Source organism: Athene noctua, chromosome Z (assembly GCF_965140245.1).
Source record: "Athene noctua chromosome Z, bAthNoc1.hap1.1, whole genome shotgun sequence".
Taxonomy (NCBI): domain Eukaryota; kingdom Metazoa; phylum Chordata; class Aves; order Strigiformes; family Strigidae; genus Athene; species Athene noctua.
Window position 1 is genome coordinate 59,329,320 of NC_134077.1, and position 67,135 is coordinate 59,396,454.

The window sequence follows — 67,135 nt, forward strand, 5'->3', positions numbered from 1 at the left end:
TCTTAGATTAGGATTAAAATCTTTAAATCTAATATTATTGTGTCTGAATATTCATCTGAAGTTCAGAACACATTGAAGCATGCTTGATCAAAAAGACAAACAAGAACCCGGTTGCTTGAGAACAAATTTAAATTTCTATTCAATTAACAAACCAAAAAGCAAAAGACAAGAAGTCACTGATGACTTAAATGAAAGCTAAATTTTAATTCATTACAGAAGACTGTTTATAAGTAGCTCTGCAGCAAAAAATCTGTATGCTCAATGGCAGAAAGAAATAAGATGAGGCATGGGGGTGAGAGGGTGATAAAACCACTAGTTGCTGATAAAGAAATATGGTGACAATTTGTAACAATGGGTTACTGCTTTAGTTCATAGATGTTACAGAGTAAATGGAGAGTTGCTTATTATTTTGATATTGCAAGCAACTGTTGCTATTTCTTTAAAAAAAAAAAGGAAGAACAGCAAGTTTGTGGAATATTGTTTACTGTTAATCAACACATCTTAACCAAAGTTTTCACAATACTCGAAGCTACATTTAAGTTTACAATAGTCTCAATCACAAAAACTGAGCAGAACAATTAAACTACGTAAGGCCTTAAAATTAGAAGCACAGTGTGTATGGTTGGAATATTACATTGTTTACAAATAGACTACATATAATTAAGTTCATTTTTCATAGTTTTATTCACGCAAAATGCATTCAAGGGAAAGGCAACTTACAAAGTTTATTTTACTATGAGTTAATAGAAAAATGTCAACATTCTCCTCTTGCCCCTCTCCCCACCCCATCCAGGCACTATTAGTAAAATTTCCACACAACAGTCAAAAACCAATGACCTTTACACTAGACATCCAAAAGTAAGCCTGATCAGAAAACTGCAAACTTGCAATTTTTTAATTACAAATATGGATGAAATTCCAGGTTCTTTCTAATGAAGTACTGCATCTCTATGCAGTCAATGTTTAAAACCACATTGTCCACAAAGCCTTCTAGACTCTAAAGGTCTTACTGGTTTCAAAGAAGTACTTAGTGGCCTTAGTAGGAATCATGTGAATGGTATTTGCATTACAACAAGGATAACTTGTGGCATTATTTTGGCAATATTAGGACTGCTTAAATGAGTGGGTAAATTTGTTTAACCTGAAGGGTAAGGAACAACACAAGAACAAAACAACTAAAGTAAAACTAAGCACAAAAGATATGAAAAATATGGAAAAAGATAGATCTATATTGACCCTGTCCCCCTATAACAGGGCATGGGTCATTTCCAGTGACTGTCTATTCTTATGACACACATTAGTATTTCCTCAAATTTCATGGCTATTTCATTTTTACAGAACAACTGCTTAGAAGACTGGTTTTTAATTTACACTTGTGCAACAGAGTAAGTCACAGTACATTTTGAGATGTTTAAAAAATATTTATAAACTTGTTTTTGATATGCTAAAGCATTTGGCAACACTTTTACAGCATTCGATTTTATATAATTAAAATTTCATACAGTACTCCTTGTGATTTATTTTTTTTACATCTAGGAAGAAAAAACATCACACAAACTAATATGAACTGCTAAGCTTGACTGCATGATCATGTAATTCCAGTTTATAATACTGGCATTAAAACCTTCATTAATTATGTTGACAAATCATTACCTGTACATTTAATGAAGGCAACCAAGATGATTTGAAAACACAACCTTCAGGTTTTATGTTATGTATTTATCAAGGCATGCAGCTCTGCAGTGAAATGAAAAAGCTTGTAAATACATGAAGAAAATTACAAGTTCACCAGTTCCTGTGATACAAACTGTTTTAGTCTTTCCAGGTACTGTCCATAGAGTTCCACATCATTATGGCCCGCTCCTTCTACCCACAGTGGTTCTACAGGTCTCTGGCAACGCTCAAATAATGCTAGCCCATGTGAAAAGTCAATTACTTCATCTTCAGTCCCATGGATTATTAACACAGGAGATGTTATTTTAGAAATTTTGTCAATGCTGTAAGAAAAAAAATTGTATCTATGAACACAGTAAGCTTTATTAAAACTTTTTGAAGGAGCAGACTGTTGATTTCACTTTTTAATTACACATTGTAGATTTAATGATTTGATTCTGAAGTTGTTTAAACCATTAGAAAATTAGATATTATGAACATCCTGGAAGCCATTACATGTAAAGCCACACAGAACAGAAAAACACTACTTGAAACTATCAGCATCAAATAACAGAGCAATCCATCTAAAAGTGGCATTTATTACCATATTCACTTCAGAAAAAAAAAAATCAAAGTCCCTGGACTGATGAAAATATTACTTCAGAGTTTTTCAGTAAAAAAGTGCTTGTCAAAAGAATTTTAGCGCTTAAAGTCTGATCATACATGGGGAAAAAGTCTTTGAAGTTAGATGCTTAAAATACTAGTAATTCTTTGAGACAAGTGTACCAGTTTGTAATGGTCAACTAGTGGCATAGTTCTGAAACACGAGAGGAATTTTCTTCAGTTAAAGTTTAATTAGTTTGCCAGTCTTTGCTACTTACAAAAACATATGCAAAAGAATGTTCAGTTGCCCAGATTAACAATTCACTGAACTAGAACTGCTTGTTAGAATTAGTGGTATTAGGGGTTACGTATAGGAAGACTGATCACGTCTTTAACAGATACCCACTGAAATTATTAGAGATGTAAAAAACCTAGATTTACAAAGTTCTGCAAACTCCTTCAAATCAAATGATCCTTGTTGTTATTAACTCTGATTTTTCTTCAATTTTTTAAACCTTTGAAAGAAATTTCAGAGTTTTCCATATTACTTGTTTCCCTATTCTTAACTTCTGTAACAGAGAAAAATGCATGCAGAATAAAAAGAAAAAAAATCCTAAACTTACTTTGGGAATGCATCAAAGCAGTAGGTCTTCTTTGTATCAGGAAAAGCTACTCGCATTCCTGAGGTCAGTGGAGAATGAAGAATTACAGCAGCACTTTCATACCTAGCAGCAAGATCCACAGATGGTACTGTTCCTATACTCTGGCCATATATAATCACATTTTCAGGGCGGATTCCATACCTAGAAAATTTAAAATGTTAACAAAAGTGACACAAAGTGAAACAGACAAAACTGCAACCACACAGCAAAGCAAAACAAGCATTTCTGAAGATGAGAGTTTCCTGAAGAGGATAAACTATGAAACAAGAGCTGGGAGAAGAACAAGCAAGTATATTCTATGACATTCTGACTTAAAGGGACAATTATTTACTCTCTGTATTAATTTTTGTCTTATGCCTGACTGATACTGAAACATGGCTTTATTTTTTTTAAACATGGATTTGTGAATGCAGTTCTGACTTGTATACTAGTTGAAAAGCTTTACTGTAACTCTAGTGGACCTACAACAAAAACCTAATTAGACCCTTACTAGCTCTATGGTTATCATCAAGTGGAGCATAGTCAACTCTGCAAAAATTTGGTTGGCTTTTCTCTTCTGATACCTGATAAAAAATGCAATCCTGTAACATTGCTCAGCCATTTAGTATGACCTAAAGCATGCCCATACAGACAATGGTCAGAATGTACACTTTATGTAATAGCTGAGATGCTTCTTTCTTATCACAGTTCATTTGACATGCAAGCTAGCAAGAGGAATACCCAACCTAACCCACAATTATGACAGTCTAATAAGCACTACAAAATTAAAAAGCCAAAATCTTCCCTCCTAGTAAAATGCAAACACTAATTCTTTTTGTAATTAAGTGAGGTAAACAAAAGAGTCATGTAACATCTAGTTAACACTTAAACAGATCAGACTGAATATATTTTTCTGCATTAGTGTGGATACAAAGAGTAGCTGGTTCCCAGGTAACACTGAAAAAGCCTGTAAGCAGAATGCTATGCTGGCAAGAGCAGTGTCCACAGTGGAAGTGAGCTGATCTACACTAAGAAAGTACTCTCAGTACAGGTTCAGACTGCATAAATTTATCTACCTGGGTACCTTTTCTTAAGTTATTTAGGAAAGGAAGTACCTTAAATAGGAAGAGACACTGCACTGCATTACAAAAAAAAAAAGTCAAAACACTCTTCGCACGTATTATCAGAAGTTTGTTCAGGCTAGTCTAACTCAGAAACCTAACACCACTGTGGAACAGCATGAGGCAAGCTTAACATCTGCCAACTTACTATAATCCTAAAAAGACTGACAATCAACTGTTTTCTGTTGAAGTGTAATCATGACCTCAGCTATAATAAATGCATGCATCTTTTCTGTCAAAGCTATGTAACACTCATAGCCACAAAGGAGCTCCCAAATTAGTACATTTTGCATACCTTCAGAAAAGCCAGGGAAACTGAAGTAATAAAAAATTGACCAGTACCTTATAAACATGGCTAATAACTTATCTGTCCATATGTTATAAACTGTAAAGGTCAAACACTAAAATCAGTAAAATCTAAAAGCCTCAAAATCAGGAACATAAGGAAAAAAAGATGTTTCACATGTAACAATACATTAAAATTACCATCCAACAAACCCAAAAATTCACAAATACTTTTCAATAATCCAGAAAACATACCCTGTGTGTTACATCAGTATGTAACAACCAGTTAATTTAAAATAAAAAAAAAAATCTAGGAAGATTTCAAGAAAAACAAAATCACATTTAAGTATGACTAAAATGTAAATATCACTAGCAGAACTCATTATGCACCCCAATACACTTTCTAAATTGGGGCTAAAATCCACTGTTCACAGCTAATGTTGTTTAATTAACTATTCATTATTTAAACTGTGTTCTGCTAGAGTGAAACATAAAAGCTGTAAAAGTATTAGCATAGATACATTAATAGAAATCTATCTGTAACATGACTACTTAATTACTATCAGCGTTTCCTACAAAGAGTTTCTAGGATCACTATCCAATCAAAAGTCCTAAAACACTAGGACTCAAACATCAGCCTGGAACTACAGGCAAGCCCTCCACCTCACAACAGTTCTCAGAGAATAAAAGAAATGCAAACATTCTAATTAAGATTTTCTCAAAATTCCAACACACAAAAATTACAATAAATTAAAGCTTTGAAACCTAAACAGATATAAGGTCTCCACTATTTCCGTATCTCTTCTGAAACACTGGAGAACAGCCTAGCACCTATCATTTTACAACTGATCTCCCAATACAAAGTAATTCAAATCACACTTGTCCATTCTGAAAGTACAGTATAGCCTTCTATCCCTTTCATATAATGTGAACAAATCTCATGTAATACCTGACACTTGGCATCATTAGCATGGCATGGAGTTTGCACAGCACATTATAACATAGTCAAATAAAAAAAAAATCTTGCAAATTATCCCACTCACTTTTCCTCAGTATTAAGTTTTACAAGATGCAGGCCATTGCACAGAAATTTAAAGTAAAACTTTAGTCAGAGAGGGACCTGGGGGTGTTGATTGACAGCCGGCTGAACAGGAGCCAGCAGTGTGCCCAGGTGGCCAAGAAGGCCAATGGCATCCTGGCTTGTGTCAGCAATAGCGTGGCCAGCAGGGACAGGGAAGGGATCTTACCCCTGTACTGGCACAGGCGAGGCCGCCCCTCGATTCCTGTGTTCAGTTTTGGGCCCCTCACTACAAAAAGGACATTGAATGACTCGAGCGTGTCCAGAGAAGGGCAACGAAGCTGGTGCAGGGTCTGGAGCACAGGTTGTACGGGGAGCGGCTGAGGGAACTGGGGGTGTTTAGTCTGGAGAAGAGGAGGCCGAGGGGAGACCTCATCGCCCTCTACAGCTCCCTGAAAGGAGGGTGCAGAGAGCTGGGGATGAGTCTCTTTAACCAAGTGATAAGAGGGAATGGCCTCAAGTTGGGCCAGCGAAGGTTTATACTAGATATTAGGAAGCATTTCTTTCCAGAAGGGGTTGTTAGGCATTGGAATGGGCTGCCCAGGGAGGTGGTGGAGTCCCCATCCCTGGAGGTGTTTAAGGGTTGGGTCAATTTAGTGCTGAAGGATATGGTATAGTTGGGAACTGTTAGTCTTGGGTTGATGGTTGGACTGGATGATGTTCAAGTTCTTTTCCAACCTAGACAATTCTGTGATTCTCTTTCACATTATTCTTCCCCTTATTTTTGGATTCAGATCATTCAGCCTAAAGATAGCTAATTGTTAGCTACAAAAACTAATCCAGGAAAAGTATTTACTATATTTGGATTAAAGTAATCCTTTCTCTATCACAGCCAAACAGATTGCCTTCACAGCACCCACTGCAAACTATTTGGTTTCCAGTCTGGAAACTAAAATAGTGAAATCAATCACCAAAAGTGGTGGTTCAAAGCAGACTTTTGAATATTCTGGCTTGAAGACCTAAACAAAACAAGAAGTTTGAAAATCAGAGAACAACATCTGCTGTGTCTGTCTGCAGTCCTCCCTCTTCTCTTGAACAGGCTTCTGAAAAGTTTGGGAAAAAGGAAGACCCCCAACTGTCCCTCAGTTTCTCTCTCCTGAAAGTATCACCTTTCAATCTAATATGGAAGAATTCCTGAAAAGATAACTATTGGTAAATTCCCTAGGCATAAAATCCATCTACTCCTCCTTTTGACAGTCCTGTATACTCCAGGTAAACTCCAAGAAGTTTGGAAGAAAATTATTAGTTGACTACACAACTGGTCTCCCAAATGAGGAAGTGTCAGATCAAGAGAAAAAGTGGCAGTAATATTCCTCTCTTAATCGGTGCCTTAGAATTACTTGCCATTCTGAGGAAGGACAACATGACAGTTTACAGAGCCATATGCTGTAAGCAGCTGTTCCGGTGACAAGAGCTCAAAGATGTGCTGTAAAAACTGTTGATATCTTTGAAAGCTCATGTCATTAATCATAGAAGTAATATAAACACTATTGTCTGCTCAAGTAATCTTAGATAACTTGTGTCAGAATAGGCAGGCCTTCAGTTTGGTGGTGGTGGTAATGGTGGGGTTTTCATGGAGTTTGGTTGTTGTTGGGTGGGTTTTTTTGGTTTTTGTTCTTTTATTTTTTTTTTTTTTTTTTAAACCATATTACCAGAAGGAACCTTGTAACAAAATCTTTAAAGTAGCTGTGCATAGATGTACCTTCTCAGAAACAGCACTCTTCCTCAGGGACAAGCTATTCTGGACTGAATCTGGCATAAAATTTAGATTGCTGTTTTCCACAGTTTAAAGGCTGCCCACATTTTTCTCTTTCCCACAGCAATTGAGATTTCAACTCCTTTCCACACCTGATTCATCCTTTATGTTCATGCACCTCAGTGCTACTGACTGGAAAGCACATGGAACTTGAAAAGCAGTTTTTACATTGAACTAAATGTACCTCTGTTGACATGAGCTTGCTAGCACCACACAGAGTGTCTGAGCACACACAGACTTCTGCCCTATCATCACACTAAAGGTACAGGTTAATGTCACGACAAAGCTAAGCTATCGCCAAACATTAGAGAACCACTTTCCTATTTGTATCTTCAAGCCACATGCTGCCCGTCATTGGGCTTTACCAACTAGTTTAGTAAACTAAATTAATCTCTTCTGGGAGTAGGGGAGCAACTACTTTTCTGCTCCTTTGTGCTGGCTGTCTTCAGGACCAGGCAAGAAATCACATGCCACTGGTGGGTTAAAGGAAGAAGGAAGCCAATAAATCGTTTTAACTGTACTACCAGACCACTCCTTAGAATCAGGGCCCAAGATAACACAGGGTGACTAAAGAAGCTACTATCCTCTTCTGTGAACATATATATACTGATCAGATATAAATGATCTCATGTTAAAGAGGCACCCATGAACACTCCTGCCTGATCTTTGCAGCTTCTGGCAGGAAAAGAACACCTGAACAACAATTAAATGTTCTTTTTTTTCCCCCTTTGTGATAAACTTCACAATGTGTTGTAGAAGAAACACTTTCACCATTTCCACTTTGTTTATATCTCTGTAACAAGATCTTTTCTGCACTTTACTAAACACTTATCTTAGTAGCATTCCACCCTCTTTTTTTTCTTTTCACAGATTCATAAAACAGTTTGGGTTACAAGATGACACAAGGCCAGCCCTCTCCACAGGCAGGGTCATCCTTCACTGAAATAGGTTGCTTAAAGCCCCATCCAACCCTATTTTGAATAGTAATTGGATATACACCATATGTCACTTACACTGGATATTCAGCATATTATATACTTTCATTGGAGATATATACCACATTACTATGATGTGCCATATGAAAACTACAAAATACATGGCTGGTTGTAACGAGTGGTTTTTGGGTTTGCTTTAGATTTTTTTTTTTAAACTTCAGTTACCTTTAACAACTAAATACTAACTGAAATTAACATACTACACTTGCAGGCTCTTAAGAGTACCTGCCATTTTGCCCTTGATACACCTAAGGGAGGTACCTTTTTACTGCTGAACTACTGCTGTTAATCTAGAGGACTTGCTCACTTTACAATAATAAAATAAAGTATCAGTAAAATCAACCTTAGAAGGGTATATTTTCAGTAGTAGCTCTCAGGCTCACACTAATGGAGAAGTGCAACAGATGCTCTAAACTGACTACTGTTTGTGGAGGTACTGCAACACACACATTTAACCAACTGACAGCAGTGACAGGAGCACATGGAACACAGGGGAACATCCTGAGTGAATTCTCAATGCACATCTCAGAACCTTTTGTCATCATGCACATAGCACACAAAATTACAGCTGCAAATTGCAGAACATAAAGGGCATGAACATCCTCCACACCTTTAACTATCAGCATTCCAGGCTGTGAAGAGCACATGTAGTAATCATGAAACGGCAGCTCCTCTGTCTCTCTCATGATGGTTTGACTTTTTCTAAACCTCACAATGCTACTGGTACATTTGTTTTACTGGCAAGATTTCTCTTCATGATAAATTGAGCTACTTTTCCCCCATGACTTTAAATACAAGGTCAATTTCTCTCCAAATATTCAAAGTTATGGCACCTCATCTTCTAGCAGAAAAATACCCCTAAATTTGAATCAAAACCCACCACAAACATAATTTGTGAATTCTCAAAAGAACACTTTCAGCCAACACCCAAATAGATTTGATATTACTCCTGTATTTGGCTGTTTACCTTGACACATCAGTCTGATGGAGAGATTTACCCTTCAATTTTCCAATTATACAGTCCATGATAAGCAACAATGAAAAAGCTGTTTGGCTTCTTAAAAGTAAATCTGCTCATGAGGCAACTCTGGCAAGTCTTCAGGTTTCTGAATTAGTGCCACTTGCCTTGCATTTGCCTGGGGGTGGTTAAACATTTCCACCATTGCTAGGGTGTCATCAAAAGCCTTCAGAGACCAGGACAGCAGAAACAGGCGTATCCCAAACTGACTCCTGGCATTTCAACACTTTGTAGCTATGACAGTCAGAAGAAGAATGTCCTCACTTGCAGCTTTTATACAGTTGCATACACATGAATATGCAGTAATGTGCAACTTTCCAAAACATGATGGCAGTGAATCACCTTGCCTTCTTCCACAGTCAACATCCACATGGATAGCTGCTTCCTATTAAAATACTCAAAGGTAAAAACCAGGGACACAATCCATAATCTGCATCTGTTTACCTCTTCTGATCTGCTGCCAAATTAGCTTTCTATATTCATTTACGTGGATAATAATATTCACATACCCTTAGGGAAATCACTTTTAAGAATGAGGTGTTGGACCAACCTTGCCATCACCCTCAATACTAGTACCAGGCTATTTCACCCTAGGTGTCCAGTCCCACTAGACAGTTGTGCCAATTTACAGATTACCAACTGGACTGTCCTTCCAAGATACAAAACTTAACGTGCTAACATGTCTCCACCACAAGCAGCTGTGCTTACTGTAGAATGAAGTCCACATCAGCATTTCAATTAACCCCAAAACACCTCTTAATGCTGGGTTCTATGATCCCATTTCTCAGAACACTGAATGCAGGGAGCTGTGGGTGACTGTGATCAACTCCAACCAAGGTTATTTCTCCATTTTTTTCTTCATCCCATCATAATCCGTGAGGCACAGTTCAAAAGCCTATGATCCCTTTTTTCTCTCACCCCATCACTATGAATTTCAAATGCATTAAGCTATACTTACATCTACCCTGCAAACAATCTGCTGAATTAATTTGATTTTGCAGAACACTTACATTATAAATCGTTAGAGATGGTGGCAGTGTAACACAGAACAGGGTATGCTAGAAAAGTGAATCAATGCTGCAGCAAATACTCAAAGGCTCCATTCTGGCCCAGATATTCATTAAGTATTCAAACACAGCTGAGCATTGTCTCAGGGCTCAAGAGAATATCATGGACTGGTAACCAAACTCTGTGAGCCAGTATATTCAGAGTCATGTGCTGAACTTCTCCTGCTACATTCAGCATTTGGATACAAGGATGAAACAAGGTTTGCCAATTGGAAAGCTGCTGAAAGTACCACAGCGCAAACTAGTAATAGCAACCACTTTCTAAGCAATGAAAAAAAAAATCAGTTCGCATTTCTGAAATCCACAAGTTAGGCAGACCAATCCAATCTCTATACACTCTACAGAATTATGAATTTGTAAATAAGACTTTGACACAAAAAGTAGACACAGACAGTAAATGCGATTGAGGTGAGGTCATTGCTGAGTGGAAAAGGAAAAAGCAGATAGATGTAGTATGTATTTAGAGTTTCTCTGCAACAGTGTCTGTTCAGCAAAGGGCATGTTCAGATGGGATATTATAATTAACAATCTTATTTAATTAGGGAAGGTACATTATGCGTTGCTCCCAAGTGGAGGCAAGAATTCAAGTTGCAGTCACATCTCCTTTTAGATTTTCAATGAGAAATTCATCAGCAGGAGAAGGAGACAATAACTACAAATTCATAAAACAGAGACTGTAAACTGACATAAATAACTGAAGTTTCATCATCTAGTTCTCTTCCATTTTGTGGTACATTTAAACAATTCAGACTGTCTTACACATCGTTCACAAACCATATGATGGTTTTGGTCAATGTTACTCGGTATCTTGCCTAACAGAAATCTTCTAGATCACTTAACTACAGTGCACCTGTTGCAGCTCTTGGTTTACAAAACGGATGTCTAGTTAGATCTCAAGTTTCCACTGTAATCAAAAGAAATGCCAAAACCTAATCGAATAACACAGTATGCATGGTTTTGAATATGTGAGGCTGAATACCTGTCCTCTGTGGTTGTATGAGGTTTATGATAATAAGGGTTCTTCCTACTTTAATATATGAATAAAGTATGCTTCTTTAAAAAGAAATATCACACCTTTGCTATAATGTAAAAGAAATGCAAGACAGTAAGTGTATTTAAAACACTGAAAAGGGATAATCCACGCCAAAATAATAGGGAAATAGTTAACTGATCAAGTTCTAAATTCTCTGCAACAATTACCAGGCTCCAGGATTTAAAGGGTCTTCACACATGCCCTTGCACTAAGTCACATCCCTGATATTATATTATTAAACAGTGTACTCAAGTTGCAATGACTGAACCATAACATGCCGCTCTATAATAAATCTGGGTTTTCACAGCTTTTTGGTGCAAATGCACAATATGATGGGAGTTTTTTTGGTGAACAGCTATTCTTATGATCACACAGTATTTTAAAAAGTAATCTTTCTGTAGTTTGGGTACTTGCAACACAAGAAGAATATTGCTCTAAATGGAACAAACCATGGTGAAAATTGCTCTCTAATTTAAGAAGTGGGTTTTCAGTGCTGCATTTATTTGGTGCCTAGGATTCTTACCTGTATTAGATTGCCTCCAGAGTCTTCCATTTTACTAATTTATCTCCCTAAAACCGGAGGCTTAGAACACAAAAATCACTGAAACAACATCCTTCAAATTGCATTTTTTTTTTCTTGTCCAGTTTTAATCTATTTGAGCTAACACCACTGACTCAAATTCTTGGTTTTTTCTTCCCACCATAAATGTATTTACACAGATCAATTACAACCTCTCCCACATATCATATTTTATTAAGATAAAAACACCTTTTTGTTTTACATAGAAAGCTATCTTTGGAAATGCTGTAGCTACTAGTTCCAATTCTGAAACAAAGGTGGTCTAAATACCATATAGAGTCTCACTAGGTTCTCTTATAACAGCTTTTCCACTGCCACTCCCTACAAAAAAAAAAGTAGGTGAAGGAATTACTGAAAAAGCAACCTGCATTTTCTGTCACCCACATCACATCAGTTACCAGGGAATCAATTATTATAGGTTTTTTTCTATCTTCTGAGACTTCCAGCTGAGAGGATCCTGAGAGGATCCCAGGCTGTGACAATAAGGATTATCTTCTAAGCATCCAAGAGTGAAACATACCTTATTAAATTTCATCCCATTTCAATTTTTCTCATGTATCAGTACTATATACTATTCCCACTCAATACTGACAATGCCTTCAGCATAACGCACCATTGATCAGCTTGGATATTAATCCATTAATCCTAAAATACAGCATTTCTGTTTAAACTACCGATGCCGAGTAAGTACAACCATTTGAACAGCATGCTGTAAAAGAAACATGGCAACTAATGTCTTACCTTGTCCTAAGAGCCACCCAAGCAGCATCAATGTCAGCATACAAATTCTTCTCTGTTGGCTTCCCAGAACTTGCACCATATCCAGAATAATCATATGAGAATATGTTGCAATTAATCCGTGAACCCAGTCCTATGTAAAAGCTGCTCATCTGACCTAGGTCAACAGCATTTCCATGTGAGAAGAGCAAAGTATACTTGGCGTTAGGTGAGCAACGCACAAACATACAGGCAATCCTGTTACCTTTACTTGTTCTAGTCATGAAGCACTCAATGGCATCTTTTTCTCTAGAAGAATATTGCCAGTCTGCTCGCTCAGAGAGATGTAAAGTCCAGCGACTACCACTCTCATCGCACATCAGTGTGTACGTGGGATCAGGAGGCAAGAATGCCAGTTTGGATGCAATTTTCCCTGGGCATGGTGGACAACAGAACAGGCAACACAGTTCACTAAGGGAAAGATTATTCATCTTCTAGTCTGAAACAGGAAGAGAGAACGGTATCAGTTTCTAGATCCTATATAAAAAAAAAGAAAAAAACCTCATGGAAAATCTAAACATAACCTCTCTAGAAAATAATACATAATTTTAGTAGAAACATTTAACAAAACACAGACTTAAATATATATGTAAATTTCAATATAATAGCTTATTTGATAACTACTTTAGAATGGGCATATTATTAAAGAAAGGTGATAACATTAAAGCCCCGCCAGATATTAAAACTAAAATATGATTGCCCAGGGAAAGAACAAGCATTAGTTATGTAGTTTCTTTGGAGAAAATTAAGGCTCCTATCTTAAGCCATTAAGAGAATGTTCATCCCGTTGACAAATACATATAAAGAACAATTAAAATATCTTGCAGTGTTTGCAGGATACTAAGGCTATGCAGATCTCTGCAGCAAAAAATCACAACAGTATTTCATAAATACAGAGAATATGTAATGCAATCATGAGTTATGGACTCCTGCAAGCAGTATCAGCAGTATGAAAGGTGCATGAAGGTCAAAACTTAGAAGGCAAAACAAGACCTTCAGTAAACTAAAATCCAGCCATAAACTCTTCCTTGCTCCTCATAGTGGCTACCATAAACGTTTCCAAACCCTGTAAAGAAATTGTTAGGGTTTCCTGTATTGCACGTAGGAATCGGAATTATATTAATGATATGACTATTTCTAGTCTGTTCTTTACTAAAATAATCCCAAATCAAATGCTCTATGACAAATATTTGACAAATCAATCTAATCTATACTACCAATTCAAATAACCGGTTAAGACTGGAGGGGAGAAAAAAAGTAAGCACATATACACCTAAAGCAAGTAGGTAAAGATACAGTTGCCCTGAAAAGTAGGCATTGTGTCCTCTTAATTTACAGCAGGGATAAAAGAGGGGGGAAAAAACTGTGACAATACTTTTTCTCAGAGGTAGGAAGATTGATGAAATCTCCCATGAGCCATGCTGGCAACCAGCACATTTAAGATAGCATTTACACTACTTCCCTAGTGTTAAGGCATTTCTGTCAGTTCATCTGCCATTCTGACATTTCATCTCAACATAAACAAGTTTTCCATCCCAAATTTATCTACAGGTCTCAAGCTCAGTTCCTGCCTGGTCACTGCAAACAGAAGCACTCCTACAGTTTCATGTTCAAGCTTTGACGGCTACATTCAAGTTTACAAATGTGAACAAACGAATTTCTGATGTCCACAGTCCCATGTCATTTCAGAAATACCATGTACTCTAACAATAAAATCTTACTGTTAACCAAAATACTTGGCAATATTTAGATCCTATGTCAAAGTTTGTCCTCTAACTTGTATACAAGCATAGTTTTCATGCCTGTATAAATTCCTCTTTAGAAAAGCTTCAAGGACACTCGCTTCTCTACGAGCAGTTGAATACAGATCACAGAACAACTATCGGTATTTTGGATCTGTGAATGGTCTCTTCCCTGTGGTAGACTATGAATACATACTTTATACAACGTTACACAGAGATTACTTACAGAGTAAGGCACAGCATAAGTCAAATAAACAGCATGACCATTCTTGGAATACTACTTGTCCTTGTAGGGCACAAACCCCGATTTTTTTTTTAAATTTTTTTTTTTTTTATTGCCCCAAGGCTGCTACAGCCAATTGCTTTTACCCCCAGTCTCTAGTTTTCTTCAATAGAGGGAAATCACAGATTCTTAGATATGACTGAACAACACTACCAGTTCAGAGGAGATGGTAAGAAGGGTGTATTGATCACCTCCCCTAATAAGGTAGATTGTCTCTTAAATGAAGATCCCAAATAAATGACTATTTCTGCCAGCTAAAGAAACAACCACCTCATGTGTTTACGTAATTAGCATAAATAATCACTCAAATTTGGAATGGCTCTCCTATTCCTTGTCAGGTGAGATTATCTGGACATTAAGTTTAATTTTAACCTGCAAATCAGGACAAGAAATGGAGGAGGGGGCTTATGCACAAGAAAAACTCAATTTTTTTCCTTCTTTACTTCTCTTACAGCTGTGAGAACCAAAGGAGAGCCATTTATTTCACCTCTACATAGGAAGTTCAGGTTCACAGCCCAGAGAAACTCATGCAATGCCTTAACAGGCTATTTTTCAAGAAGTGTTTATGACCCTGTATTCAGCCACACTTCTATTTCTATAAGAAACTATTAAACCGATCTGTTCCAAGTAAATTTTCCCACCTTTTCAGAAAAACTGAAGGCAAAAGCGAGATACTAAAATTTACAGGAGGGGTGGGGTAGATATATATTATTTTATACAAAACATTTAGAAGAATATGTACCTCCAGAAGTGAGGTATAAATAGCCTGTTCTGCTCAGGAACAGGAAATTGCGCTCTCTTGCAGCATACCATGGCTACAGAATTTTTTACTTGATTGCTAATCCACTTGTCAAAGAATTAAAACAGGAGTTTACATTATTTATAAACAGCCCAACAACACCACAAATACTATTTCACTCAGAAAATGCTATTTGTCAAAGTCATTTCAGAAAACTAGAAGCTGGCCTGTGGAATTCCCACACAGGGCAGTACTGCAGTAACCACAGTTAATCAGCTGAGGTGGTACTGTGCCCCAAGACAGCTTAAATGTGCTAAAAATGGACTGTTGCCACATATGGCAAATGACTTATGCTAAGGACCATGGCTAAAGTCTTATTTCTCCTCTATACTACACTGTAATGTAGACTTCATATAATGTCAATTTAATCCAATGGAAACTCTGTCTACTGAAACTAAAGACTCTCTTGATTCCAGCTAGCAAATACTCTTTTCTTTAAAACAAATACTTGTCCTTTCTTCACTCAGGAGAGCCAAGAAAAACAGCAGATCCCTAGCATCACTAAGTGAACAAATCTGACACAAAACACCTACTACACTTCCGCAGGAGGATACCTGCAACTAAATGCAAACAATGTTTCCATTATACTGGAACTAGTTTGTCATTCATTGTATTCACATGAGTGTGTTCTTAACCTCCGGATCTGGAATGGAACCAGGATGTGATAGAGTCCCCAGGGTGTATAAAGTAATTCTGATATCACTGTTTAAAAGTTAACTGAATCAGCATTTCAGCCTAGTAGTTATTCACCAAATATCATAATTTAACTTCAACAGGCATTATCTTTCCTCAAAAGGTAGACTGCTCTGATACTTCAATGAGGGATTAAATTCAATGTTACCTCCCCAATAGTGTTTTTTCTTCTAATGTCAGAAAACATGTAACATGATTACTAATGATTCATCCAGCCAAAAATTATTACCATAAAAATTAAATCACAAACTCCTCTTCATTTAGCATCACTTACCCTTACTAAAAGCTTTAGAGATCAACAGTCTTAAGAGACTGATTATTTTATTAAGTCTAAAATGTAACTTATAGAAAGTGAACATGGGATCACAAGTGAAATTGCATTTAAGATCACTCTAATAACAAATGAGCATGATAGATGCTTTATCTGGACTCTTACTGAAACCAGAGCAAGAGCAACACTGACCGCAAATTACCTTAAGCATACAGTTCCACAAGTATGGATGAATAACTTTAATAGGAAGTCATTTGCATAAGATATGTTGTGAATACCTAAGTCATAGTCTAACACCTTCTGAGCATGTATGATGTAAATCTCTGCACTCATTACACTAGCACCTTCAGATGCCAAGTCCAACACATCCCAACAACCTAAGTATTTCACCTTCCATTTGTCATTTCAGTATTAATAAGGAAGCCAGTGCTGTTCTGTAAACACAGCTCCTAATGCTGGTAAAGTCACTAACAACACAAATAATATAATAAGTAAAAAAATTATACATCACTTAAAATCATATGACATATATATCTATATATCTATATATATATATATATATCATCTTCAAAATCAAAACTCTGTGGAAGAAACTGTGGAAAACTGATATTGCACTACTATTACACCAAGAAAGGCTAAAAAATAAACCCGGTCCAGTAGCATCATCTGCCCTGTCCAGGATAGCTTTTAAAATAAAGTTCGGATTGTTTAATCCAATTTATCTCTTTCTCATGAATAAAAAAAAGTAACACAGAAATTTAAAACTACCCACAGGCAGTAATTCAAATCCATTCTTCGGCAATTAACCTTTTCACTAAGGCTGACAAGAAGAGAGGAAAAAAAGTCTCTCTAATCTGAAAGAACACCTCAAGTATTTATCTAGTGATTTCTAGGATAACACAAATGTAGTTCTTTCATATAAGCAAAACATAACAAAAGAATGGATCCTATTTTTCACATCTTTGAGTAATTCACTACATATTAGTCTCAAAAGCCCAACCCTTGCAAACACTTATCTAGAAATCTTACATTTACATTAAATATAAATTATTCTAATTGTACATTTAAATTAAATTACCTATTTCATAGGAACTATTCAAGAGAACAAAGTCAAACTTGTAAATACAGCTGCTGGTTTGTAAATTTTAGTGATGCACTAACAGTCAAGATATTCACATTGTCAGGGTTTTTTGTTAAATAATAATTTTTAATTATATACTGCTGAAATAAGAAACTCTAGTTTCCCTCGCTCTCTCATTGAACACAATGCAATGAAAACTTGAGTTCAAGCCACTACTGAAGCACTCATATTTCTTTCAACATTTGCATTATATTAAAAATGAAACAGAAGGGTAAGAACATTCTTCAACTACTTCAACAGTTAAAGCAACAAAATATTTAGTGAAAAAAAAAAAAACAAACCAGTGTCCAATTAAGTATTATACAGAAACTAACAGAATTATTACAGAAGAATGCTTAGTAGGTCCAGAAAAGAACACAGAAGTCTATTCAATAAGGAAAAAGCCATACGAAGAAATACCACAAAGTTAACTCTTCAAGGTAGTTTTCAAAGAGCAAAGCAACCTACCTAAAAACAAAGCTTGGTAAGACCAAAACTTCGTTTTGGTTAGTCTGATTTTAAACAAATAAACAGCTTTACTATTCTCACAATTTCTAACAATATTATAAAGTGTAACTTGTGTATAGAGACATTCTTCTTCTGCTGCTGGTTACCTTGTATACCTTAAAAAGGGAATACTGTAAACGCTGACAACTGAAAAATCTAGCCGTTCCTTCTCACCTAAAGAACAAACCAACGCTCTAAAGATTCCAGATCGACAACTGTGCGATTAAGCCGGATTACATGATGTTTTGCATGCTCCAAGAAAGGCTCTGCACCACGGACCTGCTCTGCTAAAGCCATCTGCACGCTGACAGACACGGAAGCCCCCTTCTTGTATTTCACCTGCATCGACCTGGTGCTTCACTGCACCAGCCGGTCAATCACGAACAAGCTTTTAAAACCTGTCTACGTTCAGATGGTACTATTTTGGTTTCTGCAGTCATGTATTTTTCTAGCTACCTTCTGGCCAAATACTTTAAAACTTTTAAATTAATAATCCCGAGAACAATTTTAAGGCCAGCGTCACTCCCACCACCAACAGCAGAAGCTCAAGAAATACATAAAGTCAGGCTCGCCACAATTAAATGAACTCTTCAGGTGTCTGTATCTAAACAGCACTTCGCAGAAGTCAACAGCATTGACGGGGGAGGCACTATTTAGACCCGGTAAAAGCCAGAATTTAACAAGCATTTAAAAAGTCAGCACGCCCGTTTACCGAACAAAGGCGTCCACGGCAAGGCCACGGAGACGGGACCCCGGGGCAGAGCGCCCGCAGCACCCCGGGAGGCAGGCGACACCCCCCCTCTCCGGTGCTGGGGGCACCGAGGGCGGCAGGGCAGAGGCGCTCGAGCCCACCGCAGGGAGCCAACAGTCCCCTGCCCAGCTCGGGGGAGGGAGCTGAACCGTCGCCTCCCTCACCGAGGAAAAGCCGGTGCCCGCCACGGCCCTTCCCCCTGCCCCACGCCACAGCCCCGGGACGGGCCGCCACACGCCTGTCCGGACGGAGGGCAGAGACGGCCGGACCTGCCCAGAGGCCGACTCGCCGCCACTCCTCGGAAGCGGATCCCCGGACCGCAACCCCGCCGCCAGCGTCGAGCCGGGGCCGCGCCGGCTGCTCCCCACCACCTCCGCACCACAACTCGCCCGACCCCACCGCCGCCGGGGAGAGGGCCGCCCGTCCCTGCGCCCGTACCTGCGCCCGGCGCTCCGCTCGCCGACGGCGCGCGCGCGGCCCCGCGCCTTCCCAACCACCGCCGCTCGGGCGCCGGGCCGGCGGGGGGAGGGGTGCCGGTTGTGCTGAGTAACGGTGCGGCGGCAGGCGGCTGTCAGCGCCCGGCCCGCGCCCGCAGCCCCGCGGCAGAGAGCGGGCGGCCCCTGGAGAGCTGCTCCCCGCGCGGCCTAGGGGTACGGCACCGGCCTCGGCTCGCCGAACGACTGCATCGGGCCCAGCGCCTGCCGGAGCGGCCCAGGGGGCGGCGGGGCGGGGCGGGGCCGGCCGCGGCGCGCCAATGGAGGGGCAGCCCGCAGCGCCGCTCCGGCCATTGAGGCTCCGCCTGAGCGCCGGTGGGCGGGAAGTAGCGAAGAGGCAGCGAACCGTTGTGGGCGGAGGGGTTATACGGACGTCGGCTCTGGACCAATGGCGAGGCTGCGGCGGCGCAGGGAGCGGTTCCGGGTCAGGCGCCGCCGCTGCCGGTGGCTGCCCAGGGGATGAGCTCGGAGAAGGGGAACGTGTCGCGCACGCGGCCCCAGCGCTACCAGAACGCGCGCGCTTTCAGGAACGACAAGTACGACACCAGCGCTCAGCGCAAGGTAGGCAATGGGGCCGCCCCCGGGACCCGGCCGGCCCCTCCCGGCACAGGGCTCGGCCGGGCCGAGCCGCGCATCTCGTTGCCCGGTGGCCGTGGGTGCGTCGCGGGCGCGTCGCGGGCGGACGGGGAGATGCGGCGGCAGAGACGACCCCTCTAAGGCGGCGGAGCTGCGGAAGGGGTAAATAGGGCCTGTGCGGCCTGCTGGGTGCACGGATGGCGCTGGAGCCATGGCCTGTCCCCTTCGGCCGAAAGGTCCTGAAGGGCTTCGGGATCGTAAACGAAGTCAGACAGTAGGGGAAGCCGAGAAACCTTTTCATTTTAGCGGCGGAGAAACTTTTGGCCCAGGTTAATCCAAAAAGTTCACTGCGGCATTAAATGCGTAATCTGTAATAAGCCGTCTCAGTCAGCTGTCACCTGACCCCGTGTCTTAAGCTGTTGTGTAAGCAAATACGTTGTGTGATCCTTGGATCATATGTATAACGTGAAAGGCCCTCCTTAAGCCAAAGAATTGTTAAAAGGAAAACTGAAATAAAGCATTTACTTTTGTGCAGTGTGAGTGCAGTAAATAAATGTTCCCTGTGGTGTTATCCATGTGACTTCTTCTAAGGCATATGGCCTTAAAGTTTGTGACTGTGAGGTTTTAATTCAGACTTCTGAACATTTTGAGAATTTATTTTGAAAACTTCCCCCATCATCCATATAAGTACCAAGTTTCACTTTGCATATGTTTGAGACAACTTAAAAATTACTCGTGTTTGCTTTAAGGCTTTAAAAAAATCTTAAGGGTCTTTTCTGAGCAGTTACATAGAATGGTGTTTCCGTCCTTTGATATTCTGACACTATTGTTACCATAAAACGTTTTGACTTACAGTGTTACAAAAGGCTATTGTTGTCCTTTTTTGTGGTTGTTGTTGTTTCTAAGCAAGGAAAAAGCAATAGTTTACCATATATTCTTGGAACATACTCTGTGATTGTAGTTGTGATAACATAATAGCAGTGCGTGAGAAGACCAAGCATTGTGCTTGAGCACTAACAACACTGAAGTGGGATGTTTTGTTTTACAGGCTAAAGCGAAAGTGATGAATAAAGCAAAACACACGATGAGCATTCTGGAAGAGGCTTATTTGGTGCTATTGCTGTCATGTCAGTATCTCTTTTAACTGAACCTGACTGGGTTGTCAAAAAGAACTGAGGGGAAGGGAACAAAATAGTAAGTTAAAGCAATGGCACCAAAGAGGGAGGTTTGGTGGTGGGGCTTAATTTTTTTTTTTTTTTGAGATGTTGTAGGACTGGTTCTGCAAGTTGAACAGGCTGCTTTCCTGGGGCTCCAAGCAGCACCAATGTTATTTATTGTGTGAGTCATTGCATGGTCCCTGATAGGTGCATCTTTTCCTGTCTGGCCTCCACACACGTGCACACACAAAAATATCCTAGAGGTCTATCAGGGAAGTCGTCAAAGCGAAACTGAATTCTGACATCAGTTTTGTAACCGAAGCAATCACTTTAATATCCGCATGGCTGGCTTTCTTCCCTTTTAAAATATTTTGTATCTATCATATAGAACTGGCTACACAAACACGCACTCAAACAATTTTATTTTTTGTTAAAAGCTTTTGAATGTAATCAAGATTCATTGTGGGCATTAACTGTGATATGGGACTGTGTCTTTTTTGTTTCTGTGTCAAGTGAATGATTTCTTTTCTCTGTGTGCCTGCCAGTTCATGGAGACAGCTGAACACAAGAAAGAAGGTTCTTGAAGAAGGTGCATCTTACTATGGAATTAGATAGTGTGTGGTAAAAGGAAAGTATGCATTTTGCTTTTGACATAGTGTCATGTACAAATTCTAGTGCAAGAGGATACATGGAGGTCTTTATTGTAATAAGTAGGCCTGATTCTGCTATTTGAGAAATTTGAAAAGAACTTAAACTAACAAAGAGTAAGTGGTGATTAATGTCATAGTTTAGATACAAGCTAAAGTGAATAATTACAGTTTTGCATCTTGGTTTTCTGTAGTCCTCAATGATCAGATGCACCACAGATGTTCAAGGTGTGAAGAGGGAAAGGAAGAAATAGTAGCGATTAGATCACAGGGACTGATACAGGAGTGGGGCATTCTTCCTTTCCACCTCTCACTAGTTCAGAAGATCAGAGGAATGCTCAGAGCTGCTGAAAGAGGGTGGATCTCCTGTAAATCACTGCTAACATTTGGGGGGTTTTAGTTATTTTCCCTGTCTTTGACCACTGTTACACACTGTCCAATGCAATACATCTTGAAAGGCTGCAGAATGCTTTTTAGCTTAAAATTTTTATTCTCCTACATTTGTGCACTGTGAAGTATTAACTACAGTAGCTTTAGGTTGTACTGTGGGTGAAGTTGTAGTTACTTGTAGTGTTATTGCTGTTTCTCTCAGTAAAGTAATATCTGCAGAGGAAATTGATCAACAGACTTTTGACTTTTCCCTGCTGGCAGTCATTATCTGGTGGTTTTGTGTTTTTTTGAAAGGTTTTGCGTTCTTTGTCTGACACTGAGCTTGTCATCCATTTTCTAATTTTAAAGACCATAGATCTGATTACTTGCAGAACATGCTGAAAGATCCATCTGTCTTTCCTCTAATGATCAGTCTAGGCTAGTTGAGTTAAAACACCCTTGCAGCAAAGTACAATGCCTCTCTACTGTATTTGGGTAACTGCCTACAACACTGCTGGGGAAGCTTGCATCCTAGGATGGACTGAAGAAGGATGAGCCAGGACAGGGTAAGACACACTGTGTTGTTAGTTTTTGAATCTTGGAGTTTGTTTATGGGTGCTTGCTTTACATAGTATATTCCAGAACAGTTGTTTGTGGCACTGAGATGAGGAATATACATTGTTATATGAATATACATTTTATGTAAAGTATATTACATAATCAACATGAAAGCTGGAGTAGTTCTAGAGATGAAAGCAAATAGCATTCAATGAGAACATTTAGAACTCCATTGCAATAAGATAGTAAACCACAAAGTGATTTATATTTACACCCAAATGACAGGTCTGTTTCTTTCCTCTCATTAAGTAGGCCCCAGATGATAATCCACATTTCCCTAAATTTCAGAGGGTATTACCTCTGAACCTCAGCTTTACCATAGTGTTGATGTCAGCTACTTCTTCAGCTGTCTGCATGGATAGATATCTTGTTTCAGTGGAGACACTGTGGGAAAGCAATGCCTACAGAACAAGTGAATATAGAGCTTAAAAGCTGAGTGACTTGAAGCTCAGAGGGGAGATACAGATAAACATGTAGCCAACTGGAACTAGCCAATAACAGCATTGGAGTTTGGTTAGTTTCTTTCTTCCTGCAACGTACAGTAGCTTGGTAGGCTAATGTCTACGCTCTAGCCACCCCTGTTATTCTGGGTTCAGAAGTGCATTCAGGCTTGGGTTGTACTCTTTCATGTAAGGAGAGGAGGAGCCAGCGTATTCTGGACACTAACCTAACTCAGGGGAGACATGGAGAGAGAGCGAGCATGTGTGTGTTCAGTTCTTTGTGGGTAAAAGGATGATAGTTGACTACTGGTCCTTCCAAGTGCATATATTCTCTTGCTGGTTACTTGTATGTTTTCATATCCATGGTCACTGCTCTGAAAAAAGCTAAACATGTTGATCTCCAAATGTCCATTTGGAACTGGGCATAGAGAAAGCTTTTGATTTCATGTGTTTTAAAGTCAGTAGCAATAAAACATGAAAGGGCCTTAAATGCTAGCTATATAGCCATCCATATGTAACCAGTATGTATGTAGGGAGGCCTAAGGCTTTGGTTAAAAAGCTAAATATACTTCTCTTTAGACAGAGACGAGAAAATAACCATGTAGAAAATGGATTTTAAAGTAATACTCATACAATATGTGAGGAAGTGAATCTGGGGGGACTTGATTTCAACCTGGGAAATGTGTATTAGAACCCTGAAAAGCTGATGCCTCATATCACAGTTTCAGGTTTGTTAGTCTGCACTGATCTACTCTAACTGCTTTGCAGTCATGTGCTGGAGATCAGGTGGATTTTTTTGTTTTTCTGAGATGTGTAGTTATTCAGAACTACTGCATTCAGTCTTGTGTTGATTGAAGCAATATCACCTGTGCGAGGAAGTTTATGGATGACATTGCATTTTTTTTACGGCAGAATAGACTGCTGATATGTGCTCAGTGGTAGGAGTCTGCTTTCAGTAGAATAAATTGAAATACCCATAGGTTCACACATAATTAGAAACTTCCAAACAGACAATGAGGCTTCTTTGAAACCCCATCATTGCGTCTTGCTTGTGAGTTCTTTAATGCTGTCTTAAGCTAGGGATTATTTTATGTGCCAAGTTAGTAGGTGTAGGTGCATGTGTTTACTTCAATACATTCTGAATTGCTTTTGGTGGGTTGTTAAATGATTTGATGTTGGGTTACGTGAACATACAAAGGATGCTGTTTCGTTAATGCAGTTGACCTGACAGTGTGTTATAATATACACATGGAGTATTTTGTGACTTGTACTTTAAGGCTGTTTATGTATGTCTGTATTGCATGACTGTAATTTCTTTGGGGAATATATAGACTATAAGCACTGAATGAGTTGCACTTGTGCTTGGAGGGCAGTATGACAAAAGAGAAGAGGAAAGAACTATTGACTGGAACAGGGAAATAAGCGTTTAAAAAAATAGAGAAACTGCTGTGACAGAAACAGAATCTAACCTGTCAGAGTAGTTCTCACACCAGGAAATCCATTTCAGACCATAAGCACTACCACCTCTTTGTGTATGAGAGCTAACTGCCTGAATAAAAGCTAGGTAGAAAAGTTGGGAGAGAATAACGAAGTTGATAAGCCTTGTTCAGGTATTTGTGCGGTTTGCTGGGTTTTTCTACCTTTAAAGGAAAGCAAGCTATTAAATGGATGAAAGGAAGAAAATAAAAAGATACGAAAGTTTAAACCATGTACAAAATATATTTAAAAGTGAATATTAATAGAAAAAGTAAGCAGCAGAGGGATTTCTTTAACTATTACTTCACCGTTCTGATTGGGAACTGAGAGACGTGGAAAGTTTCTCTTCCATTTTGTTAGGACTCTCACGTGTTCTCTGGTGATTTCAAAATTCTGAAAATATCAGTTTATCCAAATCTTTAATTAGGGACAGCTTTCTTTGCTTCTTCAAGTCTGCATTACTTTTGAAAATGGTATGGTACTTCTTTTTGGTCAAAGGAAGTGTTGAGTTTAGTGTAGAAAACCACAGTAAATGATCAACTTGTTTTAGTAATAGTAACATTTAAATGTCATGCATTTTTCCTGAGGAGAATAAACTTAGAAGGCAAACACAAGTTAAGGTTAAACTCTGTAACAATCTCCCTGCTTGCTTGCTTGTTTAACATCAGTCCATCATTCTCTATTGACTTTCTAAATTACAGCCTGGTAGAAGGATTGTAGAGTCATAGTCACTGTCATGTTCAGATATGCTGAGGCAGTGATTAACTACACCACTCCATACTTAAAGTACCAACATTGAGTAGAAAAAAGAGGAAGTTGCTGAAGGGGAGGAAGAGACTGTGCTCTGTGTGTGCCTGTTAGAAGGAAGAAATTAGAACTGTAAAGCTGTCATCTTTCTTCCAATTACCAGTTACCTTCTGAGTAGATACCATGTTATTTCTCTGAATTGCTTCGTAAGATTTGTGGTGCTACAGATGACTAGGTTGAAAAGCCCGGACATCTTTACGCCTGGATCAGGATCTAAAGTGACACGTAATTGTGATCTTCATAGCTACAATCTAATTTGGTGTCAGAAGACTCTTAGGCAGCATTTTGGTCGATGTTCTTAATCTTTACCTTTGCACTGGATATCTGAAGTGTTGCTGATCATACCAAGAAGACAGAACAGTTGAAATGAGAATGTTTAGAAGTAGTGGAAATACACAGACCGGCTCTAATAGATTCATTGCCTTTATGTGGCTATGATTGTTTCTATGCAATTGAATTACATTAACTTTAGAGCTTCTTGTGTGTTGCTTATCTTCTAAAGACCTTTTTCTGTGGTGAAACAATGTATTATAATATAGAGGAAGGCCTAATCTTTGGGATGAGGGCATCAGATAAGATGCAGGGCTCTGTTATTTGAAACAAAGGTGAAGAAGTCCAAATAATGAAGTCTTTATGCCACATGAATAGTCACTTGGCCTTGCTCTGAGGTGGTATTTTCATGCAAAGGTGTACAATGAATAACATGAAAAAGCATCTTTGGAATTTGGGATGGCCTGTATTTTAGTTTGTCTGATAAAAAACAAAAAATAAATTCATCACTGTATGATTGTGTATTTGGGAGCCAGATGATAAGCGTATTGGGAGGAGGAAGAGCTTTATAAAGCACTATTAATAATAATTCTGCATATTTCCTTGTTCCATAGCGAATGTTTAGCAGAATTTGTAATAGGCTGCCTGTTTGACAAACTTAGGATTTCCTGTAGATGAGAGGTGAAAGTAGTTCCTATTTTGTTCTTCTGAACCGTTTATGCCACATGCAGTCCTGAGCGTGGCCTCTTGCATTCCAAGTGCGTTACGCATTGCTGAGCCTGTCCCTGCATCACTTAGTAACAGGGCTCCCATCCCCAGCTGTGATGTCAGGATGTATTATTGGAAATGAGGTGGTTTTCAGCAAGGAAGCTGACTCCCTTTGGAAAGACAATCAGCTTAAACTATTGCCATCTTTTGATGTTTATTGGGTTCTGCCTTAGCAGTACTAAAAATAGTTGATCACAATAAAGAACATGTAGGAATACAAATTTCAGTGTTTCTGTCTCTCTCCCCCCCTGCATTACTAATTAATGCAAATCAGGAGAGTTGGAGGGTGAACCGAGAAGTTCAGGCAAATTTGAAGGTTATCAGAAGCTTATTCAGGCTATACTATTTGGAGCCTTACTTTGTGCTAGTCAAGTACTGAAAAGGCTTATCTTCAAATTTCGTGAATTTTGAAAGAATGACAAGTCAGTGCTGACAGCAGTTTGAATTGTCAGTCCTTTCAGATATCTGTTGAGAATTTACCAGCATTTACTGAGAATTGTCGCAGAGAGTTTCCTTAGCCAAATGTTTGTGTTTCTTGGAAAAATCTAATTCATGATGTATGGTTGATATCAAAACTACAGCTCTCTGTATCCAGTATTCAAGCATTCTGCAAAACTTTGTTTGTTTGTTTGTTTCTGTCTGCCTGTCTTTCTTTTTTTAGCATGCAAAATCTGTATTTGATCATTTGGAAAAAATTTTACTGTCTTTAAACTGAACCAGCCGCGTACCACACCTTCAGTTAACTACACACTATGCAAAAACTTACGCTGAATGGTTGAAATTTAGTGAAAAGGGGAACAATGGAAAACAAGTCCTATAGTATAATGTTAGTCATGTTGCATTTCCTTTGCCACATACATTTTTCAGAACAGAGTAAGAAACTTTTTTTTTAAAACTGGGCTTGTTCTTTTGTCTAGTGTATTGAAGTAGAACTTTGTGGAGTAGTAAGAACCTCTTGTGGGTCATAAAACCAGGAAATTACTTCACAAGTTACTGTAAGTGTAGAATAAGTTCTCAGTTTGTAAAATAATAACATAAACTGTAATTTCAATTAATGTAGAATCTGTTTCAATGAACTTTTAGGTATTCTAAAAAACAGATGTGTTTTAAATCATGTTAATAATGTCATTTTGGTATGGTACCCATTTTTAAGCTGTCTTAAAGCACAATAGAATTTTTTGACTATATGCTTTTTTTAAATTGTGAAATTTCCGTTTTTAAAGTTCTGAATTAGTACACATAACTGATAGATAAAGTTACTGCTGTCATTTTTAGATAAGAAGTAAAAGTAGATTCAATGTACAAGTATATGTTGCTTGTTATTTAAGGTACCTGTGGTTTGGCACTACTTCTATCTCAGATTAACTTCTCTTGTGCAAATAGTACTGGCCAGTTAACATTCTGTATTCCTGAGCAAACTAAATGCAGAATGTTGTAGAAGATCTTCAGGTAAACTTTGCATTGTCTTGAAAATATATCATAGTTCAAATTACTATTTTGAGGATTTTATCTTAGCTACTTGAGAGCAAAAGTGTATTACTTTTTCATAAAGGAAGTTTGTGATGAAAGAGACATTGAATGATTTGACGGCAATGTGTGGATTCTACTTCACTGAGATCTGAGAAAAAGTCCTGATACTACTTACTTGAACTATGTAGTATATAGGTTGAGCAATAATAAGTAAAAAGTTAAGTCTTGCAAGTTGTCTTTGCATAAAACTCATGTTATTTCAGGGCTCATTTGTACTTAAATCTGTATTGTAAAATATGTAGAGATGAAACAATAGATTATTATTAATATTTTATTATTATCAACAGTATAATAACATAAATAGGTACTACTATTAAAAATATTAAAATTATCATGTTAATAATAATCAAGACTCCTTCAAGGTAAAAGACTACCTCAGCACTCTTTCCACTGAAGAAAATTACTAGCAGTAAATGTATGTAAAATGTTTATGTTAATATCAAACAAACATCTTTCTAAATACTGTATTAATTGCATGATGGGTTGAATGACCAAGATTATACTCACAAAAATAGGAAATTTTCAATGTATTCTTAATTTAATTTTTATTTATTTATTCAGAAAATAAACGCTAAGCTTCATGATGGAGTCTGTCAGCATTGCAAAGGAGTCTTGGAGTGGCGGGTAAAATTCAACAAGTACAAACTACTGTCAAAACCTAAAAAATGGTGAGTTAAGATACTTTGTATTAATCATGTAGTGTGTGAACTTTTTGGAAAAAAATCTAGTTTTGGAAACTCACAAGTAGTAGCTGCTGCTATAGGACATTCTTCAAATTTGGAGTCTGCAATGGCAATATATAACCAGTGTTCATTTTCTAATTTAGTAGTCTTTTATCTTAAACTCTTAAAAAGAAAACACAGTGAAAAAACAACTGCTTCCCTCTTAGCTGCTAAAATGCTTGAACCGTGGAGCTGTAAGTTTTCAAAACTGTTAGTGTGTACTCCTGAACAAAAAGTCAAACCTGACCCAGTCATAACATGATTTTCTAAGGCCTCATTGCAAGTCAATATTTGAGGAATCTGCACATCTCTTAACTTTTGTAGTTCATAAAGACTATCTAATAGAGAAATGAGGAGAGGAAGGTGTTATTTTTGTGTCATACCAAAACTCCTTACCAAGACTGTTCTCAGCATTACTGAGACCTCAGTTTCTACAAAATATTTGCAATACATGACATTTCATTACCTCTTAGTATGTTCTCTCTTTTTGTATGTGAAACTATAATCCCAAATATTAAATGTTTAGCATTGTTTGCATACAATTCTGTGTTAGGTATTTTTGGATAAGTACATAACAAGGATTATAAATGTCTTAAAATAATTTATAGGTTTGTGACAGGTTAATTTTCTGAAGTGGATACTCTCTGCTTCTTTCTTACTTGCTCAGCTGCAGAGGTCCTTAGCTCTGAGGCTGCAGACACAGCCGGTGTTTCAACAATTAAATGTTGAACTCAAAGAAACTGCAGCTGGGCTGTGGTGTATGATACAGCCAGCTTTGTCACAGTAGTTCACTCTGTATTTGTATGTTGTTCTCTGTTAAATACTTCTGAAATATTTATGGACTGCTTGATGAGATTCTGTAAATGTATGTGTGCAGTTCCCTTTATGACAGTGTATTTTATTTTGAATTTCAGTAGGTTAAAAGGAAAGAAGGTTAGTTCATAGTATATCCCCCATTTGTGAGAAGTTTTACTTTTTAATATGAAACCACATGCAACAAATATTTTGGTTTTAGTAAATGATTTCACCTTGTTAAAAAAAAAAAAAAGAAGATTAGGTAGAAGTCTCACTGATTCTCAAAGTGAACATTCTGTGTACTATTCACTGCAGAAAAAGTTGGAATTTGTCTTTTTTTTTAACTCATTCTGAAATGATTAAAATGTGCATCTTGTTTAAAAGCAATGAGCAATCATGTGGTGGTGAATCTGGTTTTTTTGCCCCTTCTCTGCCTACCCCCAAAAGGAAAATAAAATAGGCAAGAAAAGCATGTAAATTGGCGAAGCTTTGGAAATAGAAAAAGTGGCATTGTGGGACAGCTGCTTATGACAGGATATGTAATGTTTTCCATCATATTTTTAAACAAGTAAACTGGGCTGCAGACCATTCTAGCTCTACAGGTGGTGGTTTCTAGCCCATCCCACAGCAGTACAAAGGCTGAGCGGGCTACTATTCTGAAAGGACAAGACTGTGAAGTTTTTCAATGGGTGAAGCTTCTAGGTGAAGTAGACACCTTACAGACATTAAAAACGTGACTATATGGAAAAAAATTAATTCTTCATTTCATAGGCGATGGAAATGGAGGACTTCTCTGTACCTCAACTTATTTTTAGTTTTTTAACATCTTCAAAATTATGATTGTTAGTACAGCCACAAGTTATCCTACTTTACTTTTATTTCTAGTATTTATTTGTTACAAATAATACTATTTTTTTAAAAATGTCTATTCATCCTGCATTGATAGTACCCCTATTGGTGTGACATGGCTTGGAAGATCTGTAGACACTTTTTTTAATACTGAAGTGACTGAACACAGAGGAAAGGGGCGGGGGGGGGGGGGGGGGGAACCCAACTGAAGTAGGTATTTCCAATGGCATCTAACTGTAGGTTTTTCCTGGAGAAGTGGAAGACCAAAAAGACTAGGCAGTTCAGACTTCCTTTTGTCAAATGTGTCCTACAGCAATTCTTGTGATTTTACAGCTTTTTTTAGGTGTGTGCATCTTAATAATAAAACATCAACAGAGCCTAGATGAAGATAGTAGGAAGAAGGCAATAGTGCTTAAGAATGAGATTTGAGAAAGCAAGTAAAAATTCTGTTTCAGTAGATGTTAATTAGTGCATCTCTCCTTATATGGTACGCAAAATCTTGATATTTTCCTTCAGCCTGTTTCAGCCAAATCTGCAAACTGCCTCTTCAGAACTGTATGCTGAATCTTTCCTGACACTTTTGAGTGCCTGAGAAACCAAGAAAGAGTGACTTTTAGGATAGCTGCATTACATAGGATATATAGTTCTGGGTTCTGTTCTCCAAAAATATAAGGCTTTAGAGATGTTAGCTGTATGTTAACCTATAGCATTTTAGAAATGACTTAATCTACAGAGTTTTATCATATCTTGAAAAAGGATAGCCAAAAACCTCTATATAATTGGGTTGGGTTTAGAATACAGTTCAGTGCAGGCTTGTGTTCACGGAAAGTGAAGTCTAGTACTGGCTTTGTTTATACTCTGAGAAAATCAAGAGGAAGACATTGTAAAATTGAAAGCTTTTTATTTGTAAAATGCATGCATCTTTTTGTACTATATTCTTACTTAAGAATTACTGTTAAACCAGAAGATGAGATTATGTAGCTTTTAAAATAAAACTACTTACTGAAGCAAATGGAAATGTTTCTTTTGTCACTTTATATATAAAAATTCTTGGCTTTATGTTTCTTCTTCAGTTCTTGTTTTAATAATTCTTCCTGAAAAAGTTAAAGGAGAGGGGAGACAGTCAATGATTTTGATAGTGCTGCTTGTTAAATCACCAGTTGTTTATAACATGTTGTTCCTCTTTTGAAGAGTATGTCTGTATTGTCTTTGAACACAGAATGTTTAATAAGTGTCCACAAATATTTTTTCTAATCATGTTTTCTTTATCTTCACAGTGTGAAGTGCCTCCAGAAGACTGTAAAAGATCCTTACCATATTATTTGTCGACCATGTGCTGGTAAACTAGAAATTTGTGCTAAATGTGGAAAAGAAGAAGAAATAGTAATTCCGTAAGTAGCTCATAGATTACATAGTTTCAGTACTGCACTGTTTCTTCCCCTTTTTATAAAGCTTGTTTGAGAACTGCCAAGAAGCTTTACTTTATGCCATACTCTGAGTAATCCTGATAGGAATCAAGCAGAGTCATTATCCTTACTTTCTTCTACTGAACCTAGGGGTGAAAGGGCTATTGCTGTTATTGGGGCCGAGCCAAAAAAAGTATTACTTGGATAAGACACTTTAATACCAAAGGGTAAATTGCTTATCTTCCTTAGGAACAGCACTTCAAAATGGATTTTGGTATAGAGCACCATAAAATATGCATAAGCTAATTTACTGTTTGCATTTTGTCTGTCATTTGATGATTCAGTTACTAGTGAACAGAAACACTAAACAAGGCGGATACTGAGCACAGTTACAATAATGTATTTATCAAGCTTTCGTGTTATTTATTCTTTTACTAGAGTTCTCTATTGAGCATCTGGTATCAATTTGATAGTTTGTGACAACTAGCCAGCAGTTGCTTAGCTGGTCAAACTGTTCATATATATTATTTTTTTTCTTCACAGACTTTTTCCTTTACTGTCTTCTATATCTTTCCTACTCAGTGTGGAAGTAATTTTAGGTTATTTTCCCTCTCCTCCTCTTCCCCATGTCCCACCCCTTTCCATCCCTGGTAAAATATTTTACCCTCCATCCCATTCTTGTTTAAAATAAAAACAAATTCCAGAAGTGGATGGTGATAATATCCTCTTGCTTTCTGCAGGATTGATAAAGGACAAGACAGAACTATGAGTGCGACTACTAAAAATGGTCCAGAGAGCAGTGGATTGGAGGGTGAGCTGGATTTTGATACAAACTTCAGTAGCACAGAGAGTGATGAAGATTCTGGTGTGCTTGAAAAACAATTTAAAAGTATGAAATTTGAAAGGACAGAGATATAAAATGTTGAGTTTATATGAGAGACTATATGCAATCAAAAGTGGTTTGCCTTAAACTTCTCTGAAAACCTGATTTGACATCTAAGGTCCTTGCATATAAATGTTGGCACTGTGTATTATGACACTTGTTGGGGGTTCTGTATAAAATATTTTTTTTTTTAATTAAGAGCAGAATTCCTTGTGAAAAGATTCAGAAATTGAATCTTTAAGCATAGTTATTTCTTGCATACATGTAACAACTTCCTGTTTCTCTGGAATAAAGCCTCTTTGTGTAATTTTTCTAAATTCAGTATTACGTGACTGTTGTATTGCTACTTGGAAAGCTAGTGGGCTGTTTGGAAATTAATTGCTAATTTCAACCTGTATATTTGAAGTGGCATATCTCAGCTCAGAATAAAATCTCTTAATTGAAATAAAAACCATTAGAATCAACACATTTTTGCCAACGAGAAACAAGCGTATTTATTCCGGTTGAATAAAATTCTGGACTTCTGGAGGCGATGAAGTCATCAAAGGCAGTTTCGGCCTCCCCTTGGTTTCTGAAGCGTCTCCCACACAGGAAGCTGTCGAGATGCTTGAAGAAGTGATAGTCGGTGGGCGAGAGGTCTGGTGAGTACGGTGTATGAGGCAGAGTTTCGTAGCACAGCTCATTCAGCCGTTGCAGCGTTGAAAGTGCAACGTATGGCCACGTGTTATTGTGGAGAAGGATTGGACCCTTTCTCTTGACCCGTGCTAGGCGCAGCTGTTGAAGTTTCTGGTGCATTTCATTGATTTGCTGGATGTATTTTGCCGCCGTGATCGTTTCACCTGGATTCAGGAAGCTGTGATGGATTAAACCAGAAGCAGACCACCAGACAGTCAGTATGACCTTCTTTTGGTGCAGATTCGGCTTTGGGAACTGCTGTGGAGCTTCATCACGGTCCAACCACTGAGCCAATCATCGCCGGCTATCGTAGAGCATCCATTTCTCGTTGCACGCCACAATACGGTCGAGAAACGGGTTGTTCTGGTCGCAAAAAACAGCGGCCATTTGTTGAGCTTCTTTGACTTTCCAATCTTCTTCAGATGCTCAGACACAGTTGATATGCTTACCCCAAGTTCTTTTGCAAGTTCTCAAACAGTTGTGCTTGTATCTGCTTCCACCAGAGCCTTCATTTCATCGCTGTCAATAGCAGAAGGACGTCCGTGACCTTCTTGATCTTCAAGGTCGAAATTTTAAGAACCAAAGTCGCACTGTCCATTGGTTAACACTTCCCTGGCCATATACCTAATTGATGTTTTGAGCAGCTTGTGCTGTATTATGTCCAAGTTTGAACTTGTAGATCTGTCGAAATTGCTGTTTTGACAGCTGAACTTCAAGCCTCCAAAATTTGTCAAAAATGCAGTTTATATTATAATTTAATTATACAGCGTGAAAGTTCATAACATGAACTTTTCAAAAATATATAACAGTACACCAGTTGAGAAGGTACTATTCCTGAAACGTATACAATGAAAATCACATTACAAAATGGAAATTAATTTCCGAACAGCCTAATACATGGAAGTCTAGTATAAATACAGAGTCCTATTGTGAAAAGGAAGAGCTAAACCACATGTAATGGTTTGCTGAAGGAAGAATTTGCAATTTCTATCAATGGGTTTCCAAACAGAGTCAAAACACCAAGTGGTCAGTACCTGTTCTTTTCTGTGGAAAAAAAAAAAAGAGGCTAAATGCCATCACCAGTATAGTTCATGAGTGGTTAATGCTTATTTACCATATATGTGTGCATTACAAATTTGTGACGTTGTTATTACCAGTTCTTTAAAAAGAAAAAAACCCTGAAGACTTTTCAGAATTCCTCATTATAGATCTCACACTTTCTTTTCCTTTGACTGCAGATCTAATGTAGGTTGCTGATATGAAAACACTTGTGTAGTGTAGTGAATCTTATGTAGTTACTCTTTTCCTGATTTTCGGTTCTATCAAGGGGTTATTTCAATGTAGATTAAGCTCTAGGAAGAAGTTAACTCAATTTGCTGTAGCTATCTTTTATAAATTCAGGATGTTTTTATGTCTTCTGTATTGTCTACCTCTATAAATAAAGCTGAAGAAGTATTTCATTGTTATTAAATGGTTTAACCTATGACAATATATTATGCTGTTTTTACTGATGGCAAAACAAGTACACATCTTGCTTTGGTGTTCTGCCTGATTTGCAATAGGGGGCATCGAAAAATTTCATTCCCAAGCTGCCTTTTTCAAATGAATTTTGAGGAATTTAAGCTTGGAGATTATTCCCTGCCCCCCCCCCCCCCCCCCCCCCCCCCCATGGGGGAAATACTGAAATTTTATCATTTAGGTAGAGATGGCCACCCTGTGGCTTCTGTAGTTGACCTTAACTTCAAAGAAACTCTAGTTACCAGGATGTGAAGATGTGAAGTACTAAGACATTAAGCAGTCAGTAGTCTACAAATTCTGATTTAAAGGATAACTTTAGTATTGACAATAACATGCGACAGCAGGATTCTTATAATCAGCCATGGAACAGCAAGCTCTTCCTAGTTTTTCTTAACTGTGTAGGCGTTTGTCACTACACATAAGTTCACTTTTGTATTGTACATTAAAACACCCTTTTACCTTTTCTAAGCTATTTGTAAGTTTGTATCTTAATATCTAAAACATGGTTTTGTAATGATCTCTAAGGACTGGTAATCTGCTTGGTTTCTTTTTTTTTTTGTTCCTTTTCTGTCTTGCTCTTGTGCTGTTGAAGAATTTGATTCCCTTATTTTTTCTGTCCCATATAGATCTTTTGCATACATGATTTTTGCCAAGTGTTATGTGATGACCACTAGCAGTAAACTATTTAAAAACATGCTACTGGTATACTCTGTTCCCATGATGCATTGTAACTTTCGTGGATTTTCACTGAAACAAAGGCTAAAGTTAAGTGTTTGGGTGGTATTCTGTTTCGTTCTGAGGTTGTTTATTACACAGTTTGCAGTCATAAAGAACCAGGACTGATGACCTACACAATCCATCTTTCTCCACCCACGCTATAAATATACTGTTTATAAGCTAAACCACTGCTTTTGTGATTAAATACACTGGTTCTTTCACTTAACTGCAACTAATAAAAACGAAGGAATTTTGAAATTTAAAATCTGTAGAAGGGCAGTGGTTTGTGTTGGAATAGTCAGTGAAGCTGTAAAGAACCAAGAGGATCTTAGTGACAGAAAAGGAGGTTATCTGGTGTGTTTAGAAGTGACTGGAAATAGGTCTGAAGGTCATGTTGCACCAACAGATAAGTCCTCCCAACAGGACGGCAGTGATGTCTGACTTAGTGTGACACCACTTGTCGTCAATAAAGACATAGTGAGTAAGGAATCCCCCCCCCCCCCGCTGCAGATGACTGGGGGGGGGGGGGGGGGGGGGGGATACAGGGGAATTAATAAGTAATCTGGCATTAGCTTTAGAAAGGGTCGCTGAAGGTGAAACCATGAATGTCATCAAAAGTGAACTTGGCTTTTGAAAGTGGCATACGTGTGGGAAATGTTCTTCCACTTGGAAAAATTAGGTAATGGTCTATATCTTTGCCCAAAGGTGAGAGGAAATCCTGTAATGATAGGAAAACATGTCATGGAACTGGCAGGAGCTGTATAATGAGAAAATAAGGGGAACGGCTCTCTGCTCAAAGTGCTGACAGCTTGCCTGTACTGGAAAAGAGCAGTGCCACACAGATGGGCAACAAGTAGCAACAAAAAACAAATGTTAGAGGAAGTCCTCTGAAGTTAGCACCATCATGTCATGCAACTGTTTGGAGTTTAACTGGGGAGTTGGTACTACAGTTGGTGAAACTTTGCTGTCAGTGGGCACAGCTGCAGTGGTGGCTGGCTGGCAGTAGTCCAAGCTCTCTAGAGACAGCTTTTCATTCCAGCATGTGTTATGTCTTTGGTTGTAACTGCAGTTAAAAGATACACTGCTGGAAATGACTGCTGCAACTAAAACCATGTACGACAGTGATGGCAAGTTAGCTTGCAAAATTGCTAACTTGGAGTTTGGACATGTTTGTTATTATAGGAGAAGGGAGTTTGTATTTTACTAAAGACACCTCTAACATGAATAAAAGGAACAATTTTAGTTTTCTTGTTTAATTTTGACTGAAGTTAGAACATACCTGGAATTACAGTAAGATTAGTGTTCTGAGAGCTAAATAATAGTTACGAATTTCAAGGAGGGTTTTTTGGTGAAGAACTTGTTGAACAGAGGGTTATGAAGGGGCAGGACCCTTTAAACAATGATCTTCAGTAAAATATATAGATGAGAAGAAAAAGGAAGATCAAAAGTCGTTAAAAGAGATTTCTGAGAAAATCTTTAGGGTAGCTGCACAATAGGAGCAAGGTTTAGAGTTTTTAGTTAAGATTTTGAAAGATTTCTACCTCTTCTTTTACAAACAATAATTGTGTTTGTAAACTTCAGAAGCAGGCAAATAATAATACCACCATGCCTGCAGGATATTGAGATGCAGTTTAAGTGGTCTATCTAGAATGACTGATTGGGGGTTTCAGAAATACATTACTGAAAAAGAATATGTTAATAATTAGTCATCTGAAGAATAGAGACAATTCAGTGATACTGCTGACACAGCTGGATTCCTGTTAACTGATAGTCCTTAGGAATGTTACCAATTCTCATTCAGTGTGACTCAACACTGACAGTAATTAATTAGATAATGGCCTGTCAGCATGTGTAAAGCAGGCATGCAAGATGAGTCTTACTTCACAAAGGGAAATGCTCATAGGCTTGAGCTGTCATAACTTGTCATTCTTGACTCGTACAGGTTTCCAGAAAACCGAATTCCCATATATAAGAATTTCTTAGGACAATCTGGATTAATTGCAGTGTGAGAGTCCAGAATGGACACAGTGCTGCCTCCTAGCGTAATTCCTTGACATTATTCTTCTCTGTCAGAAGTTTGCAGGCATCTCTGAGATGTGCTATCATCAAATGTTTTGAAGTATCAGGCGATACAAAAAACATTGCCCAATGATTTACTTATAGTTTTGCATGGGCTGGGCTCTTCTATTCTTCTCTTGGCTACTGGTTAATCTGTGTTCCTCTCAAGTACTAAAATAATATCAGCCTCTGAAGATTTATAGGACTACTGGTAATTAGAAAAAGGATGGCTTGTTTTCTCCCTATAATGGGCATGTACTTGGATGCTGAGATGCAAATCATAGCATTAGCAAGGAAAATAGAGCAAAACATAGCAGATAATCAAATGTGAGCCACCTTGTAACCCTCTAACCCTACAATTACATGTGTTTTCTTTGTTCAGAAGTTCTCACAAGTAAACAGATGCTAGTAGAAAATCTAAAACTACCTCTGCTTAAGGAAGCATCAGGCTGACTTACACAGGTAATGAAGAAAGGTTTGTAGGTAGCATGGAGATACATTCTTAATAATCAGATGTTTAGAGAGGTGGCCATGCATACTGTCAGCATATGTTTCACTTCATTCTTCTGCCTACCTTTTATTTGAAAGCTGTTAAAAGTCAAACTGTATATGAAAAAGAAAGTATGTGCTCTGCATACATGCTCTCATCACATACAGTGAGTGTGTAAAGTAGGGTTCCTAAGCCTCAGAACAGTTGAAAATACACTAGGATTGAGGTCAGGTAGATCTTTCTAGGGATTGGTAACACCAACAACAGACTGAAATTGAAATATCTGGCATATTTAAGGTATCAGATTTTGCTGTTGGAGCCTCTAAAATAGTTAAGATGAAGTCACACAGGCATTGTCTTTTTTCCTACTGAAGTCAGTGAGAAAACAACATTCTAAGAATAGGGATAGAACTCAATTCAGTCATCAATAAGAAGCTTGAATTTGAGGATCTAAAAACAGGGTCTGAAGACCACATCCAACATATTAAGATTTGACCTGAATTTCAAGTACGCATGACATCTGTACTTGCACTTACCTTTGATATAGCTTTAGAAACCCAAGTTAAAAGGATCTTGTGTAGTCTCATAACTAAAAGTGCTTTGAAAGCGGTAGGAAATATTTTAATATTTTTCTTAAAATTGCAACATGGAAGACCATGTTTTTGTACAATATATATATGGATGTTCCTGAATGTTCCTGAATGGCAGCACTCACTTGAAATCTCTCTGTTTAGGACAACTTGCATTTCTGAGTCTGAAGCTTGTCACAGCTGTGCTCCTTGCACTTGGTTTGCTGTTTCCTAACTTCTATGTGAGCAAATGTGGCATAATGTGTCAAAACAATCTGTAAAGGCTATCCATAGTTGAAGGTTCTAGTATATGTAGCAGCAGTGAAACTTGTATCATTGATTAAATCAGTAATTGCAAGTTACATATGTAACAGTTTTTTGTTTGTTTGTTTGTTTGTTTGTTTTCTCATAGACCTTACTCTGCCTTCTATTTTGTTCCTTTTAGGGTTACTTTCTTTGTCCCACAGCGTGGTTCTATACTGTAGAAGTTGCTAGCTTGAATGAGAGCTGATACAGCCCCTGACTGACAGCAACAGTAGATTACTCTGGGTTATTCCCAGTAGCAGCAACAGAGTTGATGCCAGAACTGTAAAATAAAGTGCTTGCTTCCAAGTGGTAATATTTGTGAGATGTATGTGGAGTGAAATGAAGCTGCAGGTCTAGGGAGAAAGGATAAAACAGTCCTACAATATTTTTTATTATAGTAGAGAAATGCAGAATAACCCCAAACCTTCAATTTCCAAGGAAAAATAAAACCTATAAAATCAGACTACATCTATTCTTTCAGCAACAGCAGTTTTACTATTGCTTACCTGACAAAGGTTTAAAAAGTCTTTCTCTGTGAATGGCTAACACCTCATGCTCAAAGGATAATAACTCTTCAGTAGTGGCTCAGTCTTTTTTACAATAACCTTGTGATGGAACATCCCAGAATGGAACAAGCTTGTACCTGCATTATTTGGAGAAAAGACATAATATATTCTTTATGTTTTAAAACTATAATTCTATGCTCTGAAAAGACTATAAGGAATTTGGCATAAAATATCTAGACTGATGCTGTTATGCCAAAATCTTCCTATTCTGGGAAAGTGTTACATGAAGGATTAAGCCATCTCAAAACTATGCACAGGCTGGAACTTCAGAACTTTTGTTTTTACTGTGTTTCAGCAGAAAGTTTTCTACTCTTTCCAGTTTTTGTATTAGCTTGGGTTGCATTTGGGTATAAGTATTACTGACATTATGATCTCTCCAAGAAAGAATTACATTCTGGATCACTACATTCAACTAGTTGCCCCTTTGAAATCCTCATGACTGAACTTCTCTCTATGGGCTCTGGATAGCAAAGATGATGGTTCTCTTCATTACTTCAGAAAATCACATTAGCCACTGACTGGTTGTGACAAAAAAAAAAAAAAAAAAGGCTGTAGCGCTCACCCAATGCACTGCAGAAATGCATCCTGTTGGGCATTCTTGTCCTGTGCTACTCGTAGCATGTGGCATTTCAGACTTCTCTCTACTGTAGAGGCTGGAATTAAAAGTGTGCATTGTTCTGCCACTGAGCAGAGGTGTTTTGCTTGCCATTAATGAGAACACAGTGTGTGGCTCGAAAGAAATGGTAATGTATATACCTCTAGACTTTAAATGGAGAGAAGGGTCTCTGCCAAATATCTGAGGGTGTCAGGCAGGGTGCCCAAGCCAGGTCTGTCCAAAATGCCATTTAGAGGGGGAAAAAAAAAAAAAAAAGAGAAAACGCTTCTAACTGAAATAAACACAGCACTGAGCTTGTGAGTATGGAAATATAAAGGTTCACACAGCCTGCAACTGCGTCTTCATCTTCCCAGTCTCCAGCTGTCACTGTAATGTGCATGGAAATTAATCTAAATAATAAACCTACAAGTTTACCATAATTAGCCTGACAAAAAGTGAGTGTTTATTGCCCCCTAGCATGTTAAATGAGATTTGCAATCAGGCTCCAAGGAATGAATAACTTCTTGTTGTTTGAGTTCTCTTTATTTTATATGAAAATGAAAACAATTTAAACATAACTTTGTAAGGAACAGAAACTATTTTGTAACATACTTGTTCTTCTGAGGCCTAAATGGAAATTACCTAAAAAGAATAATTCAGATTAAGAATCCCATTCCTGGAACTGAAGGTAGACCTTCATAATGACAAACTACAGTGTTATCACCACTCTACCTCTGTAATTAGATGGGCTTTTTAATGAGTTGGGTTTTTTTCATATTAAAGTTGAGTGTAGCCCTGTTCTGCACAAAGCTGCTGCATTAACAAGACCACTGAGCTGTGTTATTCTGCAACTGGAAATTCCGTGTTCCTTCCTAAAGGTAAGGAGTGCTACAAGGGAGTTGATTTACCGATCTTGAGCACACTATATTGGTGGTTAAATATACATTCCCTAAGTGGTTTAACATCAGGATAGTCCATTTGGCTTCATGTTTGACTTACTTTGACTGAGGGTTGGGGTTTTAAAGTTTTTATTTACAGGAATGCTCCATTGTAGAAAAGAACCCCAGATCTTTGTGGCAGTTGCTGTTCCAGAGTATACTGCATAAATCATTTAGGGTTAATGCATGTGGTCACAGAGCTGCAAGGTCAGCAAGAGCCTATCAACAGAACTCTAAACTCTTACATCCTGCTCTGGTGCCTTACAACATTTGATTTTGCTTCACACCACGTGACTTCTACTGCACAATGTACAAATGAGAGGTATGATCTCATAGAGACTAAGAATCTAAAAAGGAAAGGAAGTTAGCTGTTTGGGGTTTTTTTAACTTCATAAATGTGGAACAAAGAAAACAGTGCTGAAAAAACCCTTGTGTTCAAAAATAGGCACATTTGCCAGTGATGTACAGTTGAATGGCTACGCAAACATGTCAGCCTTTCTGGTGCTGCTTTTACTGACGGCCTCACGTTTCTCTCTCGAAAAGGCTCCCTTACAACACCAGGTGTCACTATAACAAAGTGAAAACGTTGGCTTGGCAGTTGGCTTCAAGCTGCTGGAAAGTGCTTTGCGTTCATATCCCGCAGCTGGCTGGCCAGCTTTTATCTCAGAGCCGTCCAACTCTTCCTCATCAGTGCAGCGAGCTGCGACCCAGATGATCTACACTTCTAGAAAGCTGTTCAGGAGAGGAGGCTGTGATCAAGGGCAGACACCTGAACTGGGAATTCTGCTTTTAATTTGCAGTCTGTTTTTAGGGAAGGCTTAAAGGGCTATGCTTTCCAGACTAGCCTCCACACTTACAGCTGCCACATCACAAGTAGGCAAATACTGAATTTTCAAAAGTCAGTGCTAATGTGCTCATTCAGTACTTTGGCCCCATGTCATGCAAATTAAAAAAACCCCAACATGTTACAAATGACATATCAATCACAGCAAAGCAAGAATTACGCACTGATATATTTATTTATATGCACTGATTAAACCCAGCTTGTGAATTTTCTCAGAAGTCTTGGAAAACTGGTATAGGGTGACTGAAAGAGAGAGAAAGAAGCCTGAAAATGAAAAATGTTTCCAACCAAATGATATTTCACCCAAAACACGGGGTTTGTTTTGTTTTGTTTTGTTTTGTTTTTCCTAGCAGCAGCTTCTCAGGAGCACTTCTGAGCTGCTAGTTGATGTGGCCTTAAAGTAGGGCCAACAAAATTTTTACTCTTCAGTTAGCCAAGAACAAGAGTAGATGAAAAAGATTTAGTTTGGCTTCCTCTGTTGAATTCCACCTCAATAAGCACCTGCTCATACACCACGGTGGGCCAGCCTTGGCTAACAGTCAAATGCCCACAGAGCCATTCACTTTCTCCCTTCTCCCATGGCATGGGGAAAAGTAGAAGGAAAGCAAGAGGACTCATGGATTGAGATAATGACAGGTTAACAGAGACAGCAAAAGCTGTGCATGCAAGCAAAACAAAAAGAGGAAATCACTCACCACTTCCCATGGCCAGGCAGATGTTTAGCTACTCCCTGGATGTCATGACCCTGATTAGAAGCCCAGAGAATTGCAATGGTTCTGCGATCCCCTCTGGTTAAATTAAGGTGAAACGACATCAAACAACCTGTTAAAATGTTTTACTTGCAGTAGAGAACAATTTAAACTGGGAAAAGGATAATAAGCAATGTGTTTGTGGTGGTTTAAGCCCTGCTGGGACCGGAGACTACATTGCTGTTGTCTCTCGTCCATCCTCAGGCCAGACAGGCTGGAAGTGAGGCACAAACCCCGGGATTGAAATAAGGAGAAATTTAATACAACAGTGTTATAAATAACAATCTGAACAACAACAATAAACAGTAATAACAGTAAACAAGACAAAAGATAGAGAAATACCACAATGGATACAGACAGCCCGTTCAGCATGCTTCCCGCGACCAAAGCCACAAAGGGAAGTTTCCCATGCTGCCGTGCCGGACCTGACCTCAGCATGGTATGAATAACCCGGCTGGAGATCCCTTCCCCCAACACGGGAAACTTAACCCTATCCTAGCTGAACCAGGACAGTGGTCTGTAATAAATCTATAAGAAAGAAAAGGAAGGGAAGGCGAAGGGGAAAGGGAAGGGGAAGGGGAAGGGGAAGGGGAAGAGAGTCAAAGAAATCCAGATCACTGCCTCTGAATCCATCATTGTCTCAGGTCTGGTAGTCTTGGGTGGTGGGTGCACATGGATCTGGCTTCGATGGTGGGTGAACACACAGCAAAGTTTCTGTTGCTTTTTTAAGTTCATCTTACTAGCTGATTAGCAGACTAGATGAGGAGGGCCAAGTATTCCATAAACTCTTTTCCATAAGAGATAAGGAAAAAGGTGGAGCATGGTTTCCAATTGAGTAAGTGATGTTGCCCAGCTTTCATTTTTCCTCTGTTCCCATAGGTTTTTGCTGACCATGCTTCTTGAGAAATCATCCAGCTTCTGGGGCAGAAATGCTCAGCTCTTATCAGTTCCTTAGCAATGCATGCATGGTGTCTGGTGTACACAACAGAGTCACAAATGGCTACATGATGGAGCCAGTGATAAACATTTGGTTTTGCTCAGTCCATGTCTCCCCCTTTGACGCTTATCTGAGGAGTTTGTCAGGGCAACTGCAAGGGAGTGGGATATATATATCCTTCGATACACTCCCGTTTCCTTGCATGACATTCCTTAGACTATTCCAAAGGCCACAGCTTGTCCTTGAGGTTTTCTGTGTTGATGAATGTTTGAGGCATTACTTCTTTCAGTTCCTTACACTGGAGAGCAGGGATTCATCATGTGTAACAGTTACTTGAGAAGACAAACACCAACAGACATCCCCCCCTTCCTTCTCCTTCAGCTTTTCTTGCTGAGCACAATGTCATAAAGTATTGGGTATCCCTTTGTCCAATTCATGTCAGCTGCCCTGGCTGTGTCCCCTCCCAGCCTTCTGCCCTTTCCTGGCCTACTTCTTGGTGGAGGGCAGAGTGTGAAAGAGAGCCTTGACTCTGTGAGCACTGTCTAGCAACAGCCAAAACATGGGTGCGCTCTCAACACTGTTTTGGTCACAAATGCAAATCTTGGTACCATATGGGCTGCTGTGAAGAAATTCAACCCCATCCCAGACAGATCTTGTATATTTACAAACTGAGTTTTCTTTCTGAATTGTCTCAGTGTTACAGCAAACTCAGGTCTGAGTGCCAAAAAAAAAAATTATTATAAAATTGTCAATACAGATCTTTCTGGGCACAGACTGAGCAAATCTGTAAGAAAATTTTATGAGCATACACACGGGGATTCATATGCATCAATCTGATTAAATATTTGCCTCTCACTAAAAGTTAGTTGCTGTATTCACTAAAGGGTAAAATGCATGATAGGCAACTCTTGAAAGAAAGATTTGAACATATACTTTTTAAAAAATCAATGTCTTCATTAGTTAGGCATTTGAAGAAAAATACCTGTAAGTTGCTGGATGTATAGCATTTGGATAATTGGAATCAAAGAGTGACATCTGAGCTTGGGCAAAGCAGGAGGTTTATCTTTTACTCTTTTGGAAGTTCCTGGATCACCTCACAGATGCGTGTGTTATGGAGAAGTTCAGATATGAGGGTGGACATGAGCAGGACACATCACAATCTAAGTGCTTGGGAATAGAAATCTGGAAACTACCTATTGGCCACTCCTGAAAACAAACCTCCTTTTTTACTACTTTTACAATTCATTTCATGCTCTGCTTGTTTCTCTCTGACATGTGCATAAGAGCATTCAGATCCACACCAGCATGTTGTTTTAATTAGTATTAAAGGTCTGTATAGTACTTCAGAGAACCACACTGCATAAAATTTTAGTTCTGGAAGTATGGAAGGGTTTTTTGAGAATTAAGGTATTGTTTCTTTATGTTGGGTCATAACCAGTCTGTATAAAAATCAATGGGAGTCTTGCTACTAAATCTAATGGTCTCTGAAGCTGGCATTTTTAAATTTGTACTGTGTTAATGGTGACTTTAACTATGAAGTTGTAGTTCTAGACATTTAGAACAAAACTTGCTTCTGCTGAGAAGACCTCATGGGCATGTGGAGTCTCACTATAATGTAATGATTCGCAAGGGCATTTACTCACAAATGGTAACAACCTTGTTTATACAAACTGGTCACACAGAAACTACTGTGAAAAGCTGTTGTATCAGTATATATTTCTGATGTTAAGTTCTCTTAGTGGAAAGGCTATTGTTCTAGAGGTCTCAACTCCCAAATGAGGTAGATTTTTGGGTAAAACTCTTTCCAACCCAACAAACTGATGTGAATTCTGTTCACCCCTCAAATGAATTCTCTGACCTAAATCTCAGGAAAGTTGAGCTGAAGGATCTGTCTTCCAATGGTGTAAGACTTGTGGGCAGAGATGCCCACAATAAGATGGCTACCAGCCATGTGTCTGTTCTTATAGCCCTTTCTTGAGAAGTGACAGCACCAAAGGTATCCAACAGGGAGGACATCCCTCCTGCTGCTGAGCAGACTTCCCCACAACCCTGTGTACTATCCAATAGCTATAACTTACACTGCTTTATATTGTCATAACAATCTCTAAGTCCCCTGTTAAAACACTCAATGAACAGAGGCTTGACTGGTTTTTGCCTGTGAGGGTATTTTGTGCACTGAAAGCAAAATAGATTAAATTTAACAGCATCAGGCAAATCTTCCCTAAATTTCCCAATAATTTTTTGTTGTGATCTTAAATGATTTCTGTAGTAACAGCAGAACAGTATTTCTATATTTATAACATCACACTGGGGGTGGGCATCAGAGCTCTTTTAATTTGAAAATATTTGCAATTGAACTATTATAGGTAAAGTGTAAGACTTGCTTTAAACAAATGCTACATTTTTTTACCGTTTGACTTTGTAGGGGAGATACAGCAGGCAAAAAGTTTGGTTTTGTTTGCAGTTTAGTTCATGAATCACTTGCTTTGACTGTAGTGAAAGTGGTGACTGGATTAACTACACCAGCAATGTTCAGCTGTCAAGAACTTTTCCTTCACATAATGGAAATTATAAAAGTGTCAAAATCAAACGTTTGGTCAAAAATTAACTGATGGAGTCACCATGTTCATACCATTAATTACAATGCAAGCAGTTGTAATTAAAGACCAGATCAAAAGCATGAAATGACAATGCACATGAAAGCTACAGCTTTCACAATGCAGTTACGATTTAGTGCTAATAATATCATCAACTGTACAAATAAAATTATTACTATTAAAATTATGTAAAATTTATATTTGTTATCACAAAATACATCTAATGGTGTCATAACAGATATTCTAAGTAGGCATATTCCTAGTGCTTTTTAAAATGGATAAAGCAGTGTCTAGATCTTTCCTAAATGTTGAAAGCAGATCTTTTTTGAGGAATATTTGAATTTGATCCACAATGCTTCTTGTGTTGCAAATGACACTGCAGTAAAGGGCACAGGCCATCACATAAGTAAATCATATTACCTTAAGTGCATGAAGATGGATCAAGTCATGTTATATAAAGAGATGTAATGTAACTTTTTAGTAATTAGATGTAACATATGAAAATAATTTCTCTCTGTAAGCTCTCGTCATTTTACATAAAAAAACTGTAACAGGAGAAATTCTGCTTATCAAATGACAGGCATTTGTACTGGTCATCTGCTGAATTTTTATTTAATAAAAGATAATATCATTAGACAATCCAAGATAGTTGGGATTGTTCAATCTAGAGAAGAGAAAACTCCTGGGAGACCTTATAGCGGCCTTCCAGTACTTAAAGGGGACCTACAGGAAAGATGAGGAGGGATTCTTTATCAGGGAGTGTGGTGATAGGACAAGTGGTAATGATTTTAAATTGAAAGAGAGTAGATTCAGATTAGATATAAGGAAGAGATTCTTTACTGTGAGGGTGGTGATGCACTGGCACAGGTTGCCCAGAGAAGCTGTGGCTGCCCCCTCCCTGGCAGTGTTCAAGGCCAGGCTGGACGGGGCTGTGAGCAACCTGGTCTGGTGGAAGGTGTCCCTGCCCATGGCAGGGGGAATGGAACTAGATGATCTTTAAGGTCTCATCTAACCCAAACCATTCTGTGATTCAATGATAATATATCTCACTACAGATCTGAACTTACATTTTTAGCCTTGTATCATTTTCCACAGCCACACCCTGTCTATTGCCAATGTTGTCTAGCATTAAATCACTTGTCTCACATAGTTCATTAGATAGGAAATAGCAAAAGCAAACTGTATTCTCTCTGGTTGTTTCTTAGTTAAGTAAAAAAATACATAGCAAGGTGACAACACTGTTTAGTTGTAAATGCCACATTTATAATGGCAAGGTATTCAAATGGCATGTAAATAGACTAGTGATGCAACTACAATATGGAGTTATTGCTGCTTGCATGAGCTGGTTGAAACTTAAGGTGAAGAGTTAATTTTTAGATAAGTATTTTCCAGTTAATTAAGCAGCTATTAAAGAATTGGAGTTGAAGAATTTCCTAAGTTCAAGCAGAATAAAGGTGGAAGAAAAATCCTCTCTCAGAACTACCAGCTCTTTTCCTTCCTAATTAGGAGTGAGTGGATGAGAATTTGAGCAAGTGGACAAGAAGAGAGAAAGAAAAAGTCCTTCCTTTGATTGTAGATAGAAATAAGCAGAAATACTATTTTCACTAATATTCTCTTTGTCATAGTTTTCAGACACTAACTTCCTTACTAGCATTTTTTTTCCCAATACAGAAGACAGCTACAAGAACAAACACATCAGTGCAGAAGGCCTAGAAAATGTTCTGTGCACCACAAACAACTTGATTAAAAATTCTAAATAGTCCTCTTGGCCTTGTACAGACAACGAACTGGAGTTTAACTTCAACTTCTGAAAAAAAATCAAGTTATTTTTGTGTCACCTTAAAAGAAACCCCACAAAAGAGCCTTGACTTGGTTAGTTCATTTTCTTTTACTCCTGCTATCAGTTCCTCTCTTCTACAATTGCTGTTTGCAGAGTGCAGGAATACGGATTAATGGCTGTGGTGTTTCACATCTAACCAAGGCCCATTCCTTTGAACAGCTGTACTGAAGTGGGGCTGGTCTGGAATGTGATACAGCTTCAGTGGGACAGGACAGTTTCCAGAAATATACGTTCCCTCCCTGTTTCTTGTCTAGAAGTAAGCAACCATGGTGACAGCAAAAGCTGAACTTCTGCACAGACTCTGAGATCGTCATCTCTCAGAGCTTTACTCCCTCTTTAACCCCGCCTCAAAGAATTACCTTGCTGAAATAACTCCACTGCTCCATAACGTGATGCTAATAGCAAAGCTTCTTATAATTCATCCTCACTTCAAACTGCAGTCGTTGCATCATGCAGCAGATTATCTCTAATCTCATATCTACCTGGCAATTCTGACAGCAAACTGGAAAAAAGCTGACCAAACAAGTTCAAAGGACATTCTCCACATGCAAGATAAGACTTTCAAAAGCACTCACATGACTGGGGAGCCTGGGGTGCGCTGGCTCCTCAATGGATGAAGCTCACTGGTGCGCCTGTTCAAGCTGTCCATCTCACTTCTGAAGCATGGGTCAGCCGGTGCTCAGGAGTTTTGTAGCTGACCCAGGAAGTGTCTCCAGGATCACCAGTGTGCTGGGAAGTCCACCATAGGAAGGTCAGGGGAGAGGTGATGCCTAGAGGGAGGCAGGACAGGGACATTTGGCAGAAGAAGGAGCCCCTCGCCTCCCAGCCCAGCTGAGCCATAGTGCTGCCATCACCACTGACCACCCCCAGGAGCCTCTCCCCAGCAGTGGATACCACCTTGCTCTAGTTGGGGATGCATACTGGGTTTTCTTGCCCAGTGAAGGATCATGCCTAACACTGACAATTAATCTCCCAAAAGTTGTTTTTTTGTACTTTTGTACTTCTGATGATTGCAGGGTGTATGTACATCAGTGTGGACTGTGCATCAGCATGGACTGTGCGTGTCCACTCCATGAAAGATCATGGATTTATCTCCACATCTTTTGCTCCATTATAAAGGTATGAAGAGTGCTATATCTCATCTATAGATGACCTTTATTAACTTTAATATATATGTCTGTAAATGGTTCTTACAATAAAGGAATGCCTGCTAGTGAAATGCTCTATTTACAGAAGTGCACTCATATCACTTCATGTGTTTCTCTCTGACAAAATTAGAGCATCAACTGTTCTACATGGTTAGCATATTTATGATCATTAAGATGGATGAGGTCTGCCATGGGAAAACATCTTTGGTTTTTGTTTGGGTTTTGTTTTATTTTTACTTGCTTCTATGACTGCATACCTCTTAAAAGTGTAAAGAAGGACTTTTGCATAGAATTGCTTTCATACTCAACACTAAACATACTCGTATTTTCTCAGTTGCAATTGGCTAATCTGAAAAACTCTTCTACTTTAAAAAGCCTTGACAGAAAGAAGAAACTGAATTATCAGGATAACCATGACACCATTTTCTAAAATAATTTTGCAAAGAAGCCTCCAGGTCTTTAACAACCTTTGTTATACAATTATTCTGAAAGATAAGAAAAAAACCTTGAGAACAAGGTTAGAACAGAGGTCTCATGGTGATTTTTTTGTATATCTATACAACAAATTTTTTCAAGCCGTTTCAGTACAATCTTTCTGATAAAGGACAAAAATTCCATTGACTATACTTCACTGAACAAAGTCTCAGCCATGGAGAGAGCTTGCATTTTAAACATCTGTGGACTGTGACTGCAAAATGGAAATTGAAGCTGCCTGTTTCTGTAATCCAGATTTTATTTTAAAACTGAAAGAGTTTGTTTCTGTAGGGGTATGACTAGATTAACACCAGAGGTGGACAGAGTGACACATTACTGCATTTTGGTGGAAGATGAAAACCAGAGAAAGGGTGCTGCTAACTACAAGATCTTTTCCTGAAGGACAGATAAACCCCACACAATGCTTGCAGAATTACAGAGATTATCTGAACTATTGATAAAAGCTGTATTTTCTTATTCTAAGTAACAGGAACATAGTGCTGGTTTTGTAGGGCAGGCTGGTAGGCAGGCAGCAAGAGTGGGTCAGGCTAGGTGACAAACTCCCCTTGCCTATGCCCAAACCTGGTCTGGATTAAAACTGGAGATGCATGAGCTGGAATTAAAATAAGCAATATAAATTGAGCTCTCATTTATTTTGGGAGTATGCCAAAACCTACCAGCCCCAAACTGAGGATAATCTCTCCAAATACTTGCTGCTGCCTGATGGTTCACTTCAGGACTTTAGCTAAGACTTGCCCTAAAGCATTCATCACTGAACTTTAATAGAATTTAAGTAACTAGGCGAGAGGTGCCATCTGTCTAAAAAGCCAGTTCCTTGGGTTTGTTTATTTTGGAGATGACAATGTTGGTTTATTCCTTGCAGTTGACAAATGCAGTGTAATGAATGACATACATGCCATTTAGCATTTCTGTTGTAAGCTACCTGTCAAAAGAATCTAAACAAATTCGTGTAATTAAAAAAAAAACCCCAAAACCTGTTAAAGTGCTTAACAGTTTAAATCCTCTAGCCTGTAGGTGTTCCAGTCCTTTTGTGTGGAAACTAGATGTGTATATGACTGAAGTCTTCCTGTTCCATTTGAACAAAGCTGAAGTATTCTTTGAGAAGTGTAATAATACCTTTTTCTAAGAAGTGGAAATCTTATTTTTTTACCACAGTACCTGAACTACAAAGAAAAAAATCGATGTTAAAAAAATTAGAAATTACACCAGTCTTTTAATTAATTAGGGTATTTTTTTCTCTACTAAACATGCGTGATTGGTTAATGAAAAGACACTTAAAAGGATGAGTCAGAGAAAAAAGATGTGAACACAGAAATGTGTGCTAGATTCTGAGCACACTCTTCATGTTTCTGTTCTGCCTAATGCTTTACCAAAATCTTCTGAATTTAGGGTGTGGGAGAATTTGGAGGAGGTGTTTGATGGGAGAGAAGGCTTTCATTCTTTCCCTTTCTGTGGAATCTCTTGACCATCAAATAAGCTTCAAATTAGACAGAGCCATGATTTTTCTGAGGTTGGATCTGGACTCATTTGAAATTCTTTTAAGTCACAGCCTTACTGCAGCTGAAGCCTATGCATGGCTTAACATGCTTTGTTAATGAAATAAAAATGTTAGCTGAGATAACAATAGGGAATTAATTGTCTGGTTGTTTCATACAACGTTCTTGGTGGGGACAAATGCAGGCATATATATTTTCCGCTTTGAGTTTAGGGAGTTATTGTGCTTAATGTTCTGCATAGCTTTCCCCTTTCTCATGCTTTTCATTGAAAACTGGAGTGATTTTATAGAAAAAATTAATAAACAAAAAATAGTTCTCTAGAAACAGAGTGTGTTCTTACAGGAATGGAGAACTTCACAGCTAAGTGTTTTGAAGATAGCATTCTTTTGAAGTTACAATCACTGGTCCATCCTTTAAAAATGGCTCAATTGTGTCTAACATGAAAAGCAAAATTTTTTCCATATAAGGGAAGGTGATCATCAGAGCACAGACCCTGGACTTCAAGCACAAAAACTTTGCCTTATTCAGAGATCTTGTAGGTGGGACCTCATAGCAGACAGCTCTGAAGGGCAAGGCCCCAAAAAAGCTGGTTGACCTTTAAAGACTTTTGTCTGAGTTCAAGGATGGTCCATCCTCAGGAAAACAAGGAGATGTATGAGGAAGCCAGCTTGGGAAAGCAAGAAACTCATGGCACAGCTCCAAAACAAAAAGGCGGGGTAAAGTTGGGGGACAAGGACAGGATACAGAAGAGTACTCAAGAAACACTGCCGAGGCATGTAGAGGCAGTATCAGCCAAGCCAAAATTCAGCTGGAGTGGAGGTTTGCAAGGAATGTCAAGGGCAGCAAGAGTTTCTATGACTATAATAGTCATAAAAAGCTGACCAAGGAAAATGTGGGAACATTTCAGGATGGGGTGGGTGGTTTAGTGACAGCAAACACAGATAAAGCAAGTCTTCATGACATTTTTTGTCATCACCAGCAAGGTTTGCCAGACTTCTGCATTTAGTGACAAGACCAGGGAGAGTCTCCATCCCCTGCTAGACGCAGGAGGAAACATGGTAACAAGTGATGAGGAAAAGGCTGAGGTGCTTAATGCCTTCTTTTCTCAGTCTTTAATAACAAGACTAGTTGTACTGAGGGAATCCAGCCTCCTCCGCCAGAAGACAGAGACTGGGAGAATGACCCCCCCGCAATCCAGGAGGAGACAGTCAGTGACCTGCTGCATCACACAGACACACACCAGTCTATGGGACAGGATGGGATACACCCGAGGGTGCTGAAGGAGCTGGCTGGGGTGCTCGCCAAGCCGCTTTCCATCATTTACCAGGAGTCCTGGCTGACCGGGGAGGTCCCAACAGATTGGAAATTGCCCAGTGTGACACCCATCTATAAGAAGGGTTGGAAGGATGAGCCAGGAAATTACAGGCCTGTCAGCTTGACTTTGGTGCCCGGGAAGCTGATGGAGCAGCTCATCCTGAGTAACATCACACAACACGTGCAGGACAACCAGATGCTCAGGCCCAGTCAGCATGGGTTTATGAAAGGCAGGTCCTGCCTGACAAACCTCATCTCCTATGACAGGGTGACCTGCTTATTGGATGAGGGAAAGGCTGTGGATGTTGTTTACCTTGACTTTAGCAAGGCTTTGACACCATTTCCCACAGCATTCTCCTGGTGAAACTGGCTGCTCGTGGCTTGGATGGGCACAGGCTTTGCTGGGTAAAAAACTGTCTGGATGGCCGGGCCCAGAGAGTTGTGGTGAACGGAATTAAATCCAGTTGGTGGCCGGTCACGAGTGGTGTCCCCCAGGGCTTGGCTTTGGGGCCACTCCTGTTTAACATCTTTATTGATGATCTAGACGAGGGGATCGAGTGCACCCTCAGTGAGTTTGCAGATGACCCCAAGTTGGGTGGGAGTGTTGATGTGCTCGAGGGTAGGGAGGCTCTGCAGAGAGACCTGGACAGGCTGGAGCCATGCGCTGAGGCCAACTGGAGGAGTTTCCATAAGGCCAAATGCCGGGGGCTGCCCTTGGGCCACAACAACCCCCAGCAGCGCTACAGGCTTGGGGAGGAGTGGCTGGAGAGCTGCCAGTCAGAGAGGGACCTGGGGGTGTTGATTGACAGCCGGCTGAACAGGAGCCAGCAGTGTGCCCAGGGGGCCAAGAAGGCCAATGGCATCCTGGCTTGTGTCAGCAATAGCGTGGCCAGCAGGGACAGGGAAGGGATCTTACCCCTGTACTCGGCACTGGTGAGGCCGCCCCTCGATTCCTGTGTTCAGTTTTGGGCCCCTCACTACGAAAAGGACATTGAATGACTCGAGCGTGTCCAGAGAAGGGCAACGAAGCTGGTGCAGGGTCTGGAGCACAGGTCGTACGGGGAGCGGCTGAGGGAACTGGGGGTGTTTAGTCTGGAGAAGAGGAGGCTGAGGGGAGACCTCATCGCCCTCTACAGCTCCCTGAAAGGAGGGTGCAGAGAGCTGGGGATGAGCCTCTTTAGACTAGTAGAAAGTGACAGGACAAGAGGGAATGGCCTCAAGTTGCACCAGGACTGGCAGCTCTCCAGCCACTCCTCCCCAAGCCTGTAGCGCTGCTGGGGGTTGTTGTGGCCCAAGGGCAGCCCCCGGCATTTGCCCTTATGGAAACTCCTCCAGTTGGCCTCAGCCCATGGCTCCAGCCTGTCCAGGTCTCTGCAGAGCCTCCCTACCCTCGAGCACATCAACACTCCCACCCAACTTTGTGTTGTCCGCAAACTTATTGAGGGTGCACTCAATCCCCTCGACCAGATCATCAATAAAGATGTTAAACAGGAGTGGCCCCCAAAACCGAGCCCTGGGGGACACCACTCGTGACTGGCCGCCAGCTGGATTTAACTCCGTTTACCACAACTCTCCGGGACCGGTTGTCCAGCCAGTTTTTTACCCAGCGAAGTGTGCAGTTGTCCAAACCTCGAGCAGTCATTTCTTCCAGGAAAATGCTGTGGGAAACGGTGTCAAAAGCCTTGCTAAAGTCAAGGTAAACAACATCCACAGCCTTTCCCTCATCCAATAAGCAGGTCGCCCTGTCGTAGAAGGAGATCAGGTTTGTCAGGCAGGACCTGCCTTTCATAACCCCATGCTGACTGGGCCTGAGCATCTGGTTGTCCTGCACGTGTTGTGTGATGGTACTCAGGATGAGCTGCTCCATCAGCTTCCTGGGCACCACAGTCAAGCTGACAGGCCTGTAATTTCCTGGCTCATCCTTCCAACCCTTCTTATATATGGGCGTCACACTGGCCAATTTCCAATCTGTCAGGACCACCCCGGTCAGCCAGGGCTGCTGGTAAATGATGGAAAGCGGCTTGGCGAGCACCCCAGCCAGCTCCTTCAGCACCCTCGGGTGTATCCCATCCGGTCCCATAGACTTGTGAATGTCTATGTGATGCAGTACGTCACTGACTGTCTCTTGGATTGCAGGGGGGTCGTTCACCCAGCCCCTGTATTCTGGCTGTGGAGGCTGGATTTCATCAATACAACTAACCTTGCTATTAAAGACTGAGGCAAAGAAGGCATTAAGCACCTCAGCCTTCTCATCACTTCTTACCATATTTCCTCCTGCATCTAGCAGGTGATGGAGACTCTCCCTGGACTTTCTTTTGCTACTGACATACTTATAGAAACTCTTCTTGTTATCCTTGATTGCAGAGGCCAAATTAATTTCCAGTTGGGCTTTAGCCCTTCTGATTTCCACCCTGCATAGCCTCACAGCCTCTCTGTAATCACTGTGAGTGGCTAACCCCTTCTTCCAAAGGCTGTAAACTCTACTTTTCTCCCTGAGTTGCAGCCAAAGCTCCCTGTTCAGCCAGGGTGGTCTTCTCTGGCTTCCGCTTCTCTTAGAGCACCTGGGGACCGCCCACTCCTGAGCCATTAACACTTCCTTCTTAAAGAGTGCTGTGAAGGTTTAAGCCTTGCCGGGACCGGAGAGCACGTTGCTGTTGCCCTTCCCCCACCCACAGCTGGTTGGGCTGGAAGTTAAACACAGACCCCGGCTGAAATAAGAAGAAATTTAATACAACAGTGTGATAAAACAATCTGAACAATAACAGTGGCAATGATAACAACAATAAACAGCAATAACAGTGAACAAGACAAAGGATATACAAATAAATACCGCAAAATGGTCAGGGAGCAAGGCCGCCGTGTATGGCAACCCCCAAAACCCAAAGCGAAAGTAAAAGGGCTCCACCCCTGGACCTGACGTCAGCATGGTATGAATAACCCGGTTGGAGATCCCTTCCCCCTCTCTCTTTGCTGGGGAAAACTTGACCCTATCCCAGCTGAACCAGGACAAGCGCCCAGCCTTCCTGGGCCCCTATACCCTTCAGGAGAGTTTCCCAGGGGATCCTTTCAAGCAGGTGCCTAAATAAGACAAAGTCAGCCCTTCTGAAGTCCAGGATGTCAGTCCTGCTTAGCTCTCTCCTGACCTCTGTAAGAATAGAGAACTCTATTATTTCATGATCGCTGTGCCCTAGTTGGCCTCCAACCTCCACGTCGTCCACCAGCCCTTCTCTGTTCACAAAGAGGAGATCCAGCAGGGCACCTTCTCTGGCTGGTTTACTCACCAGTTGCGTCAGGAAGTTGTCTCCCACACATTCTAGGAATCTCTGGGACTGGTCTTGTTCTGCCGTGTTGTATTTCCAGCAGATGTCTGGGAAGTTAAAGTCGCCCACAAGAACAAGGGCAAGCAATTGTGAGATTTCACCTAAGTGCCTATAAAATATCTCGTTCATCTCTCTGTCCTGGGTGGGTGGCCTATAGTAGACTCCTACTACAACATCTGCCCTGTTGGCCTTCCCCCTGATTCTAATGCAAAGACACTCCACCCTGTCTTCACTACACCTGTGCTCGAAGCAATCAGAACAGCCCCTAACATAGAGCGCCACCCCACCACCTCTCCTTCCCTGTCTGTCCCTCCTAAAGAGCTTGTAACCATCAATTGGCACACTCCAGTCATGGGAGACATCCCACCATGTTTCTGTAATAGCAACAACATCGTAATTTTCCCGTTTCATCACGGCTACAAGCTCCTCCTGTTTGTTACCCATGCTGTGTGCATTGGTATACATGCACTTCAGATGGGCCAATGTTTTGCCCCCTTCCCCCTTCAAATCTAGTTTAAAGCTCTGTCAATGAGCCCAGATAACTCCTGCCCCAAAATCCCCTTCCCTCTCTGGGACAGGTGCATCCCGTCCAATGTCAAAAGATCAGGTGCACTGTATACCAACCCATGATTGGGGAATCCAAAGCCCTGATGGTAACACCAGTCTTGGAGCCACCCATTCATCTGCTCAATTCTCCTGTAATCTTCCTCATCCATCCAAAGAGATGGAGGAGAATACAATTCGTGCCCCTGACCCCTTAAGTCAACCTGAGGAACTGCAGGCTGGCTGGTATCCTGTCAGTTCCAGGTAAAATCAAGGAGTGAGACATCCCGGAGCCCACACCTGGGCACAGCAAGGACACCTGAGCACAGCAGGGAGAAGACAGTGATGAGGAGCAATTGGCAAGGATTTACCAAGCGTTAATAATGCCTGACCCACCAAACTGCCTTCTGTGACAAAATCATGGTGATGAGAAGAGAGCAGCGGATGCCACCTACCCTTGCTCTAACCAGGCTTTCAGCACTGTCTTCTCAGAATTCTTGTATCTGGGCTGGGACATTTACAGTCTAGGAGGGAGGACACATTGGTGGGTGAGAATCTGGTTGGGTGTTGGGATCACAGGGTGGCAGGTGATGGCTCAGACACTGCCTGAAGACTGGTGTGATCATGACATGGCCTCATGAGCTAGAGGAGGGTAGGGACTGTCTCTTCTGCTCAATGCTTACCAGACCTCACCTGGGTACTGCCTCCAGTCTGGGTCCTCAAACCAGGAATGACACTGACAAACTGGTAGAAAGTGAGGACTTTATATCAGGCCACCAAGAAGATGGAGCTGGAGTTCTTGCCCTAGGAGAAGAGGCTGTGGAACTGGGGCTGGTCCAGTGCTGGAGCCAGGGCCCAGGGACGTTACTCCATCTTCAGCATGAGGAAGGTTTCATGCCCTATCTGGGTAAAGCCCTGATAAAATCTGGTCTCACTGCTGAGCTTGCTTTGAGCAGGCAGTCGGACAGTCCTGAGGTCCCTTCCAACCTGAATTTCCTAAGATCAAATCATCTTAACAGGTTGTCTGCATGTTCCATGTTCTGAGAAATGCCCTTTCCCATAGCACACCATGTTAGTGCAAAAGCCCCATCCACAAGACTGCAGTCTCTCCCACAGGAGCGAAAATACCCAGTCCAGCATGTAAGAGTTGCCTACTTTTTCACCATTCTCCCATACATCCTCTGTTATCATTTTCAGTTTCAAATGACCAATACAGCAGTTACAAAAATCTGAGAAGAGACTCGGGCATCCATGTTCAGCTTAGAACTGGCAAAAGACCTGGTGATGCTCGGAATGAAAGGAGCACAGGCACAGGTCACCTGATAAAGGATTTCACCAGACTGTGGGTATCTCTAGGTCTGCTTTATTAACAACACAGTTGGGCCATCACCTTAATGAGTGGCAACAGCTAACAAAAAGTGATATATCATACAATACAAAGAGTCTTTGGTGATTTTCCAGGAACTTTCAGCTCTCAATTCATCATCCATTTCGAAAGTCCATTGTATTCCACAGTTTCAGCCAGTTCTTATTGTTCCGTTCTAATTCCTCTTTGGACAGCACTCTTCACTGATGCAGTCTTTGGTCATCATGGTCACTTCTCTTTGGTATTGTTCCTAGAGCACCTGTGCTCTATTAGTTAAATCTATAAAACAATATCTATTTATTAATTATTCCTGCTATTAATAATACTTTAAGAGAAAAGAGTTTTCTAAAGCTTGTTCCTTTTACAAATTCCCTCCTTTTGTTTTTCCATCACACTCCTGAGATCCTTATTATTAATAATTCCACATTTCTCTTTCTATCTTCTGCATTATAAAAGAACAACTAATGCAACACTGAAACAAAACAATCACACAGACTATTAAGACTATACTCACTAAAAATTAACAATTAATTTAAATAAAATTTCAGCTGGAGAAATCTCAGTTGGCTGTCTTGGGGTATTCTTTATATCCCATAACACTAAATTTAAAGCATCAGGCCACTTTATGCCAGTCTGTTTACAAACCTTAACTAATTTTTCTTCTAAGGTTCTGTTCATTCGTTGTACCTGGCCAGATGATTTGGGGTGATGGGGAGTATGAAATTGACTAAAAATTAAATTTAAATTAATATACCAGCTGTGAAATGACCCCCATGATCAGAATCAATGACTTCAGGTACTCCCTATTGAGGAATTATTTCTTTTAGTAAAATTATTTACTACTGCTTTTGAATAATTTTTCCTAGTAGGAAAAGCTTTTACCCATCTTGTTAGCTGATAAATTACCATGGACATATAGGAGTAGCCTTTTTTTTTTTTTTTTTACATTTCAGTATAAACAATTTGAAGCTTTTGAAAAAGGAAAGATGGCTGGAGGTCTTTTTCCACTGGGTGCCTTAATTCGTACAGAAGAATATTGTTTACAAAGGTTACATCCTTCACAGATATTTTTGGCTGCTGCATAAATTCCTGGGACAGCCCAAAGTCTTTGAATTCAGAGTGCTAAGCTCTCTGGCCCCCCATGAGGTTTTTTTTTGTGATGCCATCGTGTAATTGGTAATAAATACCTTTTTGGAAGAAGAGGCTTGTTGTTAAGCATCCATTGTTCTTGTGGCTGGGCTCCAAGCTGGATCCACTCCTCCTTTTCTTCATCAGGGAGGTCTTCATATAACTTTTTTATATCCAGAAGTTTAGATATCACCTCATGTTGTGATAACGACACGACAGACACAACCTGTGATGCTGCAGCTCTAGCTGCTTGGTCAGCTAAAGAATTTCCTTTAGAAATCATAACTTGCCTCTGAGTAAATATCTTTTATATAGATGACAGAAATCTCAGAGGGTAATTGTATCACCTCTAATAATTCCTTCATCTGCTTTCTATGAGCCATAGTCTTTTCTGCTGGTGTTAAGAAACGCTGTTCTTTCCATAAAGTCCCAGTTGCACAGCAGATACCAAAAGCATATATAAATCCATATTTTGCAGCTTCTGTAAGATCAGTTATTTCTTCTCCTTGTGCACCTAAAGGTGCAGGAAAAGGGCCCACCAATAGTACCTGCATTTCCATAGTCACTGCAAAACTGGTACATCTTCGACTTTCTTCATAATAGGAGGAGCCATCCATGAAGAGGTTCAAATCAGGGTTATCTAAAGGTTGATCCTTTAAATTGTCTTGCAGTTTGCTGGTTTCACTTAATAATTGAACACAGTTATGATTATCTTTTTCTCCATTGGAGGGTAAAGACATTAGGATGGCAGGGTTCAATGTATTGCACGTTTCCAATTTCAAATTATTAACCAATAATAGAATTATCTCATATCTATGCACTCTTTAAGGAGATAACGTTTTCTCCCATTTGTTTTAATAATATTTCTACTTCATGGGGTACACAAACAGTTAGTGGTTGTCCTAGGACTATCATCCTGTTTTTATTTTCTACCATTTCAACTGCCACTGTTATTGCTCTAATGCAAAAAGGAGTTCCTTTAGTCACTGGGTCTAATGAAGAAGAAAAATAGGTAACAGGTTTTTCATGTGGTCTTAATGTTTGTACTAACACCCCTCTCACAGTTCTTTTATTTTCATCACAATACAATTTAAAAGGTTTTGAATAATCAAGAAGTCCTGGCTTTAATATGAATACAAGATATTTCACTTGCTGTTTGCAAAACTGTATTTTTGATAGAAATGCATAATGTTCCTTTTTAACAAGTTGGATGCATAGATATTCAGTATCTCTAATACAATTGTCCTTAGTTTTATTTGCTAATAACAGATCATCAACATATTGTATCAAAACAGAGTTATTTGGAAAAACTAAATCTTGTAAATAGTTTTTTAAAATTTGATAAAATATTGTTGGAGAACTAGTAAATCCTTGTGGTAACCTAGTTCAAGTTAACTGCTTCCCTTGCCATGTGAAGACAAAGATTAATTTGCTTTCTTCCACAATTGGAATGCTAAAGAAAGCTCCTGTAAGATCAAGCACCATGAAATACAGTGCCCAGACTGGAATCTATGTTAAAATCAGACTAGGATTTGGTACCACAGGATGTGAAGCAATTACATGTTCATTTACAGCTTGTAAATCTTGAACAAATCTATATTCAGGATCTCCATCTTTATCTATGTTTAATGACTGGTAAAACTGGAGTATTATAAGGACTATGACATTCTTTCAAATTATTTTTTTTTCTAAAAAAAGTAGTTTGTTTTTCTATATTAGGAATGGCCTCATTTATAATTGGATTTTGCCAAACTGAAGGAGGAGTCCCTCCTTTTGTTTTTATCACAATTAGTTCAGCTGATTTTAACAATCCCACTTCATCTCCCGACGTACTTCAAAGTTCTCTGGGAATTGCAGCCAATTCAAATCGTGTATCATTCAAATAATTTTGGTTTTGACCTCCCATTTCAATTATTTCTGAGCCCATTAAAATCAACTGAATCCCTGTTGAAGCCAAGGAGATAAATGTACCAAATTCCTGCAAAAGGTCTCGTCAAAGGGGTAGATAAATATTTTATCTCTTCCCCTATTACTCCCTGTACTATCACTTGAAATGTGAGGAACTTCAAAATTCAGTACAGGCCCAAAAGGCAAGTAGGGGAATTGGGAGAGATCACAAATTTACTCCAAACCAATTTCTTATCAGAAATGATACTGTTTACCTTTCGAGAAATCTGACCATGCTCATCTACCTTGATTCTAATGGGTCCCATTGTTCTTTCAATTCCCAGAGAAGATAAGTATCATTTTCTTTACTGTGAGTGAGGTTGAGGAGGTCTGTCAGGTGGAGATCCTCCTTGTGCAGACATGTGTCTCAGTGTGCATGCACTTTCTCTGCATGTTGTTCAGCTGATTAAGGATACCAATTAAACCCAGACACCAGAGTGAGAAGAGTAGGCGTATTTTACTAGTGATAACCAAATAATGTAACAGTGTAATATGGAGACATGCAGTAAGAAAAAGCAGAATAGTCACCTAAAGCAACAAACAGGAGAATACAGGGTAATGCATCAAATCTTTACTACATGAGAGAGAGAATAGTGATTAAGAAATATCCATCCCCACTTGCACACGTTCCCATCACCCAGACCCGCAGTGGCTGGGCAGCCCCGGTTACAGCGAAGGTTTGCAGAGCCTGTCCCGGCAAGGGGGAAATCCTACATGGTGCATCCACCCGTAGGTGAGGCTGCCAAAGTCGCTGTGAGTGGGTTCAGCCTTATATACCCAAAAATCAGCAAGCCAGAAGAGCTGGCACCTTTATTTTGAGCGGAAAATTTCTGGTTTCATTCTGTTGGATTCCACCCAAAGCCTGGCCAGGGCTCAGTGGGGGAGAACAAAGCAGTTTCTAACAAGGCCAGATACTTGGGTTTTCAGCCTTCAACAAGGCTAAACAAGGGAAGATGGGTACATTCTCTCAGCATTTTGTCCTCTCACTAGGGAGCTTACATGCTTTGTTAATGATTAGAGAGTAAGTTAGCAGCTTTGGCTTGGGGCCTGTTGTTCAGGCTTCAGTATTTCAATGCTTTAGCACTTTTTACATCAGCATAAGTGGGTTGTTCTAAGTTAGTACAATACATACTAGCACAATGCTTATCAGTTATAAAATATACAGGATTCATCTATAGGTTAACTCTGGCTTGGGCCTGTTGTCCAAGCCTTAGCACTTCACATGTGTCCCAAATTTCCACAGCAGAAACACTCTAGCATATTGAGAGATAGGAGGAATTCTGCTTTGCGCACTCCTTCCCCTGATTCTACCTCAGGGAAATCCCTGACCTCTCCCTCTTGGGTTGTAGGTTTGGGTAATTTCTACAGCCAACAAAGCAATTTCTCTTTCTTTCTCTTTTTGCTCTTTCTTTTTCGCAAGTTTTAACCTTTCTTCTTGCTGCTTTTGCTTTCATCTCTCCCGTCAAAAAAAAAAGCAGCAATGCTCAAGATTTTTATTGATGTTTTACCTTGCCATCCTGGCATGTATTTCTACAAAAACACTAATAGCTAGTGGCTCTTAGAAATTGCCACGTGTCACACCCCCATAATTAAAACAGCCTTCAATTGATCCTAATAATCACTTGAGTGCTCGTCTGATCTTTGTCTCCTTTCCAAAACTTTTGTCCAATTATTTACTCTCTAACCATTTTAGAAAATCTTTTTTCTCTGCTTGAAATAGTTCTCATAATAAAATTTTCATATAATTCCAATTCGGGGTGTAATCAGTGATGATTCCCAATAATAATTGAGCACACTTTTCAGCATCAGTTCACAAACAAGGCATTTTTGCCTGCCAAGCTAGTAAATCACCTTGCTTACAAGGTTCATGTCACATCACTACTGTTATTGGAGAGAGGGCGCCTGCACCAGGGCCCGCTCTATGGTTTGGGATGTAATCCAAATGCATTGGATACATGCCAGCACTTCTAAAAGGGAATTCAGTTTCTTCAGCTTCAGGAGCTGAAGGAAGTAAATTCCCTTTAGTTTCTATCAAAGAGGTTTTCTTTCTTTGTTGACCTTTATTATACCAAATATACCAATTATCAATATCTTAAATCTCAGAATCCTCCAAAATTGTTCTTAGAAATTTTTACTGATCGAGTTTAACTGTTCCTTTTGGAAGCCATACATCCATTGGTCCTCCTCCTCTATTTCTTGTCAGGAATGGCCATTCCTCTCGGTACAATATTATCAGTTTCCTTTTCTGTACTGATTGTGCCAAAGGTATCTTTCCTCAATTTTCTAAAACCTCAGCAAGGGGCGTCCCCCTTTCAATGCTGAGTATTGTTCCCATCTTCTATGTATTTCTTTTATCTCTCTCTTTGCAAATTTAAACACAAGAATTTCCCACTATAATTCTATCTGGAATCACCCGTGCCCAGGTCTCTTAGGTGAAGTCACTTCTTTGCTGGCAATTCGAGTATTGGTAACGGGTTTTTCCAGAGGAATATCTGACTCTTCCTCTCTTGTGTCCTAGACTCCCATCTGGGTCGACAATTCTGTTAAAGCATTGCACCAGACTGCGAGTACCTCTAAGGCTGCCTTTATTAACAACTCAGAGTTGGGCCATCACCTCGGGGAGTGGCAATAGCTAACAAAAAGCGCCCTCTATATATATGATATATCATACAATACAAAGACTCTTTGGTGATTTTCCAGGAACTTTCAGCTCTCAATTCATCATCCATTTCAAAAGTCCACTGTATTCAAGTTTTAGCTAGTTCTTATTGTTTTGTTCTAATTTCTCTTCGGACACCACTGTTCACTGATGCAGTCTTCGGTCATCATGGTTACTTATCTTCAGTATTGTTCCTAGAGCACCTGTGCATACTGCATTGAACTGTTAGTATTGTTCCTAGAGCACCTGTGCTCTATTAATTAAATCTAAAAAAAAAATCTATTTATTAATTATTCCTGCTATTAATAATATTCTAAGAGAAAAGAGTTTTCTAAAGCTTGTTCCTTTTACAAGCCAAAACAAACAGCAGCGCTAAAGTCATCATCTTACATCTGAGGGGGGCAGGCATAATAATTTCAAGACTGGTGTAGCAGACTGAGCTGCTTATTTCAGGAAAAACTAGACTGCATGCTGAGTATTTACAAAGCTGGACTATCATTGCAGTGAAGTGCTAAGGCTTGGACAACCGGCCCAAGCCAGAGTTGACCTATAGATGAATCCTGTATATTTTATAACTGAAACCATTGTGCTAGTAGGTATTATACTAAGTTATAACAACACACTTATGCTGATGTAAAAAGTGCTAAAGCTTTGAAATACTGAAGTCTGAACAACAGGCCCAAAGCCGAAGCTGCTAACTTAGTCTGTAATCATTAACAAAATATGTAATCTCGCTAGTGAAAGATGCAGCTTAGACAAAATATAATCAGTAGTGAGGAAAGAATGTACCCAACTTCCCCTGTTTAGCCTTGTTGAAGGCTGAGAACCCAAGTATCTGGCCTTGTTAGAAACTCCCTTGGTTTCCCCCCCTGAGCCCTGGCCAGGCTTTGGGTGGAATCCAACAGGAGAATGAAACCAGAAATTTTCTGCTCAAAACAAAGGTGCCAGCTCTTCTGGCTTGCTGATTTTTGGGTATATAAGGCTGGACCCGCTCACAGCAACTTTGGAAGCCTCACCTACGGGTGGACGCACCGCGTAGGATTTCCCCCTTGCCGGGACAGGCTCTGCAAACCCTCGCTGTAACCGGGGCTGCCCAGCCACTGCGGGTCTGGGTGATGGGAACATGTGCAAGTGGGGATGGATCTTTCTTAATCTCCGTTCTCTCTCTCGTGTAGTAATGATTTAATGTATTATTCTGTTGTTTGGGGTTTTTTTTGTTGTTTTTTTTTTTTCCTGTTTGCTGCTTTAAGTGCACTATTCTGCTTTTTCTTATGGCATGTTTTCTGTATTACACTGTTACATTATTTGGTTATCACTAGTAAAATACACCTACTCTTTTCACTCTGGTGCCTGGGTTTAATTGGTATCCTTAATCAGCAGAACATAAATTGGTGTCAGAAGTGGGATTTAGCAAATAATGCCATGATTTAAGTTCAAAGGTAATTGTCAAGTCCACCAGATACTCTCGGTTGGAAAAATCCTCCCTGTAGTTCACAGGCCAAGGAGTGGGCTCAGGTCAGAGAACCATGCAAAGAGTGGGAGAGCTGGCTGAAAGAAGCCGAACGATTAGATGTTCTAAATTATATGAAAAGGATACCTATTGGAAAATGGAAAGGGACTACAGATTCAAGTAAACAAGGATGGATTTTGTTAACTGCATATAGAAAACAACACAAGAATAAAGAGAAGCTGTTGTTAGAGCGCTCACAGATGGAGTGACAGATATGTGATTTATGGAGTCAAATAGTGATGTTGTAATGCTGGAATAAGTTGCTTGCTGACAAGCTGGATACTTATCAGACAGTGGCAGAGAAAGCCACAGTGCGAGTAGCACAATATAAGTGTAGTAAAAGAAGAGGTCTGGATTTGTTGTGTACTTTGACCATTGGCACTGATATTGACTCTGAGACCTGGAGCTTGTATATTGTATGTATGGTGTTAAATTTGGATTTGTCATTTGTCATAATTGTCCTAGTGGCACTTGTGGTTATACGTGTAATCTGTGTTATTTGTGTGAATGATGTAACGGAGCGCTTTGTGTGGTAATATAAGATTGATCTGTTTAATCTAAGAGTGTGTGTGAGTGTGTGAGATGCGGTACTACTGTAAAAATGTTATCATGATTCTTTTGATTACTGAGATAGGAAATCCCCTTTGTGATGTGGTAGAAAAATAAAGGAGCTGCGTGACCTTGGGGAGTGGGAGCCCCGAAGGAGTGCAGGGAATCGAGATACTCGAGACAGCCCTAAAGATAATGAAAATACGATTTCTCATAAGGAAAAGTTTATGACTTTGCTAAAAGACAGCATGTCTCGTGAAAAGAAAAAAAAATAAATCCACAGTGTTCCAACTAATGAGCTGTGGTGAATATATACACAGAGAGGGCTGAATAAACCTATCAAGAGAGTGCAGAGTTCTAAAACTAGGAATTCAGGGATAACTCAGCCTACAGCACCCCTTCTTGAACCTTAACGGGAACCTGCATCTGCCTGCGGAGGGCGCCCCCCGCTCCCTGCCCCCCCCCCCCCCCCGTAAGTGGATCAGCATTTCCGTGGTTGAAAGACGATCAGGCACCGTTTTCCGACTTGCACCCTTGGCATGAGGCAAGGGAAGTGAATCAATATTATGATCAGTACAAATGAATTAATGGCCAAGCTCTAGGGCAGTGCGTGCAGAAGGACCGATGACCCCATGTGGAGCTTAAGTTTTTTGGTTTATTTTTAGCACAAGCAGTCCCTGCAAACTGTAAATACCCTGACTGACACTGGAGCAGACACCTTCTTAATATACTGGAATCCCAAGAAATTTAAAGGACAACTTGTAAGTATTACGGTTTAGGAGGAAAATAAATTAAAGCTGTACAAACACAAATAGAAATGAAAATAAGAAACCTCCCCAAATGATTATATTCAGTCATGATTGTTCCCATTCCTGGATATATAAAAGGTATAGAGATTCTAAAAAGACTAACTTTAAATCTTTCTGATGGTCAGTATCAATTTGGAGTTAAACCCTGTTTTAGTGCCAGACCTGTTATAGCCAGCAAAGTAAAAATGCCTCCTGTGCAGATCCTGGCTGCAACTTAGTTAGTCACAATGAAGCAGTATATAATTCCAGGAGGACATGAAGAGATATCACAGGCAATTAGAGATTTATTAGATGTAGGAGCTTTAAAGCCAACCACGACAGCGTGGGACAATCTGATATGGCCTGTCAAGAAACATGATGGATCCTGAAGAATGACAATGGATTTTAGAGAACTAAACAAACATACTCCACCGCTTGCAGCAGCCATGCCAGACACTGTCACTTTAATAGAAAAAGTTCAGAAACATTCAGAAACTGGGTATGCTGTAATAGATTTGGCTAATGCATTTTTTACCATCCCGATTGCAGAAGAACATTGGGATCAATGTGCCTTCACAGGGCAGGGCGGGCAATACACCTTTACTAGATTACCACGGGGATGGTTGCATAGCCCCACTATCTGTCACAGAATTATAGCTGAACTTTTAGATGAAATGCAGCTGCCTACTCACACACAATTAAGCCACTATATAGATGATGTTTTGATCCAAGGAAATGAGGAGGAGGAGGTACAACAAGTCCTTGAATTAGTGGTAAATCACATGAAACAGAAGGGTTGGAAATATAACCCTGGGGAAAAAAAAAAAAAAAAAAAAGCCAAGGACCGTCTCAGACAGTGACGTTTCTAGGAATTCAGTGGCACTGTGGCCATC

At 39.7% G+C, this 67,135-nt stretch overlaps 2 protein-coding genes across 3 annotated transcripts; one reads left to right on the forward strand and one right to left on the reverse strand.

The window, feature by feature from the left end:
• Positions 1 to 314: 314 nt before the first annotated feature.
• On the reverse strand, positions 315 to 19,487 carry ABHD17B (abhydrolase domain containing 17B, depalmitoylase). Of its 2 annotated transcripts, XM_074932777.1 has the most exons (5): positions 19,212 to 19,487; positions 12,813 to 13,046; positions 12,572 to 12,725; positions 2,880 to 3,059; positions 315 to 1,997 (listed from the first exon to the last, which is right to left on the reverse strand). In XM_074932777.1, the coding sequence occupies exons 2-5, from the start codon at positions 13,036 to 13,038 to the stop codon at positions 1,778 to 1,780; spliced, it is 780 nt and encodes a 259-aa protein (XP_074788878.1). In that variant the 5' UTR covers positions 13,039 to 13,046; positions 19,212 to 19,487; the 3' UTR covers positions 315 to 1,777. The 2 variants fall into 2 exon arrangements, with proteins under 2 accessions (XP_074788878.1, XP_074788876.1); XM_074932775.1 differs by having other exon boundaries at positions 12,572 to 13,046.
• Positions 19,488 to 19,690: 203 nt separating this feature from the next.
• CZH9orf85 (chromosome Z C9orf85 homolog) lies at positions 19,691 to 35,469 on the forward strand. Its single transcript, XM_074932748.1, has 4 exons — positions 19,691 to 19,828; positions 28,487 to 28,593; positions 31,569 to 31,682; positions 32,438 to 35,469. Exons 1-4 carry the CDS (start codon positions 19,727 to 19,729, stop codon positions 32,613 to 32,615), a joined length of 501 nt encoding a protein of 166 aa, XP_074788849.1. The 5' UTR covers positions 19,691 to 19,726; the 3' UTR covers positions 32,616 to 35,469.
• Positions 35,470 to 67,135: the final 31,666 nt, after the last annotated feature.

Excerpts from the sequence above, each read along its gene's own strand:
- ABHD17B (XM_074932775.1), bottom strand. The coding sequence starts at position 13,038 with ATGAATAATCTTTCCCTTAGTGAACTGTGTTGCCTGTTCTGTTGTCCA. Across the intron at positions 3,060-12,571 it reads TGGGTGGCTCTTAGGACAAG|GTATGGAATCCGCCCTGAAA; the intron begins GTAAGACATTAG and ends TAAATTTTCTAG. Across the intron at positions 1,998-2,879 it reads TGCTTTGATGCATTCCCAAA|CATTGACAAAATTTCTAAAA; the intron begins GTAAGTTTAGGA and ends TTTTTCTTACAG.
- CZH9orf85 (XM_074932748.1), top strand. The coding sequence starts at position 19,727 with ATGAGCTCGGAGAAGGGGAACGTGTCGCGCACGCGGCCCCAGCGCTAC. Across the intron at positions 19,829-28,486 it reads ACACCAGCGCTCAGCGCAAG|AAAATAAACGCTAAGCTTCA; the intron begins GTAGGCAATGGG and ends TTATTTATTCAG. Across the intron at positions 28,594-31,568 it reads CTGTCAAAACCTAAAAAATG|TGTGAAGTGCCTCCAGAAGA; the intron begins GTGAGTTAAGAT and ends TTATCTTCACAG.